Source organism: Macaca nemestrina, chromosome 2 (assembly GCF_043159975.1).
Source record: "Macaca nemestrina isolate mMacNem1 chromosome 2, mMacNem.hap1, whole genome shotgun sequence".
Lineage (NCBI taxonomy): Eukaryota > Metazoa > Chordata > Mammalia > Primates > Cercopithecidae > Macaca > Macaca nemestrina.
Genome location: NC_092126.1, coordinates 102,569,424 through 102,640,372, shown reverse-complemented (window position 1 = coordinate 102,640,372; position 70,949 = coordinate 102,569,424). Strand labels below are relative to the sequence as shown.

The window sequence follows — 70,949 nt, the reverse complement described above, 5'->3', positions numbered from 1 at the left end:
CTATAAATTTTCCTCTAAGAACTCCTTTAGCTGAATTTTATAAATTCTGAAACATAATTTTTGGGGTAAATGTATTTTAAAGTTACCTACTTTCATGTTATTGAATATAATATATTGTTTTCTTTTTTTTATGGAAAAGTTTTTTTCTAAGAGACAGCACCTCACTCTGTTGCCCAGGCTATGGTGCAGTGGCACAATCATAGCTCACTATAACCTCAAATGCCTGGACTCAAGTGATCCTCCTGCCTCAGTCTCCCAAGTAGCTAGGAATACAGGGGCTACATGCCCAGCTAAGAAAAAAAAACATTTTTTGGTAGAGGCAGGGTCTTGCTATGTTGCCCAGGCAGGTCTTGAACTCCTAGCCTCAAGCAATTCTCCCACCTTGGCCTCCCAAAGTGCTGGGACTGCAAGTGCAAAACACTATGCCTGACTAATTAAAAAAAAAAATTTAGAGAGGGGTTCTTACTGTGTTTCTCAGGCTTGTCTTAAACTCCAGGGCTCAAGCAATCCTCCTGTCTCAGCCTCCTAAGTAGCTGGGACTACAGGTGCTCACCACTATGCTCAGCTCTAAAAAACTACATTTTAAAAATAGTTCCTGCTGTTCTTTGTTGTGGGTTGAATTGTGTTCCTCAAAAAGACAGGTAGAAATTATAACCTCCAGTACTTGTGAATGTGACCTTAATTAGAATGGGGTCTTTGTAGATGTAATCAAGTAGGATGAGGTCATACTCAATTCAGGGTAGACCCTCTTCAATATAATTGCTGTTATAAGAAAATAGGCTGGGTATGGTGGCTCACACCTGTAATGCCAACACTTTGGGAGGTCAAGGCGGGCGGATTGCCAGAGGTCAGGAGTTCGAGACCAGCCTGGCCAACATGCTAAAACCCCGTCTCTACTAAAAATACAAAAATTAGCTGGGTGTGGTGGCGGGTGCCTGTAATCCCAGCTATTCAGGAGGCTGAGGCAGGAGAATTGCTTGAACCTGGGAGGTGGAGTTTGCAGTGAGCTGAGATTGAGTCATTGTACTTGAGCCTGGGCAACAAGAACAAAACTCTGTCCCAAAAGGAAGGGAAGGGAAGGGAAGGGGAGGGGAGGGGAGGGGAGGGGAGGGAAAGGGGAGGGGAGGGGAGGGGAGGGGAAGGGGAGGGGAAGGGAGGGGAGGGGAGTGGGGAGGGGTGGAGTGGGGGTGGGGGGAGGGAAGGAGAAGCAAAGTCAGGGGAGGGTAGGGGGAGGGGTGGGGTGGGGGAGGGAAGGGGTGGAGGGAGGGGGAGGGGAAGGGAAGGCAGGGGAGGGAGGAGGGGGGTGGGGGAAGGGGATGGGGGAGAGGAGGGATGGGAGAAAGGGGAGGGAAGGGAGACATCCGGGCAAGGTGGCTCACACCTGTAATCCCAGCACTTTTGGGAGGCCGAGGTGGACGGATCACTTGAGGTCAGGAGTTTGAGACCACCCTGGCCAGCATGGTAAAACCCAGTCTCTACTAAAAATACAAAAATTAGCTGTGCGTGGTGGCACACACCTTTAATCCCAGTTACTCGGGAGGCTGAGGCAAGAGAATCGCTTGAACCTGGGAAGTGGAGGTTGCAGTGAGCCAAGATTGTGACACTGCACTCCAGCCTGGGTAACAGAGTGAGACTCAGTCTCAAAAAAAATAAAAATAAAAATAAGAAAACAGAGACAAAGACAGAAGGAAGGCAGTCATGTGAAGATGGAGGGAGAGACTGCAGTCATTATGCCAGAAGCCAAAGAATATGAGGCCACCGGAAACTGGAAGAGGCAAGGAAGTATCCTCTCCTGCTGGGAGAGCAAGCTGTCATTACTTAGTCAAATGAAGTGTATGTCTATGACCCAATGATTCCACTTCTGTGTACAAAAAAGGCCTCATACAATTTACGAAGGGACATACATGAGCATATTCACTGTAGTATTATTTACTTCATAACATGGCCATGCCAGGATCTTTAATTTTGTACTTAGAGCCTCAAGAACTGACAGAAACTCAATTTCTGATGTTTTAAGCCACCCAGTTTGTGGTAATTTGTTACAATGGCTCTAGGAAACTAATACAATGTTATTTCTAATCCATTGTGCTCTCCTGCCACAGAATTTCCCATGGTGTACATCCACCATATTTCACCCATCTACCTTCCCCACTGTGAACATCATAAATAATAATAATACTACAGTGAACACATTCCTACATGTTCCTTTATAAACCGTGTGAGAACTTTCCGTACAAACAGCAGTGGAACCGCTGGGTGACAGACGTCTATTTTATTTGCCTAAGTAATGACAGCTTGCTCTCCATAGCCCTTACATGAGGGTTCCTGTATCTCCACATCCCTGCCAATTCTTGACATCATGCTGATTTATAACTTTTGGCAGTGTAATGAGTGTGAAATGTTATCTTTTTTAAAAATTACATTTCCGATTACTAATGATTTTAAGCACTTCCTGTGCATGCTCAGTTTTTGGTTTTCTGTTTTTTAATTGGCTGTTCATATCATTCACCCATTTCTGTATGTGGTCCTTACCTTTTTCTTGTTGATTTGCAGGTATTGTTTTAAATTCTAGATATTAATCTCTTGTCAGATTTCGACTTTGTAAATATCTTCTCTTACTCTGTTAGCTGCTTATTAACTTTGTCCATAGTGTCATTTCCTAAACAGAAATCCTTAAATTTTATATAATAACAGCCTGGGTGCGGTGGCTCATGCCTGTAATCCCAGCACTTTGGGAGGCTGAGGCGGGTGGATCACTTGAGGTCAGGAGTTTGAGACCAGCCTGGCCAACATGGCAAAACCCTGTCTCTACAAAAAATACAAAAATTAGCCAGATGTGGTGACATGTGCCTGTAATCCCAGCTACTCGGGAGGCTGAGAGGCATGAGAATCACTTGAACCTGGGAGGTGGAGATTGCGTTGAGCCGAGATCGTGCTACTGCACTCCAGCTTGGGCGACAGAGTGAGACTCCATCTCAAAAACAAACAAACAAAAAAGGAAATTGAAAAAGAATGGCCAGGCCAGGTGCAGTGACTGATACCTGTAATCCTAGCACTTTGGGAGGCTGAGGCAGGAGAATTGCTTGAACCGGGACCCGCGAGGCGGAGGTTGCAGTGAGCCGAGATCATGCCACTGCACTCCAGTGTGGGCTACAGAGCAAGACTCTGTCTCAAAAAAAAAAAAAATATATATATATATTATAAATATATATATTATAAATATATATATTATAAATATATATTATAAATATATATATATTATAAATATATATATATTATAAATATATATATATATATATTTGAAGTATTATCCAATGAGAGAAGGTGTTCCGGAAGACTTCATTTAAATACAGAATCTGAATGGGGGCCCATGTCACACCTGCCATTTTTTCATCTTTGCAGCTGGGCTTGTCTCCTCTTCTCTGCTGGACTCTGCTGTTTCCCACAAGGTGTTCAGAGAGTCTGCCCTGAATCCTACAACCAGGAGATGAGAAGCACAGCGTGACACCAGCAGGAGAACATAAAGATGCGGTGACAGTTGTCCTCCTCCTGCAGAGTCCAGAGCAGTGCACTCCTACGGCTGGTGCCCTAGATAAGCCTGGGGGCCAGCATGCCCGACGATAGTCTGGGAGTGCTGCAGTCAGGGTCCCCACAATGGGCACCCAGTCTGTGCCCTTGCACTCTGCATGACCGTGGCCATTGTCACCTCAGAGCCCCTGGGTACAGAGCAGTTCATCCTACCAGAGCTGCATGTGAGGAAGGACCACGTGAGTCCCGGGAAAGAACTGAGGCCCTGAAGCGGGAGGTGGCCAGGACTGAGACCTGATGCCTGTGTGGAGAATCGTCTGTGGGTGTGAGTGGCACTGTGGGGTCAGTGCCCAGGTTCTGCTGCTCCCCCTCCTCAAAGATCAGGGCCTGAGCAGGGGCTGGCGTGTGTGTGGCACCTGGAACTGCAAGGCCACCACCCATGTGTGAGGCCGTCATGGGGACCTGAACACAGTGTCGTCTGCAGACCCCACCCATCCATTGGCCCCAATTCCTGGCCAGCTTCTGCCAAGGTGAGAGGGTGGAATTTGGAAGGTGGGTGTAAGCTGAAGCCTGTCCCCAGGTGACTGACATACAGTGATGACACTCTCTATGTGGGGGAAAGAAAGAGAGATCAGACTGTTATTGTGTCTATGTAGAAAGATGAAGACATAAGAAAGTCCATTTTGATCTGTACTAAGAAAAATTCTTCTGTCTTGAGATGCTGTTAATCTGTAACCCTAGCCCCAACCCTGTGCTCACAGAAACATGTGCTGTATTGACTCAAGGTTTAATGGATTTAGGGCTGTGCAGAATGTGCCTTAGTGAAAATGTGTTTGCAGGCAGTATGCTTGGTAAAAGTCATCGCCATTCTCCAGTCTCGAGTACCCAGGGACACAGTGCACTGCGGAAAGCCTCAGGGACCTCTGCCCAAGAAAGCCTGGGTATTGTCCAAGGTTTCTCCCCACTGAGGCGGCCTGAGATATGGCCTCGTGGGAAGGGAAGGACCCGACCGTCCCCCAGCCCGACACCCGTAAAGGGTCTGTGCTGAGGAGGATTAGTAAAAGAGGAAGGCCTTTTTGCAGTTGATGTAAGAGGAAGGCATCTGTCTCCTGCTCATCCCTGGGAATGGAATGTCTCAGTGTAAAACCTGACCATACATTCTATTTACTGAGATAGGAGAAAACCGCCTTCTGGCTGGAGGTGAGACATGCTGGCGGCAATACTGCTCTTACTGCATGGAGATGTTTGTGTAAAGTCAAACGTAAATCTGGCCGACATGCACATCAAGGCACAGCACCTTTCCTGAAACTTATTTATGACACGGAGTCCTTTGCTCACATGTTTTCCTGCTGACCCTCTCCCCACCACTACCCTGTAGTCCTGCCACATCCCCCTCGTCAAGATAGTAGAGAGAGTGATCAATAAATACTGAGGGAACTCCAGAGACCAGTGCCAGTGCGGGTCCTCTGTATGCTGAGCGCAGGTCCCCTGGGCCCACTTTCCTTCCTCTATACTTTGTCTCTGTGTCTTATTTCTTTTCTCAGTCTCCAGCTTTCGAGAAATACCCACAGGTGTGGAGGGGCAGGCCCCCTTCTCTCTGATGCCACCCTTGCCCTCACCTAGCTCTCTCATACCTGGGATTCTAAGGGGTCTGCCCCAGGGTTGCATGTCCACTGCCAATCAGAGGTGAGCACATCGATACCTCCTGGATGTGGGGGTTACTGGTGGTCAAGGTCTGGCAGTATGTGGAGGGTCTTCTCAGAGGGGCCATGGGGCCAGGGAATGGGATGGGGCGCTAACTCCACTCTGCACAGGAACCGCAGCCCCCAACCAAGCCCGCCCAAGTATTCCAGGTGCTGTCCATCCCGCATGCACACTGCCAGGCTCCAGGTGGCCTGGCAGAGAGGGATGGCCTGGTGGGCAGCTGAGAAACCAGAATAAAGGGGGCGTGCACTGCCATCCACAGTCTGGCAGCCAGGAGCAGGGAGGCTGTTGCCTGGTGAGCCAGGGGGATTGGGGAAGGGTAGACAGCCCAGTGGGCCTGATTTACCAGTGAATGAGCTGTGGGCGGAGCTGCTCCTGGCTGAGGGCTGGGGATGGGGCAGTCTGTTTGGACCTCCTGGGCTCCAGGCTGCCAGCTGCCTGCCCAGGGTCTGAATGTCCTACTGTGACCTGTTTCCTCACCTGGCCCAGAGGACAGATAGGGAAGGCTTGTGTTGAGGCTTAGGCAGGGTAATCCCAGTCAGCCCTCATTAGCTTGCCTGTCCTCCAGGTCTTTTTGATTTCTTTTTTCTCTTCTTTGTTATGAAACTCTGGAGAATTGTCCTCCAGCATGTCTTCAGCTGGGGAGGTGGAAAGCCTGGACCTTGCCCTTGGTTTCAGGGCCCCTTCTGGGTGCCCCCTCCTCCTAGGGTTTTTAAAAACATATACTTAGCAACATACCCTGTACCTGAGAGAGCTGCAGAGAACCTCCTGCGTGTCCAAACCAGAACACTTTGTTCCCTGACCCCAGGCCCTCATCACACCCCAAAGCCCAAATCCTTTCAGGTGGCCAGCTTCAGACAAGAGTCTGAACTCAATGCTTGTTTTCTGGGGTCTACACAGGCCCGTATGATGGGGCTACCTCCATTCTACCCCTGTGCCTCCCCCAATCCATTAGGGACCTGAACTCCAGTGATCCCTAACTGGGAGCAAGTTTCCCCAGGCAGGGAATGCAGCCCTCCCCAGGATGCTGGCCTGGCCATGTCCCAGTGGACATCAGTCCTGGAGCAAGAGGTCCAAGGCAGGGAGATTCACCCCCCCCCATTTCACCAGGTGTGGTGACCTTTCTGGGTTCCTAGCCTGCAAGATGGGATTTTTACACTGTGCCACAGTGGGGGAAACTGAGACACAGGGCCAGTGAATGGTAAACAAAGAAAACCTCTGTGACTAGGAAACATGTCCCTTGCCCAGCACAGCCACTCCAGGATAGCACCCTTTGGGATGTACCACTGAGCTGTTCTTGGCGCGTGGCATGGCACTGGGGTGGAGGTCAGCAGCTGATGGAGTTGGGGGTGGGGGTGCTGGCAGGAGCAGGTAATTGGACCCATCATGGGGAGGAAGGGGACATTGCCCCTTTCCCCACACCTTGGGCACAGCAGGAATTTTCTTCTCTGATGTGTGTGGGCACCAATGCCTATGTGGGTGTGGGTGCGTCCTCCCCTTTTGTTGATGAAGAACCTTCCTGCAGCCGTTGGGTTGCCCTGAATATTCGGAGAAATATCACAGGGTGGCTGTACACCTGCTACTCTCTTGCTGGGAACATCATACTTTACCTACTGGAAATTAGGAGCAATATCACAGACTGGGTGTCAAGCCACTGTCATATTGGAAGTAATATCATGCTCTCCCCCACAAGTTATGGGGAACAATATCACAGGGGGGGTGTACCTTCTCCGGTAATGGGAGTAGTATCATCATCTCTTCCTTTAGATGACAGGAACAATATCACAGGGTGGGTGTACACCTCGTGTATTTTTGGAAGCAATGTCATTCTCTCTTCTTCTAGGTTTTACGATTCATATCACAGGCGTGGTGTACACCCCCTGTTATATTGGATGGAATCTCATCCTCTTTCAACCTGTATCCTTAGAACAATATCCCATGGGGGCTGTACATCTCTTCAATATTGGTAGTAATGCCATCTTCTCCTTTCCTGGATATCAGAAACAATATCACAGGAGGGGTGTGCACCCCTTGCAGTATTGGTGGTAGTATCACCTCTCCCCTGTGGTTATTGAGGACAAAATCCCAGGGTGGCTGTACGATTCCTACTTTATTGGGAGTAATATCATCCACTCACCCCCTGGATATCAGGAACCATATCACAGAAGAGGTGTCCATCCCCTTCGATATTGTCAGCCATGTCATCTTCTTCCTGCCTGGATATCAGGAATGATACCCCAGGGTTGGGGGCGGTGTACACCCACTGCGATATCAAAAGTAAAATCAGCCTCTTTCCGGCTGGATATTAGGAACTATATCACAGGTGTGTGTGCACCTTCCGGGATATTGGGAGTACTATCAGCCTCCACCCTGCTGCATTTTAGGAACAACATACGGGGGGCAGGGTGGTTCCAACCCCTGCGATATTGAGAGCAATATTCTTCTCTTTTCCCTGTACAGTAGGAACTACATCACAGGGGTCTGTACACCTTCTGCGATATTGGGATTAATGTTATCCTCTCCCCCACTGAATGTCAAAAGCAATATCACAGAAGGGTGTACACCCCCTGTGATATGGACAGTAATATTATCCTCTCTACCTTTGGATACTAGGAACATCATCACTGGGGCTTGTACACTCCCCTGCGATATTGGGCATAATGTTATCTTCTCTTCTCCTGGATATTAGGAACGATATCCCTGGTGGTGGGAGGTGGAGTACATTAAGAACAATATCACTGGGTGGGTGTACAGCCCCTGTGATATTGGGTGTAGTATCGTGCTCTCTTCCCTAGGGTATCAAGAACAGTATCACAGGAGGGGTGTACAGCCACAGCCCCTGTGTTATTGGGAGCAATAGCATCTTCTCCCCCTCTCAATATAAGGAACAACATCCCAGGGTGGGTGTACATCCCCTGCGATATTGGGCGTATTGTCATTGTCTCCCAACGTGGATATTGGGCAGAGTGTCACAGGGGGGTGTACACCTTCTTCAATATTGGGAGTAATATCATCCTCTCCCCGCAGGATTGTAGACAAAATATCGAAGGGGTTTTACAACTCGTGCGATATGGGCAGTAATATCATCGTCTCCCCACCTAGATGTTATGAACTATATCACAGGCTGCTGCACACTTCTTGCGATATTGGGAGTCATATCATCCTCTCCCATCATGGATATTAAGAACAATATTACAGAAGTGTACACCCCCTGCGATATTGAGAGTAATATTATGCTCTCCCCTTTGGGATATTAGGAACGGTATCGCAGGAGGTGTGTACAACCCCTGCGATATTGGGATAATATCATCCTCTCCCCCTGAATATAAGAAACAATATCACAGGAGGATGTATACCCCCTGTGATATTGGGAGTAATATCATTTTCTCTCCCTCTGGATATTCGGAACAATATCACAGTGGGTGTGTACACCTTCTGCGATATTCCCACTAGTATCATCGTCTCCCTCCCAGGATATAAGGAACAATATCACAAGGGGGTGTACACCCCCTGCGATATTCGGGGTAATATCTTCCACTCCCCCGCTGGCTATTAGGAACAACGTCACAGAAGGGGTGTACACCCCCTGCTCTATTGGGAGTGATATCATCCTCTCCGTCGCTGGATATTAGGAACAATATCACTAGGGAGTGTACACCTCCTGCAATACTGAGACTAATATCATCCTCTCACCCCCTGGATATTAGGAACCATATCACAGGGATATGTACACCCACAGCGAAATAGGAAGAAATATCATCCTCTCCACCTTTGGATGTTAGGGACAATATCATAGGGGAGGTCTATGCCCCCTGCGATATTGGGAGTCATATCATCCTCTCCCACCCAGGATATAAGGAACAAGATGACCGAGGGGTTGTACACCCACTGCAATCGTTTCAATAATGTCATCCTCTACCCCCTGGCTATTAGGAATAACATCATACGGGGTGCACACTTTCTTCAATATTGGGAGTAATATCATCCTCTCCCCCCCAGATATCAGGAACAAGTCTATTATTATTAATATTAATAAATGCAATAAAAATTAATAGTAATCATCGATATTAATAATCACAATAAAGACAGTAAAAATTAATACTGGTTTTGGTTTGAGATTTTTAAAATTGTATAGTAAGCGAAATTCAAAAATGACCCAAAAGTCTTCTGGTACCTGCAGATGGGTCTGCTCTTGGTGTAGGAATTTTTTGGGGGGGCGGTTGGGGGACGGAGCCTCACTCAGTTGCCCAGGCTGGAGTACAGTGGCATGATCTCCGCTCACTGCAACCTCCACCTCCCTGGTTCAAGCGACTCTCCTGCCTCAGCCTCCTGAGTAGCTAAGATTACAGGCATGTGCCACCCTGCCCGGCTAATTTTTGTATTTTTAGCAGATACAGGGTTTCACCATCCCAGCCAGGCCGGTCTCAAACTCCTGACCTCTAGTGATCAGCCTGCCTCGGCCTCCCAAAATGCTAGGATTGCAGGCGTGAGCCACCGTGCCTGGCCGTGGTGCAGGAATATTTCTGAAGTTTCAGGGAAAACATCTCCCCTCACCAGGCCGCATGTGGATTTGTTGATGCCAGTGGCACAGGGAGTCTCTTGATACACCCTAAGGGTGTCATGGAGTCTTCTCCCCTACTGATGGAGAACTGGAAAACACATTTGTCTCAATTTTCTCTCTTCTATATTTGTCTAGAGTCTGTTTGCAGCAGGGAAGAGGCCTCTGAATGCACTTCTGTGGGTCAATGAGAGATCTAAAGAAATAACTTCAGTCCTCCTGGGCAGACACGACGCCCACCACACCTCCCCTCCTGTTGTAAGTCACAGAGACAGGCCCAGACCATTGGTGGGGGTGCAGAGGGGTCCCTTCCCAGGGGCTGTTGGGCACCTGGGACAGATGCCTGCACCTCCACACACTGGTTCAAGAAGCTCCCTCCCTTCCAGACAGCTGGCCTGACCAGCCAAGCTGAGAATCCTACCCTTCTCAGAAATCCCTGCCACCATTCCTCAGGGCCACTGGACCAGCTCCTTGGCCAACAGTCTCCATGCTGGGCCTTCTCTGCCATGTTTAAAAACACCCCTCCAGTATAAACAATGCTGTAATAATTCCAGGACACAATTCCAGAAGAAGGGGTATGGCAGTAGTCACTACAGTGGGGATGGTTAGTTTATCAATGATTTTTTTAGAATTTCTATTACATGTTGATAACAAGAAGCAGACAGATTTTTAGTCAGATGACTTTTTAAAAATTCTCCTCCAGGGCTGGATGCAGTGGCTCATGCCTGTAGTCCCAACTCTTTGGGAGGCCGAGGCGGGCAGATCACCTGAGGTTGGGAGTTCAAGACCAACCTGACTAACATGGAGAAACCCCGTCCTTACTAAAAATACAAAATTAGCTGGGCGTGGTGGCGCATGCCTGTAATCCCAGCTACTCAGGAGGCTGAGGCAGGAGAATCGCTTGGACCCAGGAGGAGGAGGCTGTGGTGAGCCGAGATCATGCCATTGCACTCCAGCCTGGGCAACAAGAGCAAAACTCCGTATCAAAGAAAAAAGAAATCTCAGCTAGGTGTGGTGGCTCACACCTGTAATTCCAGCACTTTGGGAGGCTGAGGCAGGTGGATCACCTGATCTCAGGAATTTGAGACTGGCCTGGGCAACATGGTGAAACCCTATGTATACAAAAATTTGCCAGGCATGGTGGTGCATGTCTGTAGTTCCAGCTACTCGGGAAGCTGAGGTGTCAGATTGCCTGAGCCCAGGAGGCAGAAGTTGCAATAAGCTGAGATCCCACCACTGCACTCCAGCCCGGACGACAGAGCCAGACCTGCTTTCTCAAAAAAAAAAAAAAAAAAAGACTGTTCGCCCCACCCCAAAACTGCTTTTACATCCCTTTACATGCCTACTCTTTCCTGGTAGATACTGAGAAGTGGAATTACATTTCACTTTTGGTAAGCACTGCCATTCACTCCAAACTCCATTCCAAACTTCTTTTTGCCATCTGCCTTCAAGATTCCTTTATTTACTATTTTCTTCATCTTTCCTGGCCTGGCGTCTTCTGACTCTTTCAAAGTTTCTCTCTGTCTTCCTATACTTTGGACAGACTTGTCCACAGATTTCTGAGCTCCCCTCTCATAGGTCAGTGGTTCCACATACATGTGGATGAATCCAACCAATATCACTCTGTCACCTCCAGACCCCATGTCCACACACTGGACACCTCCATATGAACTTGCATCTCCCTTTACAAACTAAACTCCCCAGAATTGAGCTGGTCACCCCTTTCTCCTCCCTGCCTTTAACTCACTTTGTTCCTGTGTCCTCACCTCAGTTAAGGGCCAGGGCACTGGCCAACTCCTATCCTCAGCCACCTCCACCTTGGCCAGCATCTTCACAGCCCTGCCCCACCATCCTGACTTGTCTGGGACTTACCTTTTGTACAGCCAAAAAAGAAAGACAAAAAGGACGTAATTCTCCACCCTCATAGGCACCCCCTAACCCAGGTCACTTTCCCTCCTTCCTAGGTCACCCATGCAATGTCCAGGCCAACTCCCTGCCCCAGACTTACCTGAGAACTTGCTTCCACTGTCCCAGCCGCATCCAGAGCTTCCTTCCACATCGCACATCTGATGGCACCCCAGGTCCTCTTCATCAGACATGGAGGCCTCACGGTCCCCTCTGCTTTCCTCCCCAGCATAGTCTCTCTCCACCCTCTCCTCCAGCTCCAAGACTCCCAAAGTTATGGCCCCGTCCAGCCTCCTCTCCAAGATTTCACACCCTTGTGGCCCCCGACCTACAACAGCCTCCGGACTCTCTTGTCAGCTCCTACTCAAGCTTCCCGCCTCCCTTAAACACGGCTGTCTCTAGGGAGCCCTCCCAGGCCGGCCCCACCCGACCAGGGTGTTCGGTTTTGAAGCTAAGGCGAGGGTAAAAGAAACAGAGAGAGAGAGAGAGAGAGAGAGAGAGAGAGAGAGAGAGGAGGCTCTACAAAAAACACAGGCATATTGCAAAAACCTACGGAGGTAGGGGACCAGCTTAATGCCAGAGCCCACGAGGCTTACAGGTTGGGGCACTTTTGGTATGGGTGGGAGGGCTGTGTGCAATATGGCCGTTTTCCAGCAGAGTGTGATAGTGATGTTGTTTGGATCTTTGCGCAGCACGGTGTATAGGGATGTTCCTTCAGCTGGGCCTTTGCCGGGTAGGGTATGATAAGAATGTTCCTGTGCCTTGTGGTCAGGAGGTTAGGCGGGATGTTTCTCGTGGCCAGGACCCCGTGGAATGTTTCCCTTTGACCAGGGTCTGAGAAATGGCAGGAGGCTTACAAAATAGTGCAGTTTGGACTAACACAGGGCAGTAGGTTGAGAAACAAATGCAAGTGAATGGCCACCTTGGGGAGGTCGGTGAGGGACGTTGGAGAGAGACTGGGGATCCTTGGGAAGGATGCTGGGAGTAGTTAGGCAATGGCTGGGAGCCGTTGGGAGTTGACTGGGGACCGCTGGGGACTGGCCGGGTACAATTGGGGGCACAGGTGGTCACCGTGCTCACTGAGGGGAAGCCACAAGCGCTTACAAGGTGGGACACTCGGGACAACTGGGACCAGAAGGTGGGGGCCAAAGAATAGGGGGCCAGACTTAGTCCCCATCAGGCACCCAAGGGATGAGGAGGAATCCGACTGGAGACTCCCAACCACTCGCCCTTCTGCGGATTCAGCCAGTGGGTGGCAGTGGCCCAGGCTGAGTGAGAGCCGCATCGCCCGGGTGCAGCCTCCTGCTTCAGCCTCTCTGCGATCCGTGGGGTGAGAGCGCCGCGCAGGCTGGTCCTGCTGCGCTGTGTAGAACACGTAGAGTCCTTGGGAGAGTCTGGCCCGCGCGGGGCTCAGCTTGTCCCCGAGTCCCGGGCCGTGACTGCTCAGAACAAGGAGGCCCTCGCCGGCAGGCCGCTGCGTCTGCAGGAGGATCCTGGGATGCTGGACTGGATACAGTTTCCTGTCTTTCTGTGGCTGTTTCCGGACCTGTTTGAGCACAGGTTACAAATTTAGAGGTCGCAGAGGACCTGGGCAGGGAGGGTCTCTGACTTCCCACAGCTCTGCTTTCTCCACTGGCTCACTGGCGGGGAACTGCGGTCCACGTGGCCTCTCTCCACACTCTGCTTTCTTCCTGAAGTCCAGACTTCCATCACCTGTGCCATTCAATATCAGGAAATCCCCTTTATGATTGCCTTTTGTCTTTTCCCATTCCCGGCATGGAGCAGATTGTTGCCCATTATTTGCTTAGGCTTTCCTTTATCCACACTCTTGGATAAACCCTCCCATCCTGATGCTGGGCTTGAACAGATGACTTGCTTTGGTCAAGGCAAAGGTAACAAGAGGAAACTTGAAGATTGCATGCTGCTCCTGGAAGCCTGACTCCATATGAGCATGCCGTGACTATGCTGATAGATGACATGGCCCAGCACCCCTAAAGACCACTGAGAGAGAGGCCATGGGGATCAGCCAGCTCCCAGCCAACCTGACCCCAGGCATATGAGTAAGTCCAGATCAGCTAAACCTGGTAGAATCTTTAACTAAATAAGTGCTGTTGATTTGAGGGAGACTGTTATATAGCAGATCATTTACGTGCTACCCAAAACTTAAGATCAAATCTCTTTTCTTTGTTCTCCCTCTACCCCTACCCCTATCTCTCTTTTTGCTTTTCTTTAATTTTTTACTATTATTATTATAGAGATAGGGTCTCCCTATGTTGCCCAGGCTGGTCTTGAACTCCTGGACTCAAGTGACCCGCCTGCCTTGGCTTCCCAAAGTGCTGGAATTACAAGTATGAGCCATTGCACCCAGCCAGTACCTCTGTCTCTCTGTCTTGACCCTGTTACTCTGAACATCAAGCCTGGAGGAGGCCCAGTAAGGTTTCTAAAGAAGTATTTCCCAACATATTTCACATAGACCCCCTGCATCAGAATTGCCTGGAGGACTTTTTGGAAATACTGAATCCTGGGAATTCCGGGAATCTTTGGAAACGTAGTATGAGAGACTTTGATTTGACCAGTCCCATTGTCTGGAGAACACGTTTTAACAGTTCTCCTTCCTCATTTAAAGTTGTTGTAGTTGTTGCCCCAGTCCCTTGGCACCATCCAGATAGTGATCTAAGAAGATAACGTTGGGGAATCTGGAGGCTCTCACAGCATACTCTGATGAGAGCTGGGAAAGTCCGTCTTCCCATCTCCTCCCATTCTCAGGTTTAAGCCACTCCAGGGCTGACTCACAGAACCAACCTTCTCTCCAGTTGATCCTCATGACACAGGAACTTCTGAAGCCTGAAAATGATGCTGGAGGAACAATCAAGGTAAGGTCTTGAGAAATGCTGTTTCCATGCTTGTCTTTGCATTCAGATATTAACTAAAGGGAAATGAATTTTACAATAGTTCCCCCTCTGCAGTGCTCCAGAGCTTGTTCTTCTAAGAAAAAAGGCTCAGGACTCAGGCCGTGAAAATAATAAAATCGACTTTCTCACCACCTTATATTTCTCACCACCGCACCTCCCTCCTCTACAAAGTGAGCTCCTTCGAGAGAACTTAGCCTAGGACTTTCTGTCCCTGCTTTACCTCACATGGACTCTTCCCAGTACTGGTTAAGGATGAGTGCTAAAAAGACCTTGCAGCTCCACAGCCAAGACCCCACAGGCTATGTGCTTATGGTTGGAACACCAAGGACAAAGGGCCGACCTCAATGACTTCTAACAAAGATTATATGAGCCTGTGAAGGTCCTGTGATGTCCTGACCCTCAAAATCCAACTCCTGTGTAGGGTTTCTCTACATCAAACTTAGATTAGTCAGTCGTGTTCACTTTAAGCGAGAGCTTTTCTGCCAAAGGCCTTGACAGACACCACTGGGCTGTGTCCTTAACCACTAAGATTTAGCCACAACTAAGGTGGCACAAGGCAGCTTCTTAAACCCCCACAAGTTGCATACAAAGACATAAAAACAAGCAAGGAAAATAGAATTATGATGAAGGCCTGGTTGTGGTGATGGCCACAGGTCATGGAGGACCAGGGACCACGCTTTTTGGTTTTTAGTTTACTGAGACAGCATCTCACTGTTACCCAGACTGGTGTGCAATGGCACGATCTTGGCTCACTGGAACCTCCATCTCCTGGGCTCAAGTGATCCTCCGGCCCTAAACTCCAGAGTTGCTGAGACTACAGGCACACACCACCACACTGAGCTAAGTTAAAAATTTTTTTTTTGTAGAGACGAAGTCTCATTATATCGCCCAAGCTGGTCTTGCACTCATGGCCTCAAGCTATCTTCGTGCCTCAGTCTCCCAAAGTGCTGGGATTACAGGTATGAGCCATCCTGCCCAGCCTAGGGATAGGCCCATTTTTAAATCATCCATGGATGTCCCAAGGCTAAATGTCTTAAGCCTGCCGGTCCCAGTCCTGTGTCTGCATGAAAGGAGAAGCCTTTGCTGTCTATTTCTTCAAGCAGTTACAAGTTCCTTTTTCCTTTGAGTATTAAGTATTCCCCAAAGCTATTCTGTTCTGCTAAATTCCTCCACACTTGCTTTTTTTTTTTTTTTTTTCTCCCTAGCAACGACTTGGACCTTGAGATTTCATCGTGTTTGAAGGCTCTCTGCTTGGTAATATTTATGAGACCATTATTTCACAGACAACCTTCTTTTAGGTTTTATTAGACAATATTAAGTCCAGATAAGAGACCAACAGAGGATTTGAGAATGAAATCTGAATTCTGAGAGTATTACTACTGTTTCTTGAGAAGGAAGAGGAGAAAGGAAGGAAACATTCATTACGTGCCTGCCACATGCTACACCTTGTGCTCAGTCATTTCAGAAAGATGTCCTTTATCCTTGAACAAGATCAGGTACACATTATCATCTCTGTACATGTGTGAACATGGACAAGAAATGTATTTGTTTCCTTGTTTGAGATGATTACCAATGGGTGCCAGAGGGCCTATAGGTGATTTTAATTAAATTGCTTCAAAGTACTTCTCGTTCTTCAAGCAAGAAGACCACTGGATTCTATCCAGGTTTTAGCTACCCAGCTTGGGGTGGACTGAGGTTGACCAAAGGATAAAAGCTGCAAAATATAGCAAACTCACCTAGTGACTTTCTCCTTATAGGACTCAACTCTCCTCTAGAAACCACCTTCTTTTGTTTTCTCCTCACTATCATCCAACAATCGTTTGTATATTTCTCCCAGAATTTTTAGTGGTTGTCCATGAGAGGATGTGTCTGAAAGAAGCTACCTGACCACTACAAAAGTAATTCCAATTTGTTAGCAAAGTTTGAGGAAATACGGGTGAAGTTTCATGACTGACTCAGAAAGTAAAGGCTGCACTTGGGCCAGGAGTGGTGGCTCACGCCTGTAATCCCAGCACTCTGGGAGGCCAAGGTGGGCAGATCACCTGAGGTCAGGAGTTCAAGACCAGCCTGACTAACATGGTGAAACCGCATCTCTACTAAAAATTAGCCAGGCATGGTGGCACACACCTGTAATCCCAGCTACTTGGGAGGCTGAGGCAGGAGAATTGCTCCAACTCGGGAGGGAGAGGTTACAGTAAGCCAAGATCACACCACTGCACTCCAGCTTGGGCGACAGAGTAAGACACTGTCTAAAAAAAAAAAAAAAAAAAAGGGTGTACTTGAACAGTAATGTTGCCCTTTAGGTGATCAACTCAGGAAGGTATACATGAATTCTAGGAATGCTGCCATTGCTCAAAACATGTTTGGAACTCCTTGCTGGAAACTACCTTTGGAGTCAGCAGCCTCATTCCTATAGAGTCAGTTTCCATTTTCCACTTCAAAGGGTAAATGGTGTTAATGCAGTTTGGCTGTGCCTTTATTCATCTTCATGAAACAACAAATGCATTTCTGTTTGTCTTCTCTTCAAATTACAGAGTAAGTTCCTGGAGGATGGGGAAAGTTTCTAGTTATCTGTCAAATCCCACATTCTTGGCCTAACGCAAGGCACATGGTCAGTTTTCAGCAAATATTTGTTGAATAGTAAAATTACAAGGCATAAGAGTTTACTGTATTTTTGTTTTTGTGGTAAATATGTCAGGCAGTAGCTTTTTTATTTGATTATTGCATGCATAGACTATTGCTAGCAGAAGGGACCTTAATAACTCCTAGAATAACTTTCCAGTTTATGGAGAAAAGCTTTCTGGCAAGTCAAACCTTGAAGCTTCTTCCTGAATATACAAATCAAAGCAGGTTAGCAATTGTTCTTTACCTAACTGAAATGAACATAAAGGACATTGTACTGCAATTTTTCACTGATCAGATTGTCAAAGAATGATAATTATTATGAGTGACAATAAATCCAAATCTGCAGTCTCTTTTATTGCTACTAAAAATTCAATTTAGGGAAATTTAATGTTTTTATTTTAACATCATAAAATGTTCCCTGCCATGTGATTCAGTTAGCCACAAGGATGTTCATGACAGCCATGTTTATAACAGTAGAAATTTTATAAAATATTAAAACTAGGAAAATAGATATATAAACTATTTTACAGCCACTTAATACCTTACTGTGTAGCTAATGTACACAATTGTTATAAAAGCTTATTGTAAATTCTAAGAGAATTTACAGAAATGCTTATTGTAAATTCCAAGAGAATTTAGAGAAATGCTTATTGTAAATTCTAAGAGAATTTAGAGAAATGCTTATTGTAAATTCTAAGGAGAAAGCTAGTTGGCTATATATTGTGTATATAATTAGTTACTTTTGCCTAATTACATTACCTGATAAGTTCAGTGCTATGATATAGAGGAGTGGTGATAGTGGGTATCCATGTCTTGTTTCTGACTTTAGTGAAAATGCCTCTAGAATTTTTCCATCGTATCTGTTATCTATTGCTCAGTAACAAACTCCCCGAAAGCTAAGTTGATTAAAACAAAAACAATTATTTCTTTTGCTCACAAATAAGCACAGAGTTTGACAGGAATGACCTGCATCTGTTCCAGATGGCAACAGCTGAGATGGCTCCAGCTGGGGTGAACAATCCACTTTCAATACGGGTTATCCTCTTGGCTGGCAAGTTAGTGCTGGGTGTTGGCTGGGAGTTCAGCTGGTCTGGGGCTGGGGACTGGGGACTTTGGTTCTTCTCCATACGGGCCTCTCCCCAGCTGCTCGGGCTTCCTCACTGGAAGATGGCTGAGTTTCAAGAGCAAATGTCCCAAGGGACCCAGACAAAAGGGAATGGCATGTTTATGGCATATCTTTGAAAAACACATAGCATCACTTCCATTGCATCTTATTACTTGAGAAACTTCTACCAAGGCTGAAAGGGAGGGAACATATATTCCCCCCATGGGATAGTGACAATGTCATGTTAAGATAAACATGTAGAATGAGAGACATTTGTGGTCCTAAAGTTGACATTTTAAACTCTCTCATTAACAAAGACCTCAAAACACTTTATCTTTCACATAACCTCCATACCCATTTTAAAATTATTATTAATATTATTATTAGAGGCAGGGTTTTGCTACACTGCCCAGGCTGGTCTTGAACTCCTGGGCTCAAGAGATTTTCCTGCTCTGGTCTCCCAAAGTGCTGGAGTTACAGGCATGAGCCACCATACTCAGCCTACACTCTTTGTAAATATTTTGTTGATCGCTTTTATCTTGCTTTTTACCCCATATATTAGAAATCTTGTTACTGATTTATACAGTCTAATGTTTGCCACCACCAAGGAATATATCTCTAAAGAATATAGCTAGGCCGGGTGCAGTGGCTCACTCACACCTATAATCCCAACACTTTGGGAGGCTGAGGCAGGTGAATCACCTGATGTAAGGAGTTTGAGACTAGCCTGGCCATCATGGCGAAATCCTGTCTCTACTAAAAATACAAAACTCAGCCAGGCATGGTGGTACACACCTGTAGTTCTAGTCATTCGGGAGGCTGAGGCAGAAGAACTGCTTGAACCTGGGAGGCGAAGGTTGCAGTAAGCTGAGATTGCACCACTGCACTCCAGCCTGGGCAACAGAACAAGATTCTATCTCAAAAAATAGATATAGATATAGATATAGATATAGATATAGATATAGATATAGATATATAGATATAGCTTACCTTTGCTTGTTTTTGAACTTTTTACAAATGGAATCACATATTAGGAATAATATTCTATCACACTTATTTTGCCCAAATTTGTAAGATTCATACATGTCATTGCATGTAGCCATGATATGTTTAATTTTATCACTGCTTGGCACTTTGTGGTATAAATACACAACAATTCATCAACTGTACTGTAGATGGACCCGGAGTCACTTCCAAGTTAGCCAATTAGAATTCTTGTCCACATATCCTAGTGCAAATGTGCATGATTTTCTTTACTGTATACCTTCAAGAGCAATAATGCAGATGCTTATGTTACTAAATAATGTCAAACTGTACCAATTTATACTCCCACCACCTAGTATAAGAGTTCCTGTTCCAAATCCTTGTTACCATAATCTGATTTTGCCAGACTTTTTTCTTTTTTTTTTTTTTGAGATGATGTCTTGCTCTGTTGCCCAGGCTGGAGTGCAGTGGTGCGATGTCAGCTCATTGCAACCTCAGTCTCCCAGGTTCAAGTGATTCTCCTGCCTTAGTCTCCCGAGTAGATGGGATTACAGGTGCCTGCCACCACACTCAGGTAATTTTGGTATGTTTATGTAGAGATGAAGTTTTGTCATGTTGGCCAGGCTGGGACTTTTTTCTTGTTTATGGTAGGTTTGGAATGGAAAACAACTCCTTTAACCCTACCTTAATCTCACCTTAATGCATGCTACCTTTCCAAAGGGCAAGCGTGTTATCTCCTTTGGAGTCTGCCCCTTCAGATACACTGCTTGAGGTGGGTAAACAGTGTTTGGTTCTGTATATGGCAGACCAACACAGAAAATCCCTGCATCAGCACAATTCTAGGTCCTTTCACTTCTGCTTGTAGGCTGGCCAGATCTAGCCAGAGTTCTTGTCTCTCATAGGACTGTGCTTAAAGTAGCCAAGAGTCACACAGACCGTCAGTCTGGATCTCTCCTACCATTTTCCGAATGCCACAGATTTGATCAAATTTTGGTCTACCCTCCAAAGCAACGCAATATCCAAAACCTGACCAATATTTTACCACCATGTAATGTGAGGCACCAGCTTTTCAGCCTGTGCCCAGTGAAAAATCACAGGCTCTCTTAGTATGGAAGAAGGGAGGATGAACATTGGTGTTCAATAGATAAGACTGAGAAATCCTCATAAACATTGGTGTTCATTCTGGCCACAGCTTTCTTTTGCCTTCACTTTCTTTTTACCTTACTAACTTTTGTTTTTTGGAAAAGTCATTATTTTGTCCTAATTCTTGAATGACAGAGTCAGTTAGCCATTCATTTTTCTCATTCTACTGTCCCCTAGCTGTCACTGTTGATGGGGAACAGTTAGGTGTCCTTTTTCTCCTTGGCTTCTTTCAATAACACTTTTGGTTTTGGCATTTTCAGGATTCTTTAACAATGTAAATAAGAATGGGTTTTTAAAAATCGTTCCACTTAGTATACATTGGAATTCCTGAATTTGTAGATTCATGAGAATTTCAGATCATATCTATTTGCAGATTCATAAGAATTTCTCAGTCATATCTATTTGATACTGACTTCTTTATTCTCTCTTCTCTCTCTCTGGAACTCCAATTAGACAGTTTGACCCTCTAATTTTACTCTCTCTGTATCTCCTCTTTTGTATTTTCTTTCCTCTTCTCTTTGTTCTCCTTATGAATAATTTTTTTCATATATTTTTTCTAATTCATCAAACCTTTCTACAACAGTGTCTTATTATTTTGTCTGCTCATTGAGTTTTAAATTGCAATGATCATGTTCTTTATTTCTAAATGGCAAAAGCACAGTGTCAATAACTAGACATTGTCTTAAAAAGGCAACTTATTTAAAAGAAATATATCTATATGAAATGATATATGGTAATACCAAAAAAAAAAAATTCCCTATAAGGAATTTTGAAACAAATGTCAAACTAGCCCATTCATTTCTTCAGGCTTGATGACCTGTGCAGGGTCTTGTATGCCACCATGATGGTCTAAGGGACTACTTTCTGAAGCTAAAGACTGTACCTTTCTTTTGCAAATCATAAATGGAAGACGCCCCTTGGGTTGAGATAAGAGTATTGGATGGAAGAAAATGCAGAGCTGAGTCGCTGAGGAGAGGTGGTAAGCGGGGACATGATGATGCACACTTCTGGCAATGTCGAGTGCTCTTTGCACCAGTGTGAACCGAGCTAGCCAGTCGTGGAGAGGGGAGAGTGCTTCTTGGACCATTGTCTCTCAATGAGAGTGCAGCAGGAGGTAGAATTGGGGTAGATGTATGTGCAGTTATAGCTTTCTCCTTGTCCCCAACTCATTTCCAAAAATATCTATAGGAGAGAAGAGAGAAAACTTAGGTGAGTTTTCAATGGGTTGGGCAATGGAGATGTGCACCACTCACATAGCATGGACTCCAAGAGACTTCATGGCCTCTGGTACAGGCCTCCAACTCCCCATGAGAATGGAACGTTTTGATGAGGCTCTACTTGGTGTGAGGCTGGACTGAGACCTCTTCTCTCTGGAGGGGTTTCTTTGCTGTCATTCTCTCCAGTGATCTTCTCCATTTGTCTTCTGTTTCTATTGGCTGATGCCTGTGATTCTTGCTTTAGACAAAAGCTTTCCTCATGTTTCCATCATCCTCACTTCTGTTTCCATAGTAAATAAATGGTTCACTTGTTATCTGCCTCTCCAGATAACTGCCACAAGGTCACAGGCTTTGTCTTCATTTACTGCTCTATCCCCATTGCTCGTAATAATGCCTGGTCCACAGTAAGTGCTTAATAAATATTTGCTGAATGTTGAGTTATTATTTTACTTGAGATTCTTTGCAAAGTAGAATTGGCTAATTCTGGCACTATTCCTAAGAGAAGCCTGCTGAACTTAGCATCTTCAGAAGTGCAGCGTTTCCTGCCCTATTAAACAAATAGAATGTTTTACCTGTAGGTTTAAAGCAGGTTTTTCATGGATGGAGTTTAGCAGTCTCATCCCTGCCTTGCAGAAAAGCTCTGGATTGCTCAGGCTGGGTCAGAAACCCCATGGAGATAGTGACATTTACCACTGGTTATCGTGTTATTTAGAATATGAATGAGGTTGAGCTTTTCCAACAGGAGCCTTAATAATAGTTTCCCAAAAGGGAACAATTTAAAATGTCTCAATTACCTACAAATAAATTTACCAAAGAATGTGCAAAACTTCTACAGGAAAAATTATAAAACCTTATTGAGGGACATAAAAATGAGAAAATGGAGGAACATACAGACTGCTCACGTGTTGAAAAACTCAGTAGTGTAAATCAGTCAGTATTACTCTATAGAATCAATGTAATCTCAACAGGCTTTATAATGGAACTGGACTAACTGACAGGAGTTGGCTTGAAAATATATATGACAATGCAAAAGCATCAATAATAGCCAAGACTCTCTTGGAGGAAAGGATGAAGATAGGTGGATTGCCCTACTTGATACCACAATAGATTATAGAGTTCTAGTAAATAGGCTAGTGTGGCATTGACTCAGGGACACTCATAGAGCAGGGAGAAAAATGGAGAGGTCAGGATCAGACTGCACAGATGGACCTGATTTTTGAGAAGCAGCAGTTCTGAACAGTGAAGACAGTGTTTTCAACAGAAAGTCCTAAGGGCTATGGCTATGTTTTTGTAGGATTTTATATGCGATTGTGAAACCATTTGACGTTATCTGGTGAAATTAGAGTTTAAAACCGACAGGGGAAAACTTTGCACAAGGATCTATCAAAAATGTTCCAAATGGTGGGCCACAGTGGCTCATGCCTATAATCCCAAACTGAAACAGAAAGGTCACTTGAGCTCAGGAGTTCAAAACCAGCCTGGGCAATATAGTGAGCCCTCCTCCTCTCCACAAAAAAAAAATTTTAAAAATTGGCTGAGCATGGTGACACGCACCTGTAATCCCAGCTACTTGAAAGACTGAGGTAGGAGGATCGTTTGAGCCCAGTAGGTAAAGGCTGCAGTGAGCCATGATCGCACCACTGCACTCCAGCCTGGGCGACAGAGACTCTGTCTCAAAAAAGAAAGAAAAAGCAGTGACAACATTGAAGGAAAGAAGCTGTGCTAAGATTCCATTTATGGGAAGTTCAAAAATAGGAAAATTAAATAATTCATGATTAAAAGCACATACATAAGTGGGGAAACAATAAAGTCAACCAGGGTATCATGGGAGCAGGAGCTCTCTGACCTCAGAGAGGAGCAGGGAGGGACACACAGATGCTTTCTCTGGTCCTGGCACTTTTCCCTTTCATAACCTGCATCACAGTTGCAGAGGCTTTAACTTGATTCTTACTCTTCAAGAATGCATGGATATGTCTCTTAAACTATCTGCATGTATGATCCATTTTACATAAAAATTATTTTTAAAGTAAGTACTAAGGAAAGACAATGCGATGCATACAACAGTATTCGCTACATGCCAAACCCAGACTAACTGCTGTGCAGGACCTCAGTGAATCACAGCAGCCCACAATCATCCCATTTGATGGTGAGGCCACTTGGGCTAGGGACATAGTCCCTTGCCCAGAACCACACACGAGGAGTGGCCCAAGCAGGACTGTTATCACCCAAGTATGTCCAATTCTAAAGCCCACACTATCCACCTCACTATGCAGCCCATCATGTCAATGATGACAGTGGGCCAGTCCCTTCACAGAACAACTGGTTATGCGAAGGTCTCCTTGGTGTTGGGCCATGGCACAGACCCGACCCGTCCCACCCACTGACACACCAGGAGACCACACCCAAGCTGACCTCAGGGAGTGCAGTGCATTCTCAAAACACTATATGAAGCTGGTGTCTTTGACCAAGCAGGGAACTTGATCAAACACCCAAGTCGAGAGCAGGTGATGTGGCCACCTGTTAATTGTGCTGATGTGCTCCTGAACAACAAGCAAGAGTGGGCACCTTGAATCCTGTTGGGAGCTTCAGGTTTGCCAAATGAAACTTACCTCTCCCACTTTTTTTGAATATTCATTAAATCTCTTTTTTTTTTTTGGTCAGTTTTGCTCTGTTGCCTAGGCTGGAGTGTGGTGGCACTCACAACTCACTGCTGCCTCCAACTCCTGGGCCCAAGTGATCCTCCTGCCTCAGGCCCCCAGGTAGCTGGGACTACAGGTGCACTACCACACCTGGCTAATTTTTAAATTTTTTTGTAGACATGGGGTCTCGTTATGTTGCCCAATCTGGTCTTAAACACCAGGCCTCAAGTGATCCTCTTACCTCAGCCTCCCGAAGTGCTGGGATTACAAGCATGAGCCACTGCACTCAGCCTCAGATTATTTTATTTTATTTTATTTTATTTATTTTTGAGACAGAGTTTTGCTCTGTTGCCCAGACTGGGGTGCAATGACAGGATTTCGGCTCCGTGCAAACTCCGCCACCCAGGTTCAAGTGATTCTCCTGCCTCAGCTTCCCGAGTAGTTGGGATTACAGGAACCCGCAGCCGCCACCACACCTGGCTAATTTTTTTTTTTTAGTAGCGATGGGGTTTCTCCATTTTGGCCAGGCTGGTCTCGAACTCCGGACCTCAGGTGACCCGCCTGCGTCAGTCTCCCAAAGTGCTGAGATTACAGGTGTGAGCCACCTGGCCCTCAGATTTATTAACTTTTTCTATTCACTCAGTACTTACTAGTATTTACCAAGTGCCAGCTTTTGTGATAGGCTGATTCCAATGAGGATGCTCAGATTTGCCCTTATATTAGGAATGTACAAGAAAAAATGTGTTTATTGCAGTCCTACAAAAGGAGTCCCTACGCTACTTAGGAAAGTAGAGAAGAGAGGAGAAAGTAGAGGAAGAGGAGAAACTAGAGTTCTATGTGAGATTCAGTTTCTATTAAGCATAGAAGACAAACTGCCCAAAAGTGTATGAAGAGCTTGAAGTTGTGAACAAGTAAAACCTTAAGGCATGTAATATTTAGAGCAAGCTGCATTTCTAAGATCAGGCTGAACAAGGGAATTGAATAACTTAATGAGGGAAAACCAATTCCTGTGTAGAAGGAAACAGAGAAGTGCCAGGGAAAGAAGGGAGGTGGCTCACGGGGCCAAAGCAAAAGCAGTACCTAGGAGTGAAGGAGGGAAAGGCTTCTCCCTCACCTTAAAAATACCCTCATGCTAGTCATGGGCCCACAGCAGTCAGGAAGACTCAATTCTGCAAACACCACTGGGGTAAGTTGCCAGTAGCAGGCTGCTGAACACCCAGAGCCAGATTGTCACCTTGATTCAGCAGCGCTTATGAGCTGCCCTACATCGGGCAGGCACCACCAGGCAAGAGAAAACTGTTTGAACTGGCTAGTATAAGATGGCTATTCCAGATGGTGAGAGCTTGGGGGCAGACTCTGGCCATGGGCAGCTGCTCGGTCCCATGAGAGCATGGTGATCCCACACTTGAGCCAGGATCCACTAGCAGTTGGTGATGTGCGGCAGGGCCAGGGGAGAGGATCCTATTTTCAGGTACCCCAGCTGAGTGGGTCTGAGATCCCCTCTAGTATTTTCTGGCTTCCACTTAGCTGAACATGAATGAACCCTGCCAAGGAAGGCTACCTCCTTCCTAGCCTTAGAATCTAGAAAAAAAAACTTTCTGGAACTGCTATGAGAATGCTACCACGGTCTCCCGATCGGAGGTGCTCGGCACTAGGACACAAGTCTATGGAGAGGCTGGGTTTGTGTGGGACCCCACTAGGATGGGGTCTTCCTGGAGGTTGCTGGATAGTGACATGTCTGATGTAACAGATGTTTTCCACGTCTTCAAGTGTCAGGAAATGCCAAGGTTCTCTGTTCACTGGACTCCACCCAGAACCTGCTGACAAATGAGCTTAGTATACCTTACTCCAGGATCACACCACCTCCCAATGCTTCTCCAGCTCCCGTTGACCAGTAGCCTTCTGTTTAACTGTCCCTGCTTCCCACTATCCTGATGCCAGCAATCTCTGCCAGTGTTGCTAACCACTTGCAACTCCAGGAACCATAAATCTCACTGAACACCATTCCACTTGGAGACATTATGGGGCAGATTTTCCCAACCTTGCTTACAGCCATAAGCAGGCTTACTATGAAGAAAATGCTTGAGACTGCAGTGTCCCCACTGCCTCAGCACCACTGGAAGGAGCCCTGGGAATGTGGTCACATGTACATCTATTTTGTAAATTTTCAAAAAGAACCTATGAATCCGTGTAAATCAGTTCAGGCATCTAAAAATCTGCAATTCAATTTATGGAAATGTCTCTATTAATCTTTTTGAGACAGGGCCTCACTTCCTCACCCAGGCTGGAGTACACAGGGGCTCAATCACAGCTCACTGCAGCCTCCAACTCCTGGGCTCAGGTGGATTCTCCCACCTCAGCCTCCTGTGTAGCTGAGGTACCGTAAGAGTATGCCATCATGCCCTGCCAATTTTCTGTATCTTTCGAAGAGATGGAGTTTTACCATGATGCCCAGGCTGGTGCTGCACTCCTGAGCTCAAGCAATTGTTTTACCTCTGCCTCCCAAAGTGCTGGGATTATGGGTGAGCCAACATGACAGCCAAGAGTATTTTTCAATAGGCAATGAGAATCATTAAATCAGTTTAGGATGAAGTCAGCAGCATTAACATATAAAAAACAAATGTGGCCAGGCACAGCGGCTCAGGCCTGTAATCCCAGCATTTTGGGGCGGGTCACATAAAGCCAGGAGTTCGAGACCAGCCTGGCAAAACCCTCTCTACTACAAATGGAAAAATTAGCCAGGTGGGGCGGTGCACACCTGAAATGCCAGCTATGCGGGAGGCTGAGGCACAAGAATTGCCTGAACCCAGGAGGCAGAGGTTGCAGTGAACTGAGATCACACCACTGTACTCCAGCCTGGACAACAGGGAAAGACTCTCTCCCCCGCCCCACCCCCAGCAAAGACAAATACGGAGAGCATTTACTTTTTTTTATACATACATACAACCCTCTCCTCTCCCAGAACCTGTAGGCACGCTCACAAGAGGGGCAATTAATGTCTCTCGATGTGGGGAAGGGCCATCGCCTGTCCAGGGCTTCCAGGAATAGTTAACCTAAGTGACAGGAACATTCTCAAAAATAAAAACCTAAGCTCTATAGAACTTACCTACACAAATGGTAATTAAAGTCAAGATTATCAGGGCCTCAGAAAAATATTCCTGAGGTTACCACCTAAGTATGTACAACCACTTATATCTATTTTCAGGGAACAGATGTTCTCTACACAGAAAGCAAGCTCAAGTGAAAAGCAACATACATTATCTACAGTGGGCTTTAGAAGTACGATTCATTTCGAGACATGTATTTATTATACCTTGGTATGCAATCTCAGGTATTCTGATCTGGAGTAAAAAACCAAACTAAATGAACACAACTTTTAGAAACTGACGTTTATTTTCTATCAACCATTTTTCCATGTTGCTTAAGAGCCCGTGCAAGAACAGCTTAAGACCATTCAGTGGTTGCTCCTACCCATTCAGTGGCCTGAGCAGTGGGAGCTGCAGACCAGTCTTCCGTGGCAGGCTGAGCACTCCAGTCTTCTGTTAAGAAAATACCAAAAAAAGCCATCAGCTCTGTCCTCAAAGTAGTATTTTTCCTTACCCCACTCCCTACAGCAGACTATCAGATGCTGTAGCACACTAGGACGAAAACCTCTTAAAGCTACTATAAAAGCCACAGAGATCATTAGAATAAAACTGAGAAGCTGCAAAATATCAGCTTGATGCTCTTCTATCCTGATACATACCAGTGGGGAACTGCTGAATAGGCACAGAGGGCACCTGCACACCTTCAGACCAGTCTGCAACCTCAGGCTGAGTAGCAGTGAACTCAGGAGCTGGAGCAGTCCATTCACCCTGAAATTCCTCCTTGGTCACTGCCTTTTCAGCAGCAGCCTGCTCTTCTTTTTCAATCTGGTTATTTTAAAAAAAAGGGGGGGGAAAGACTTACAGTGACTGACAAATTTTGCTTCCTAGAAGCACAGTCCAAGTTGTCCATTTTGCTTATGTAACCACAAGCCTTTGGAGCTTACCTCTTCAGGATCTCTGTAGAAGTAGAGATCAGGCATGACCTCCCACGGGTGTTCACGGGAAATGGTGCCACGCATGCGCAGAACTTCCCGAGCCAGCATCCACCACATCAAACCCACTGAGTGAGCTCCCTGCCAAAAGCGGCAATTATTAAAAAGTGACACTTGGTCAAACCCAAACAGCAAGCATCTTCCTGGCTCCTACATCATCTAGGTACCAAAAGTACAGACATCTCTTAGTTTAAAAGCAATTGTAACAGGGAACATTATAATCAGGGATTTTCAACCAACCTTGTCTGCACATTGGAATCATAGGGATTGAAACAAACAAACAAAAAAACCAAAAAAAACCCCACACACACAGTTTTCAAGACTTCACCACACACTACTATATGAGATCTCTGGGAGAAATGCCTGGACACTAGCATTTAAAAAAAAAAAAAAAAATCTCTGGGCAATTCTTATGCACAACTAGGGTTACAAATCAACCAATTTGAACCACACACAACCCACCTTTTTAGAATCTTATAGTAGAACCCATCAAGTTGGTGTAAAACCAGAAAGGCCAAATGCCTGAGGCCTGAGCAAGAAACATGGACAAAGGCAGAAGAAAACACACTATTTTCCAAATGTTTTCATCTCTCCACAAAGCTGTCATGCAGTAATGTTATACTTGTAGCAAGAATTACTATCAAACTCCACTCATTGGGCCAAAGACCCTTGTGGTGTTAGCGAAAAACTTGCCCCTCATGTAGCACACTACCTACACTTGCGAGTTCATCGGCCAGTCAATAGCCTCAACTCCAAGCTCTAACAATGTGCACAGGAATGTTTTTTCTAGAGCATGCATTCGTCAATTCTAGATCATAAAATCATTACCTTGTTGTTGCATGGGATGGCAATGTCCACATAGCGCAGAGGAGAATCTGTGTTACACAGAGCAATGGTAGGTAGGTTAACATAAGATGCCTCCGTGAGAGGCTGGTGGTCAGCCCTGGGGTCAGTAACCACAAGAAGCCGTGGCTCCCGGAAGGCTGCCTGGATCTGGTTAGTGAAGGTTCCAGGAGTGAAGCGGCCAGCAATTGGAGTGGCTCCAGTGGCAGCAGCAAACTTCAGCACGGCCCTCTTTGAAGAATTTAAAAGTTAATGGTACTCCAGAGATATTTCATAGCAACTCCCCATATGCTGACACCAGTTCTGTAATCATATGAAAAAGCCTATCTGGCCGAAACCCTCAAATACCTCTTCCTCAAAAATGAAAGCAAAAAGCATTAATTCCTCTAAGTTCTCTAGGTTAACTGACTTACAATGCCCTCACTTCTAGGCCCTCTGCTTGGAATGCACTTCCCACCCCCACTTCTCTCAGGTGTCTGGTTCACTGGCTTCTTTACGTCTGGAGGCTCCAGAACCACACTTGCCAGGCTCTAAGAACCAAGTAGGTGATTTTTTGAGTAAACTGAGGACATTCACATGCCTCCAAGTTCCTCACATGGTTGTGAGAACACATCTAACACAGAACAATCTTGGCACCAGCAGGAAGCACTTCTGGGCACTGGCCAACTTAATCACTACTACTCCATATAAAGCAGGCACATACCCAGCTTTCCTTAACCTCTCTTACTTCTCCGGGAGATTTCCCGCATACATTCAAAAAGAGGCTTGTTTTTCTACTATATCCCAAGCACCCAGCAACACTACCTGGCCCAATCTAGATGCTCAGTATATTTTTCTCAAGCAAGCAAGAACTGTCACTCAGTTCATTCTACAGCAATAACTAAAAATGCCTTTTTTCTACTGTGTACCAAACTATGCGGTCCCAGTAACAAGTCAGTTTCAGGAATAACCCTCTGCAAAAACACGCGTCGGAACCTGTCCTGTCAACATTGAGATAAAGTCTTCACTACATGATTTTCAAATCTGTCAAAATAGTTGAGTTGAATAAAATCCTGTTAGAATTCTTAGAATTCAAGAAATCTACTAGTTTTCTCAATAGAAAAAATGTTAAAATAGAGCTGTGGCCAAAAAAAAAAAAAAAAAAAAAAAAAGATTCAAGTTGTACTAACTAGTCATTTCTTAAAAATACAAATTAAGGTATTTTTCATTCAAGTTGGCAAAGACGGCCTCACTCTTGTCACTCAGGTTGGAATGCAGTAGACAGTCTTGGCTCCCTGTTGCCTCAACCTCCTGGGTTCAAGCAATCTTCCCATCTCAGCCTCAGCTGAGACTACAGGCATGCAACACCACACCCAGCTGGTTTTTATTTTTGGTAGAGACGCAGTCTTGCCACATTGCTCACCCTGGTCTCGAACTTCTGGGCTCAAGCAAGCCACCAGTCTCGGCCTCACAAAGCACCCATATTACAAAAGCATGAGCCACCCACGACTAGCCTTTTTTTTTTTTTTTTTTAAAGAGACAGGATCTCACTCTGTGCCCCAGGCTTGGAGTGCAGTGACAAAATCATAACTTACTGCACGCAGCCCCCAACTCCTGGACTTGAGGGATCTCCCGCCTCAGACTCCCAATTAACGGGAACTATAGGTGAATGCCACCATGACTGGCTAAGATTCCTAAAAATTTTTTGCTTATGAAACTTGGATAAGACAAAGACTACTGTCCTAATCTAATAAAATCTTACTGAAAAATGCTGCAGTTGACACCAAATTTCTGTCCCAGTATTTCGTCGTCTTAAGGTAAAAACTCTGACTACGGGAAAAAGTGGTAAGCCACTTTAATAGGATAATTTCTAGATATTTAGTGACAGAAGTCTACACAGAATGAAATTATAAAGTTCAACATACTGCCAGATGCCCAGCATGTATGTTGAAAAGGTCTTACAGGCTAGGCACAGTGGCTCACGCCTGTAATCCCAACACTTTGGGAGGCTGAGGTGGGAGGATCACTTGAGGTCAGGAGTTCAAGACCAGCCTGGCCAAATGGTGAAACCATGTCTCTACTAAAAATACAAACACCAGTTGCGCATGGTGGCACATGCCTGTAATCCCAGCTACTCGGGAGGCTGAGGCAGGAGAATCCCTTTAACTCAGGAGGCAAAGGTTGCAATGAGCCGAGATCACACCACTGCACTCCAGGCTGGGCAAGGGGCAACAGAGCAAGAGACTGTCTTAAAAACAAAAAACAAAAAAACAAAAAAAAGAGGAAAGGCCATAACGGCGACTTCTATGGCTCAGTCCAACTTAAGATCTCTGAACAGTGGAATTTGAGTTATTTCTATTTTCTTATACCTTTCTGTATTTCTCACAATGTCTGTAAGCTTCATTTCTATAATATAAAATCTAATCACTGTCCCACAAACCTGGCCAGTATTCCTGGAGGATATAACACTGACATCAGCAGGGTTTTCAATGGCAACAATGGCACGAGCCGCCAGCAGAAGCTTCTCCCAGGTCCTCTTCAGATTTATGATGTAGATGCCTAAGTGAAGGCAAAAGGATTTGTAACACTTGACCTGGCTGTGCAATCATTCTTTGCAAGTTCAGTGTATGTGGCAGCGAGTACTACCAAACTCCAGTCATAGAGGAAAGCTCTACTGGTGTTAGCGAAAATCCTGCCATTAATGTAGCACACTTCCGACACTCAGAAGTTCATGAGCCAAGACTGGCCTCCACCCTGAGCTTTAATAGTGTGCAGCCGAGATTCAGTTGGCTAAATCCATCTCTCCTTTCTCCTTCCCTGTACTTCCTGTCCATCAGTGGTTCTTAAGAATCCACTTCCTGACTTTCTGCCACTTTCCCTTTTATCATCTTCACTGATGCAAGATTCATCCTAAATCTCCTTCACAGCATGTCACTCCGAAGTCCTTGGTAGCTTTATCTCTAAAATAAGTGCCTTAGCCAACTTAATGCCTTCCCTCCTCTGGTTCTTCCAAGCTATATTGTTTATCCCCACCTCCTGCCCCACTTTCCACTCAAAATTCAGTTCAATAGCCTGTGTAAGTACCTATGAAGTTGAAGGCACTATGGGAGCTATTAGAAACTCAGCTCATGAACTTGCTCAAGTTCACAACCCAACCCAAGTCCCATAACGCGGGCAACTGATGTATTCTTCCCCTGGAGCAGGAATCTTTTCTCCCAATAACAATCAGAACATTTATTTAAAGTATGTTTTCAACCTAGGAGTCTGGTTTCATTTGAGGAAGAGATGATACAAAGAAATTACCCAGAACTAACCACGAGAATAAGCAAGCTCAAAATCTGTACTTACAGCTGGAGTAACAAAAAATTAAAGCAATGACTAACCATCACTTTTCCTTTTATAGATGTACTGTTCCATCTGGAAGTCAAGATTGGTGCCACCTAAGTGGGTTCCTGCTGCAAGGAACTTAAGGACATCCTCCTCCTTCATTTGCAGGACATCAAGGGCTCCGGACATTGTGAAAGTTTCCCTTTAAGTTACGACGGGAATCTGAAATGAGAGCAATCTATTTCTTTTCATTCCAGTAAATTAAGTGGGGTACACCCTTAAAAGCTACCCAAGACTCCATCTCCTACAGTGTCAGGCATTGAGCTTACAGTGCAATGAAGGGGCAAAGTTAACCAATACATGTCGTGTATTACGGAATAGCGCACATCTTACTGAGGAAATGATGTGGACGGCAGAACAAGCGAATAATAAAACTAAACGAAATTAGCGAATGGAAATTCAACACTTCTCAAGATAGGAATTAAGGAAAAGTTCCGGATACGCCAAGTTAACTAGATATACAAGAGGAGCCATATTTGGAATATGGAAACTAAAGGGAAAAAACGTATGAATTGGTTTCAGATATTTTCAAGCAGATTGTAGGCGGGTGCTTTGGAATTACTTCGCTGTGCCGTCACCACTCGTCTCAAAACCCAAGAACCTTAACTCCTGACCCACACGGCGCGAAGGGGAAAACCCAACCAGTCCAAGTCGCCGGTGTAAATCAGGGCCTGGGCCTCGACTCGCCGCCGTGGGGGGGTCCGAAGGGATAGCAACACCGAATGTTAGTCCGCCTTCTGAACTCCCGCCCACCGGCGGCCTGGCCCGAACCCCAGCTCCGAGCCTCCGCTGGAGGGCGACCTCCACCCGCTCCCGGGGCACTGTGGGAACCCGCCAGCCGGAGCCTGGCCACGTGCAGGCCGCAGGCCTAAGGTGGGGCGCGCCCGGCGGGAGACAGACCCGGTCTGACCGGCTTTCATAACTAGTCTTCGCACCCTTCACTTGAGCAGGAAAAGCTCATTTTTCTAGCCTTGGGAGGCGCCACGGACACCACAAATAACTCACCCAGAACAACGCCGTATGGACCCCTCTGTAGGTAGCGCGGAAAGGAGTAGCAATAGGAAATGACGTTCTTATATACTCCTTTGTCAGCCAATGGCAAAGAAAGTCGAGCGGAAGAAGGGCGGAGCCGGAGAAGAGCGCTGCCGGGACTGGGCTCCTTCTTCAGGAAGGCGGGCTTGCGGCGCAGGCGAGGACTTCTGGGCTGTAGCGGGTAGCCGCGGCCTGGTAGGATCTGGGGAGCTTGTGACTTTGGGGTTTCCAGTGCCACAGCGGCGCCCTGTGCATAATTCCTGTCCAGAGCGCGGAACTGAAGCTAGCCAGCCAGGCGGGGCGTTCTTACCCAGCTCCTTGTACCTGCGAATTTGAGCGGCTTTCTCGCCTAAGCTGCAGTTTCCTTACCTGAAACGTAGAAAGGTTTGTTCGACACAACAAACTGTTAGGTAAACAAAAACTTGAAGATTTATTTGATTTTCCTGGAGAACAGTTTAACAGGAAGTAATTCAGATTTAAATGTTCACTTAGGGGAAGTTTCCCTGAAAAAGTTAAAAAGGACAAAATTGAACAGATGGTATGGATTATATCTGTCATCTACCTATCTTTTTTTTTGTTGTTGTTGGTCGAAGAAAAGTTTTTGCAATATCTATCAGTAGGAGATAAGTTTGCTGGGCGCGGTGGCTTGTGCCTATAATCCCAGCACTTTGAGAGGCCAAAGAGGATTTCCTGAGCTCTGAAGTTCAAGACTAGCCTGGGAAACATGGGGAGACCCCGTCTCCACAAAAAGTACAAAAATTAACCAAGCATGGTGGTGCGTTCCTGTAGTCCCAGCTACTCAGGAGGATGAGGCGGGAGGATAGCTTGAGCCCAGAGATCAAGGCTGCAGTGAATATGATTGCAGCGCTGCACTCCAGCCTGAGCAACAGAGTGAAATCCTGTCTCCAAAAAACAAACAAAAAATAGTAGTTAATTGAAGGGGCGCTGTAATCCCAGCACTTTGGGAGGCTGATCTCTTGAGGCCAGGAGTTCAGGAGACCAGCCTGGCCAACATGGTGAAACCCGGTATCTACTAAAAATTCAAAAATTAGCCGGGCATGGTGGTGCATGCCTGTAATCCCAGCTACCGGGGAGGCTGAGGCGGAGAATTACTTGAACCCAGAAGGCGGAGGTTGCGGTAAGCAGAGATTGCGTCATTCGCACTCCAGCCTGGGCGACAGAGCAAGACTCCGTCAAAAAAAAAAAAAAAAAAAAAAAAATCGCCGGGCACGGTGGCTCAAACCTGTAATCCCAGCACTTGGGGAGGCCGAGGTGGGCGGATCATGAGGTCAGGAGATTGAGACCATCCTGGCTAACACGGTGAAACCCCGTCTCAACTGAAAATACAAAACTTATCCGGGCGTGGTGGCAGGCGCCTGTAGTCCCAGCTACTCGGGAGGCTGAGGCAGGAGAATGCCGTGAACCCGGGAGGCAGAGCTTGCAATGAGCCCGAGATTGCGCCACTGCACTCCAGCCAGGGCGACAGAGCATGACTCCGTCTCAAAAAAAAAAAATGGAGATTCCTGTCTGTGGCGTGCTGAGTCAATCTGATTTCTGAGCCCGCCCCAAAATGAACTCGTAGACCCTTATGGCCACTCTTCCATAGGACAGCACATCCAGGTTCTCCTGCAAGTGGCTTTGCAGCTCCACTGAGGCCAGTATGATTTTCTGAGGAGCTTGGAAACCCTTGGACCCTAGCACAGGTCACCCCCAGGCTGCTCTGCTTCATCACCCACCAAGGCTGAAGCACCTGGGGCTTGAGGGACAAATTCAGAGAAGTCACAGCCCGTTGCTGCAAATGCCTCCCACTTCTACTCTTCGTTTTGGAAAGAGGATGCATTCAGTTTGTTGACACAAACTCAGGCCACAGCCCTCCTCAGAGCAAGGCCCCTGAGTCCCAGAACAATGCCCTTCCCCCTGCGCCCAAATGTACTCCTGCTTAACCCTTCAAGTGTGGACTGGGATTGTTGAGTAGTGAATGCAGCTTTGCAGGGTTCCTCCAGGGGTCTCAGCCTTGGCATTAGAATCACCTAGGGAGCTTTTAAAGTCTTGTATCTAGGCTGAACATACCAGAATTTCTGAGTGAGACCCAAGCATCAGTAGCTTTTAAAGCTCTTGTAGGGGCTTCCCCACCACCCTCTGAACATTCACTGCTAAAATGAACTGACAATAGGCAAATTAACAGGAGAAGAAACATACACTTTTTTTTTTTTTTTTTTTGAGATGGAGTTTCACTCTTGTAGCCCAGTCTGGAGTGCAATGGCTCAATCTCGGCTCACCAAAACCTCTGCCTCTGGGGTTCAAGTGATTCTCCTGCCTCAGCCTCCCGAGTAGCTGGGATTATAGGCATGTGCCACCATACCCGGCTAATTTCGTATTTTTAGTAGAGATGGGGTTTCTCCATGTTGGTCAGGCTGGTCTTGCACTCCAGACCTCAGGTTATCTGCCCATCTCAGCCTCCCAAAGTGCTGGGATTACAGGCATGAACCACCGTGCCAGGCCAAATATACACATTTATTAATGTGCTTATGCACAGGAGCCATACAAAATATAAGACTCAAGGGCCAGATGGCTGAAGCTTAAATAGCATCTACTTCACAGGGAAGGAAGATGGGAAGGTAAACAATTTAGAGGGCTAGTAAGTGATTTTGGGAAGGATAGGAATGAGTTCAAAGAACAGAAAATTTGCCTGAGACAGAGTTCCTCTGAGCTCTGGGGGAAACAGCAGCAAATTACGGTGGAGTAAGGGGAGGAACTTCACTGTGACCAAAGATTGCCTTATTAGGCAGATAATGTTTCCTGGAAAATCTCTCAGAGCTGCCCTCAGAAAAATAGATGAAGAGTCTGTGTGGGCATGGTGATGACTTTTAGTCTTTTCTCTTCCCAGTGGTTAATATTTCCTGGTTACCTGATGAGATTCCTAGGGAGGAAGTTTTAAGACTATTGTATTTATTCTGGAGGAACTTACCTTATTCAGATAAGGGAACTTCAGACAAAGCCCCTCCCTATGCTTTGGGAAAAGAGGGGATTGAGAGATGGGGTTAGGGGAAGGTCAGAAAGAAACCTTGGTTCTGACGCTATTTCAGAAGCCTTTGTTTTCTTTAATTCAAAGCACTCAGCATGCCAAAGTGCCCTATTCAGTCAGGGGTATCATTTTCTGAGCCCCAACATTTTCCAGATGATTCCAGTGTGCAGCCATATTGAGTTTAAAAACCACGATCCTAGACTCTAGAGTATTTCTTCTTTATTGTATTTATTTTTTTTGAGACAGAGTCTCATTCTGTCACCCAGGCTGGAGTGCGGTGGTGTGATCTCGGCTTACTGCAACCTCTGTCTCCCAGGCTCAAGCAATTCTCCAGCTTCAGCCTCCTGAGTAGCTGGGACTACAGGCCCGCACTACCACATCTGGCCAATTTTTGTATTTGTGGTAGAGACAGAGTTTCGCTTTGTTGGCCAGGCTGGTCTTGAACTCCTAGCCTCAAGTGATCAGCCCGCCTTGGCCTCCCAAAGTGCTAGGATTACAGGCATGAGCCACTGCACCCAGCCTAGGGTATTTCTTGACTACCTAAGCTAATGGCTCCCGGGAGCAGAGAAGGAGAACTTAGAAGCTAGTTCTATCTAGAGGCTGTTGCATTGAGGCAGCTTTTTTTGGAGGGAGTGGTGACAAAAGCTGAAATTTAAGACACAGTGGATTGTTAAAAATTTTTCTTTTTTTTTTTTTTTTTTTTTTGAGACAGAGTTGCTATCTCCCAGGCTGGAGTGCAGTGGTGCAATTGTGATTCACTGCAGCCTCTGCCTTCCAGATTCAAGCAATTCTTGTGCCTCAGCTACCCAAATACCTGGGACTACAGGTGCACACCACTATATCTGGCTAAGTTTCTGTAATTTTAGTAAAGACAGGGCTTTGCCATGTTGGCCAGGCTGTTCTTGAACTCCTGACCTCAAGTATCTCACCCGCCTTGGCCTCCCCAAGTGCTGGGATTATAGGTGTGAGCCAGCGTGCCCTGCTGGTTGTTAAATTTATTTATTTATTTTTTGAAGACAGTCTCCCTCTGGAGTGCAATGGCGCCATCTCAGCTCACTGCAACCTCCACCTCCCAGGTTCAAGTGATTCTCCTGCCTCAACCTCCCAAGTAGCTGGAATTACAGGTGTGTGCCACCATGCCTGGCTAATTTTTGTATTTTTAGTAGAGATGGGTTTTCACCATGTTGGTCAAGCTGGTCTCGAACTGCTGACCTCAGGTGATCCACCTGCCTCGGCCTCCCAGAGTGTTGGGATTACAGGCGTGAGCCACCACGCCCAGCCTGGTTGTTACGTTTAATATCAACAATAAGTTAGAAGGCCCGGCGTGGTGGCACACACCTGTAATCCCAGCACTTTGGGAGGCTGAGGTGGGCAGATCCCTTGAGCCCAGGCATTCGAGACTAGCCTGGGCAACATGGTAAAACCCTGTCTCTACTAAAAATACAAAAATATTAGCTGGGTGTGGTAATGCATGCCTGTAGTCCCAGCTACTTGGGAGGCTGAGGTGGGAGGACTGCTTGAGCCTGGGAGGTAGAGGCTTCAGTGGGCTGACATTGTGCCACTATACTCCAGCCTGTGGAATAGAGTGAGACCCTGTCTCAAAAAAAACAAAAAAACCAACAAGTTATAAATGCACACTGCTCAGCCAGAAGTATATGGAAGAGGCATAAGGCATAACCTTGGTGAGCAGGTTTCAGTTTTGCAACCTCCCAGAGTCACTGCTGGGTTCCCTGTCTTGATTGGGCCCTCAGAACTGACTCACTCTAACCTCAGTTTGCCTCAAAATTATGTATGCTTTCTAACTGCTGGTTAAAGAAATTTCAGCCTCTCCTCATTTCTCTTGGGAGGAAGCAACTGAACGAAGTGAATGGAACGTTTCATTTGCACTCACATTTGCTAAGTGAGAAACCCTTATATGCCTTTTTAGACTTTCCATCGCTTAGAATCTATAGCTCTGGTCTTTCCTTTGCCTCAGAAATTGGATAGACCTAAATGTAATGAAGCCATCCAAGGTAACATCCAGTTTACAGAACATGTGTGAAACGGAGAGATGGGCTAAAACCATCAGAAAACAAACTCAGAAAATGGGACATTTTACAGGATACTGGGGCTGAGAAAGCGTTACCTCAAAGACTGGCCCTTTGATACGCCTAGAGAGGCCTTAGACGCTGCTTCAGAATCAAGGTTCCTCTAACTTTGTCTTGTTCTCCCATCCCCTCAGTCCCTACAAAGACAATGTAGAACAACAAAAGTGGGGAGAATGGTGGTGTCCTGGAATAGTTTTTGTTTTTTTTTGTTTTCTTTTTTTTGAGACAGGGCCTTGCTCTGTCACCTGGGCTGGAGTGAGCCTGATCACGGCTCACTGCAGCCTTCACTTTCAGGGCTTAAGTGATTCTCCTGCCTCAGCCTTCTGAGTAGCTGGGACTGCAGATGTGTCTCACCACGCCTGGCTGATTTTTTTATTTTTCCGTAGAGACAGAGTTTGACTATGTTGCCTAGGCTGGTCTCAAACTACTGGGCTCAAGCGATCTATCAGCCTTGGCTTTTCAAAGGGCTGGGCCTACAGGCATGAGCCATTGTGCCCAGCGTAGAGATTTTTAAAACCAACTGCCAGCAAAGTGTGGTGGCTCATACCTGTAATACCAACCCTTTGGGAGGCTGAGACAGGAGGATCACTTGAGGCTAGGAGTTTGACACCAGTCTGGGCAAATTGCGACATCTTGTCTCTGCAAAAAAAATTTTTAAAAATTGGCTGGGTGTGGTGGCGTGCACCTGTAGTCCCAGCTACTTGGGAGGCTGAGGTGGGAGGATTGCTTGAGCCTAGAAGTTCAAGGTTGCAGTGAACCATGATCATACCACTGCACTGCATCCTGGGTGACAGAGCAAGACCCTGTCTCTAAAACATAAATAAAAAACTAAATGCCTTGTATGGACCTTGTTTGAATTCTAATTGAAATAAACCAACTGTAAAAAATCATTTTTGAGACAGTCTGGGAAATGTGAATATGGATGATATGCAAAAAATGTGTTAAACTTTTCCAGGTGGGGTAGTGACATAGTACTTATGCTAAAAAAAGTCCATAATTTTTAGAGATGCATACTGAAGTATGCAAGGGTGAAATGATGTGATGTCTGGGATCTGTCTCTAAAAGCTTCATAAAAGAAAAAGGAGGCCAGGCGTGGTGGCTCACGTCTATAATCCCAGCACTTTGGGAAGCCAAGGCAGGTGGATCATGAGGTCAGGAGATCAAGACCATCCTGGTTAACACGGTGAAACCCCATCTCTACTGAAAATACAAAAAATTAGCCAGGCATGATGGCGGGCGCCTGTAGTCCCAGCTACTCGGGAGGCTGAGGAAGAGAATGGCGTGAACCCAGGAGAATGCAGTGAGCCAAGATCGCGCCACCGCACTCCAGCAGCCTGCGCAACACAGCGAGACTCCGTCTCAAAAAAGAAAAAAGAAAAAATATAACGAAAAAGGAGTGGCAGGGGCAGGGGACAGAGTTTGGGGAGAGAAGCAAGTATGACAAAATCTTGGCAATTGCTCCATCTGAGCGATATGAATGAAGGGCCAGTAGACCATTGGCTCTCCTATTGTGATGAATTGAAAGATTTCATAATCATGTATTCTTAGAAAGCGAGTGTAATATAGCTTGAAACCTTTGCTTCTGTGTCTTCTTTTGGCTCTAGCCCTACACTGCCTTATCTTTAGTCACCATATGACTATTTTCCTCCCACAGAGCCCCACCTCTAATGTGCTTTAAGTCTAAGGCAGCCAAGAAGGAACCATTAAAACAACAAAAAAAGGCAATGGGCAATGTTTCCAAAGCCAGCTAACGCTCACTAGCCAATTCCCTTCCGAACTTTAATAGTGAGACTGTGAGAGAGGAAACAACAGGCTACTTGCCACAGGACTTGGGATTCACAAAGACAAATTTTCTACCTCATGTTTAGAGAAAACTAGATGATTTCTCCTGATTTTATCATATTTATTTGCTCCCCCTAAAAAACAAATGAAGAAAATATGAGGGGAATCTGGTGGCGGAAATTCACCTGCCAATGTAAGGCCAGGAAATTCGTATTGGTAAGAAGCCCATCTCTCTCGGCCTTATCTCTGTCCCTCCTCCCTAAGAGGCCTCACTGGCATTAGGTTCCCTGCACTCAGGATGAGAGTCAAACGAGGCTGAGGAGGCAAGGGACATGGAACACCTGCTCTAGAGTCTAAGTTCTTAGGAAGCAGCCACTCCATCCAACTGTCCTCCCTTCTCTCCTTTCCCATCCTGACCTCCCCTGCTTCCTACAGCACGAGGCCTCACAACACACAGGTCACAGCATTGGAGGCTTGTGTGCCACTATAAGCTTAGGACCCTGCTTCATCCTTTCCCATACCTCTACCCAAATTACTGTTTTAAATATGGTGTTTTAACCTAAAACCTAAAGTATAAACTGATTTTAACTTATACATCAACTTAATCTGTGTTATGGGTTGAATCGTGTCCCCCCAAAAAATATATTGGTGTTCTAACCCCTAATACCTGCAAATGTGACCCTATTTGGAAATAGGGTCTAACAGATGTAATCAAATTAAAATGAAGTCATACTGGATTAGGATGAGTCCTAAGCCAATACCTAGTGTCCTTAAGAGAGAAATTTGGACATAGAAACATACACAAGGGAAAAGGCATGTGAAGACAGAGGCAGAGATTGGAGTGATATATTTACAAGCCAAGGAATGCCAGCCACCACTAGAAGGTGCAACAGGCAAAGCATGACTCCCCTTGAGCCTTCAGAGGTGCAATGCTGCTGACACGTTGATTTCAGACTTCTGGCCTCCAGATTGAGAGTTATAAACCATTCAGACTGTGGCAATTTGTTGTGGCTGTCCTATGAAGCTAATACCACATTTCAGAAACATTTATTCATTAACCCTCACCACCACCTGAGGCAGTAAACATTACTAACCCTATTTCCGGCTGGGGGCACTGGCTCACACCTGTAATCCCAGCACTTTGGGAGGCTGAGGTGGGTGGATCACTTGAGGTCAGGAGTTCAAGACCAGCCTGGCCAGCATGGTGAAACCCCATCTCTACAAAAAATACAAAAAATTAACCCAGCGTGGTGGCGCATACCTGTAGTTCCAGCTACTCAGAAGGCTGAGGTGAGAGAATTGCTTGAACCCAGGAGCGGAGGTTGCAGTCAGCTGAGATTGCACCATTGCACTCCAGCCTGGGCAACAGAACCACACTTTGTTCCCCGCCCCCTAAAAAACCCCCAAAGCAAACCCCATTTCCTAGGCAATTTCAGTGCCATGCCTAAATAGTGGAGAGCGAAGAGCCTTCAACCTGGGCTGCATGGATTAGAGCCCATGTTCTTAACCACAAGACTAAATATCCCCCCAACTTCTGCTTCTTGTATAAAGTAATGGCTGTTTCCTGGGGTTTTTTTTCCCCTGATAGTCTCATGCTGTCATCCAGACTGGAGGGCAGTGGCGTGATCTGCAACCTGCGTCTCCTGGGTTCAAGTGATTCTCCTGCCTCAGCCTCCTGAGTAGCTGGGATTACAGGTGTGCCCCATGATGCCCAGCTAATTTTTGTATTTTTAGTAGAGATGGGGTTTTGCTGTTTTGGCCAGGCTGATGTTGAACTCCTGGCCTCAAGTAATCTGCCTACCTCAGCCTCCCAAAATGTTGGAATTACAGGCAGGAGCCACCGTGCCTGGCCATCTTTCCTGAATTTTAAAGAAAAGATTTGAGTACACAATAAGAATAGCTATAAAAGAGATAATAACAAGTGTTGACAAGGATGTGGAGAAACTGGAACTCTCATATACTGTGGCTAAGAATGGAAAATGGTATAGTCACTTTGTCATCCAGGTGACAGGGTCTCACTCTGTCATCCAGGCTGGAGTGCAGCCTGGATGTGCAGTGGCATGATTTCAGCTCACTGCAACCTCTGCCTCCTGGGTTCAAGTGATTCTCATGCCTCAGCCTCCTAAGTAGCTGGGATTACAGGCACGTGCCACCATGTCCAGCTAATTTTTGTATTTTTAGTAGAGACGAGGTTTCACCATGTTGGCCAGGCTGGTCTTGAACTCCTGACCTCATGTGATCCACCCGCTTTCACCTCCCAGAGTGCTGGGGTTACAGGCTTGAGCCACCACGCGTGTCCTACAGACTGCATTTATATGAAGTATCCAGAAAAGGCAAATTTATGAAGACAGAAAGCCTATTAGTGGCGGCCTGAGGCTGGGAATGAGGATTAATTACAAATGGCATGAGAGATCTGTTTGGGGAATAAAAATGTTCTTAAAGTGATTTATAGTAGTGGTCGCATCATTCAGTAAAGCTGTTTTTTTCTTAAAAGAAATTAGGTTTCAGGGACCTACATAGGTCAAGAACCAGCCACCCTAGAACTATTTTATTTTAGAAAAGGGTTCAGTCCATTTTTACAAGGCACAGGTAAAGAAAAAAGAACGGTGACAACACCTTTTAGGTTTTCCAAACAGCTTTCAATGATAAAGTTCAATAAATAAAGTAAAACACTTTAATTGCAGGGGGAAAAAAAATGCCAGAATTTAGAGGTAAAACAGTACAGGGGCCAAGACCAAAAAATTTTATCTGGACATTCAGAGGCTAGAAAGCCACTGTCCCATTCTCCAGAGCCTCTGAGAAGTTGATTGAGAACCAATTAAAGAAGGGCATCTGTTCCTCTCATCCTACCATCACCTCAGTCATTCTGTGACCTGGTGACAGTGACTCGTCTCCTCACATCCAGTCTTCCCTGGCTGGAGCTCCTCAGGCCCGGCAGGCAGCTTACAGCTTCTCTGGCTTTGAGATTCCTTGCCCAAGAACATACCCAAGGAGACCCTGTGGTGTAGGTGCGGGGCTGAAGTGCAGCCACCCGACAGAGCTCTCCTGGGAAAATGCCTTTCCAAGTAGCCTCTCAGGGTATGCAGAGGTCTCTCCTAACACCCCAGTGTGCTCTATGTATTGGTGACATCTCTTTTGGAGATTCTGAAGGCTCAAATCAGGTCCATATATTTTCTCCTTAAAGGGATTACCGAAGGCAAAGGCAATACAATTTCTGCCTGGCTTTCCAGGTAGGACGTCATCTTACTGCAGAACAGTAAGCAGCAGCAGCAGCCCTTGGCAGAAACCAAGCAGGGCAATAGATTTCACCCTTTCCCAGTCCTCTGTTGGTCAGGACTTCAGGCCCATCTTGGCCATCATCTCTTCATACACTGTCCACGCCATTGCTGCCATTAGAGTTCTGCGGAGGGCTCGGGGGATGCCACCTTGGAAGAAGCCACGTAGTCCATAGTCCTATGGTGAAAATAAATGTCAAAACTCTGGAAGCGAAGTAGCAATACAATTAATTATCCACTTGGTATCAGAGTGAGGGTCTCTGTTACCCCATGTTTAAGACTTAGTTTCTAAACTTTATGCCCAAAGTAAGAATAATGGGTCCAAGAACACAACCAAAGAACTTAAAAGTGTTTTTTTTTTTTTTTTTTTTTTTTTGAGACAGAGTCTTGCTCTGTCGCCCAGGCTGGAGTGCAGTGGCGTGAACTCAGCTCACTGCAACCTCTGTCTTCCGGGTTCAAGCAATTCTCCTACCTCAGCCTTCCGAGTAGCTGGGACTATAGGCGCCTACCACCACGCCTGGCTAATTTTTGTATTTTTAGTTGAGATGGGGTTTTCACCATATTGGCCAGGCTGGTCTCAAACTCCTGACCTTGTAATCTGCCCACCTAAACCTCCCAAAGTGCTGGGATTACAGGCGTGCGCTACCGCACCTGGCCAAAAGCCTTTTTTTTTTTTTTTTTTTTTTGTAGTTCCTGGGCTTACCTTTTTAGGCCTGCTCTAGGGGAATTTCTTAGGTGAAAATCTTTATGCAGGGTTGCTGTGTACTTGTGCAGTTTGTATACTGTACAGAAGCACTAAGCCCCAAGTAGAAAATGAAATCCAGGCAGAAACCTGCTTGCCAAGCCCGGGATCCTGGATCCAGGCTGAAGGAAAAGGTGCCTTCTTGTCATTTGTCTATCAGGAGGGAGTATCTTTTTGTAATTCACTGTATGCTCTTGGTGGCCCTGTCTTCATATGAATTAAAGAAAAAATGCCCCTTCCTCCTCCCTCATAATCTGGGTTGATTTGAAATTTCACATAGAAAATATTATTTTAAAACTTTATGATTTTAGATATAGAGATAAGAACACACACTTTGGGAGGCCGAGACGGGCGGATCACGAGGTCAGGAGATTGAGACCATCCTGGCGAACACGGTGAAACCCCGTCTCTACTAAAAAATACAAAAAAGAAACTAGCCGGGCGAGGTGGCGGGCACCTGTAGTCCCAGCTACTCGGGAGGCTGAGGCAGGAGAATGGCGTAAACCCGGGAGGCGGAGCTTGAGCTGAGATCCGGCCACTGCACTCCAGCCTGGGCGACAGAGCCAGACTCCATCTCCAAAAAAAAAAAAAAGAACACAAATTCACATTTACCTTTAGCAAGAATATCTGCTTTGTGATAACAACACATGTTCTAAAAGAGCCAACCCAGTGGCTTATGGATAGTATACAGCTACTGTAATTTTTTTTTTTAAATTTAAATAGGGTTTCCTTATATTGCCCATGCTGGTTTTGAACTCCTAGGCTCGAGGGATCCTTCTGCTTCAGCCTCCCAAAATGCTGGGATTACCAGCATGAGCCACCGTACCCAGCCTCTACCATACTTTTTATCTTCAATAATACCATTTGTCCATTTATATTAGAGCAAGCTTGTTCAACCCGCAGCCCACAGGTCGCATGTGGCCCAGGACAGCTTGGAATGCAGCCCAACACAAATTCGTAAACTTTCTTAAAACATTCTAAGATTTTTTTGGTGACATTTTTTCTTTAGCTCATTAGTTATCATTAGTGTTAGTGTATTTTATGTGTGGCCCAAGACAATTCTTCTTCCAATGTGGCCCCAGGAAGTCAAAGGACTGGACACCTGTATATTAGAGCAAACTGCTAGAATAAAACAATGTGTTTGTGTGGTTTTTTTACCCTCTGACTAAATAGTACTTTACCCTAGGTACTCTAGGTCCTCAATTAGAGTACTAATTTCACCCCGATTTCCTGATTCAGTAAGTCTGGGGTAGAGTTCAGCAATCTGCAATGTTTAACAAATATCACAGGTGTTCCTAATGTAAATGTCTCTGCCCCTCAAAAAAACATCAGTTTTGTGGTTCTCAACCTTAAAACATACATATTAAAATCACTGGGAAACATTAAAAAAAGAAGAAGAAATATGCTGGGGTTTCATGCCCCTAGACATTCTGATATAGTTGGCCTAGATTTTAACCTGGGCATGGGGACTTTTTAAAGCTCTCTAGGCAATTTTAATGTGAGTGAAGGTAAGAACTACTGCTCTAGAAAGAGATCCTTAACCACCACAAGAACCAGTACTTATTCTGTAGTCTTACTTTGAAAATAAGTGTCACTGCTTGACCAATCCATTGAAACTTCAGTGGGTAAAGCTGCATATGAGTTTTGATAACATCTGCAGGTTGAGTTACCAGTGAGGCCAGAATACCAGCAAATATCCCACAGCTGAAATTTGTAATAGGAATAAGGGTTGCATCCACCTGGTCTGAAATAGAACAAAGGTAACATGTGGTTATGGATCTTACATTAATCAGATAAAGGTCAGTGCAAGTTGCCCATTAATTCTTCCCCAAACCAAGAAAGGTCTGGATTCAAATAAGGCTACAGATTCAAAACTTAAAGGTGCAACTAGTAAATTTATGTAGATGGAATGATGGAGTTAGAAAAGCACCTTTTTCAAACCACCATCACAATAATTGACTCAGGCAAGAATCATTGACTGATTTTAAAACGTGGGAAAAAGGATGTTTATACAGATTCAAAGTTATCTTCCCACAAAGATACTTAGACATTACAATGGGAAAAACAGGTGACTTTTCCGGGAAGATACCTGTCAGTATCTTATCCAAGTGATGAAGTGTTACTATCACTCATAATAGGTCAAATTAATGTTATGACCCTCCCGATATAAGGCAATGAGGATACACATACCTCATGTGGTCCTCTTGCTAAAAATCTAATCAAGAAGAAACTGCAGATAAACCCACAATGAGGTATGCAACTGGCCTATACTCTTGAAAATAAAACACAGGATTTACTACGAAGTACATTATTGGGACAATTAGAGAAATGAGAATATGGACTGTAGGTTAAAGAATTGGGCCACATGCCTGTAATCCCAACACTTTGGGAGGCCGAGGCGGGTGGATCACTTGAGCCTGGGAGTTCAAGACCAGCCTGGGCAACATGGTGCAACCCTGTCTCTACTAAAAATACAAAATTAGCCAGGCATGGTGGCATGCACCTGTAATCCCAGCTACTCCAGAGGTTGAGGCACAAGAATCACTTGCACCAGGGAGGAGGAGATTGCAGTGAACCAAGATCACATTGCTGCACTCCAGCCTGAGTGACAGGGCAAGACTCTGTCTCAAAAAAAAAAAAAAAATAATTATCTAGGTTAAACTTCCTGAGTTTCCTAAGATGGTTATATGACAGGATGTCCTTATTCGTAGGCAATAGACACTGCAGTACTCAAAAGTAAAAGGGCATCACATTTCCAACTTACCCTCAAAGGGCAGGAAAAAAATATGTACATTGTACTATTCTTGTGGCTATTTTTGCAAGTTTATTTCCAAATACCAGATCGATTTTTTTTTTTTTTTTGAAACGGAGTCTCGCTTTGTCACCCAGGCTGGGGTGCTGGAGTGCAGTGGTGTGATCTCAGCTCACCGCAACCTCCACATCCCAGGCTCAAGCGATTCTCATGCCTCAGCCTCCCAAGCAGCTGGCATTACAGGCATGTGCCACCCATGCCCAGCTAATTTTTATATTTTTAGTAGAGACCAGGTTTCACCACGTTGGCCAGGCTGGTCTCGAACTCCTGACCTCAAGAGATCTGCCCACCTCGGCCTCCCAAAGTGCTGGGATTACAGGCATGTGGCCCAATTCTTTAACCTACAGTCCGTATTCTGATATTCTGATTTTGAGTGATGGGCCTCAGAAATTTTTAAAGATGGATTGAGAAGTTAAAAATTGCCCATCTATGCTTCCTTATCGCCTTAATTTTCTGTCACAAAATAAGGCTCTGACCTGCAGGGTTACACCTTCTGGTGCCTGGGTAGAAGCAGCAAATCTCCCAAGGCACTCCAGCTGTAGCTGGTTACCACGTCATGATGGCGGGCATTCTGGCATTCCTAATTAAAGGACCTTGGTTGCAATTCCTTGCTCAAATTATCCATAGACACTTTATTGCATGCAGGTTCATTCTATGGATGTGTTTCTAGCAATACCTTGTTCTACTTGGGTCAATGTTTACTGTCCACCAATTTTGTTCATGTCTAGCCCAACCTGACCTAACTGGTGGGGTGGGGTGGGGTGGGGTGGGCCTCCCCCAGTGACTGAAGTTTGGCACCTTCCTCTCCACCTAAATGGAGGGCTCAAAACTATGTTAACTGGGAACACAGCAAGGGAGATGAAAATATTATTTTTCTTCAAACTCCTAACTTACTACTGTTTCCCAGACTTTAACAAGAATCACATCAAGTGCTTCTTGAAAAATACAGATTCCTAGGTTGTACCCCAAGGTTTCTCATCTAAGAGGCCTTGGATGGGACCCAGCAATCTTAAGATCAAATATGGGAAGTATTGTTGCAGAAACTCTGCAAAGCATGCTTTATTTCCCTCCCACCCACCCTATCTTCACCCCCCAAATTATAGTGGTGTAAATACTGTTTGCCTTAATAGGATGTAAATTCCAAACGGCAGGGATCAAGTTTGTCATATCCACCTTTGCATCCCAGTTCCTGACACAATCATGATATGGCTCAGTTCCTAACACTCTGCTAAGAGAAACACATAGTCCCATATCCCAGAGAAAACGGTGAGGATCTGATAGCTCAAGGATAGCTCTTCCCCACACCTTGCTTTATCCCTACCATGGGGCACTATGTTTTTGGTCTGGTTGTAAAACATCAGGTAGATTCCTGAAAAGGGCGCATCTCGAAGGAGAGTTGCTGTCAGGCCACTGAAGAGGCCCCGGTGCCCCTCGCTGCGATAGATGCTCCTCAGGGCAGCGTAGATACTCTCATAGCCATATTTCCCACTCTGCAAAGAGAGCACAGAACCAGTGACTCACATGGAGGCGCTCCATTTGAGCACTGAACAAGCAGACTGCAGGTTATGGGGCATTACCGTGGGCTCTAATTCACATATGGCTTGGCTGACCACATCAGAGTGTATGTTAGATTACAAATCAGGAGTTGACATTGGTGGTCACTCCCCAGGAGCCCAATGGCTAAGCTGAACTATCCTGAGGCCCTAAAGCAGTCTGAACTTACCTCATAGCGCGTCTTGATTACCGTGATAGGTGACATACAGACCCCTGCAACAGAGCGAGAGCCCACCCCCAGCATGATCGACTCCAGGGCGGTTGGGGGATGGCCTCGCAAGAAATACTGCTTCAAAGAGTAGAGAGTGCCAAAGTAGATTCCAACGCCAGGGACACATCTCACAATGGACTGCAGAGAAGGTCAGAAAGAAAAGAAAATCAAAGAGCAAACACTTTAAGTATTGTCTTAGCTGGGTTTTCCCAAAAGACCCCAAGATGATTCGCATGTAAGTACTTTGTTTAAGGTGTGGAAGGAATACCAATAGGGAAGTGGGGGACATAAGACAGGAGAGAAGGCAGTCAATAAAGGATGTTATAAAGCCAGTTACTTCTATGGGCAACTAAATCCCACTGAGGAACTCTGGGAATCAGTGTAGAACACACCTCAGAGTTACTCCTCCAACTGAGCGGGGAGGGACATGGGATTTTAAACACCAACTCTCGTCTTTCAGTGGTTGAGGACTCTGTGGGTTTGGAAATACATACTGCTTTGGGTTAGGAAATCAATATCACTTCTGTGATCTCCTTGCTAAAAATGTAGAACTAAATCTAATCACAAAGAAACTGCAAAGAAACCCACAGTGAGTTATATAACTGGCCTATACTCTTGAAAACAAAACACAAAATTATTCTGAAGTACACTACTGGGATAATAGAGAAATCAGTATATAGATTTCTGATTTGGGTTTGGGCTGGGCACTAATTCCTTGGTGTGGGTCCCTAAGGCCAGAAAAAGCCTTTGAGCAAAGAAATGCTGGTGTGGAGGTACCATCCCACTTTTACTGAAGTGATTAGGGCAAGGGCATTCTGACAGGTGGGACAATAGGTACCTCTGCTGTAGAGACTATGCTGCCCTAATAAATCACATCTAAGCATAATGTGCAGATGCAACATATCCCTGAGCCTTCAAACAGAAGTTAGTGGTAGTATGAGAGATGGGTAGGAAGATCACGTAGGTACTCCTACCACTTCTGACTCTCACATATTCTTAAGAGCTGGTAAGGTGGATGAGAAATGGCTGGTTATCAAGGAGTGGGTGCAAGAGAACCTAGATCCAGATGGCAGCTTACAGGGGACATCCCTTTCCAAAGGCCCAAAAGACTCTCCGTGCGAACCACCTTCAAGAGTACAGCCAACATCCCAACACGTCTAGACCTGAAAGCAGACAAAATGGAGACAGGAAGGAAAAAATCACTCAGATCACTTCTTCATAAAACAATTTCCCACTCAAAGACTTCCTTTATAGATTCATTTTTAGGACACTTAACAATCTCTACAATGCACTTTGGAGATACTCTATGTGTTCATAGGTTGGCACACACATATTTGCTTATCCATTTATACTGCGAGTGGGATTACCTCCTTTTTTTATGTACATTTTGCATACTTCCCACAGCACAGAGCTCAATATTCGGGCACAAAACAGACAATACAGGCTGGGTGCAGTGGCTCATGCCTATAATCTCAGCACTTTGGAAGGCTGAAGTGGGCAGATCACTCGAGGCCAGAAGTTTGAGACCAGCCTGGCCAACATGGCAAAACCCCATCTCTACCAAAAATATAAAAATTAGCTGGGTATGGTGGTGAGCACCTCAATCCCAGCTACTTGGGAGACTGAGGCAGGAGAAACACTTGAACCTGTGAGGCAGAGGTTGCAGTGAGCCGAGATCGCACCACTGTACTCCAACGTGGGCAACAGAACGAGACTCTGCCTCAAAAACCAAACAAAAACAAACAAAAAAACCCAGATAATACTGATGTTATTTCCAGAAAATCCCCTGCTACTCTAATGCCAGGCAATCTAGTTATAACACAATAATACAAGCTAACACAATAAAGTGTAAATGTCACTGAGGCAGATTCCAGGAAGCTGCTCAGGAAAGGACCCCATTTAACTAAAAAGAAATGTCAAATATAAAAACAATTCAGAGAACATATGATTGAGCATGGCCTGTGTTTCTCTCTGAACATCCAACAGAATGGAAGTTGACTTAACACAGTAGAGATATTCCTGTGTCTGAAAAGTTGCTGAAATCAGCTCCCCCAATGAAATGCAGGGCCTACCCATGATCTGAGGGCTGGAGGGTTTGCAGGCGTGTTTTAAGGAGATCCAGAGGTTGGAAAAGGAGGGTAGAACAGGTCCCACTGATGGAGCCACACAGGAAAGCCTTGATCACTGGATGTAACTGCAGGACAAGACAATATTGTGTCAGTAGCTCTGCCTGTGTGAGCCTCACCTTTCTCCACACCTGATCAGCGAATTCCTTTATAATGGTCTCTTCGAAACTTACCTGGTGGTGCTTCATGTTTTCTTCATACCTCAGAGAAGGGAAAAGTATAGCCAGAAATTTAAAATACTGGAATGTTGTTGAGGACACTGTAGGCTGCAAGAGGTATCTCTGGTCTTAGTATTGCTGATACACATATTGCTTAGTGGGAGCAAAACTATTTCCATGCCACTGACCGCTCTTCCCTATTTCTTCTGACTCAAAAAGTTACTGGTCATCTCCCTATGTTTGCAAAAGCAAAGTCAATTGAATGTAGTGCTTTCACTTTGAACTGATGATGTGCAGGCTCCCTTCGCTGTAAGACCTATAGGTATTTATAGGACCAAAGCAATTTATAGGACCAAGCCAAAGCAAATGAAACCTTAAGCTCAACCACTGTGTAAAATTAAGTGCCACTTCCTGTAGAACCTAGTATTTCCTTCATTTAAAACTTTCCCCTTCTCTTAAACCATCCAGCTTACTGGGCCCTACACAGATCACACAGTCCTACAGACCAGTAGCCTCTCCTGGCTTTGCTGCCTCTCCTTCAACCCATGAATCATCATACACACTGGCTAATCTACAGACACCACCTGGAAGGGTGGAACTCCTTCAAAGACTAAATGCATCTCCCTTAAGCGTGTTCCAGGAGCTGCATGTTCCAGGAGATGCAGCTTCCAGCACCGGCGTTACCATTACAGGACAGCATCCTCTTTGTAGACCCCTAGAACCCAGTAGTATCACAAATGACTGTGAAAAAGTACTTAAAATCCAACCAGTGACCTTCTTCCCCTTACTTCCCCTTCCCTAAAATAAATAAATAAATAAATAAATAAATAAATAAATAAATAGCTATCTTCTCCGAAAATGCTTGGCAAATTCATCCCCAAAGACCTCTTCCTTTATTAAGTGGCATCTGCACTATTATTTTTAAATAAATGATATTTTGTGGCCCTAAAACATTAAGATGAATATTTATAAAGTTTCCATTATACACATCACATAACTATTTACCTGAAACTGAAATGTGTGTAATCTGCGGTATTTGCTTAACAGAGAAGAGAGTGCATCTCAAATTCCACCAAAGGAGCCAGTTATAACTGGAATTCCTCATAAGACTGTTGGAGGCAGAGGGTGGGGGGAACTAAGTCAGGTCATTAAAAACTGGAGTTTACAACCACGATCCAATAACTTCTGAAGTACCAAAGGGTAGTCTGATAAGACAACAGGTAAAACCAAGTAAGGTGTGCATATTTCAGCAAGTCTGTATCCACATCGACTCCCTCTCCCCAAGAGGTGTCCCGCTGTTCTGCCAACCAATATTCCTATGAGTTCTGTGTTTCTAGTCTCTCCCAAGACTTTGTGGCATTAATGAGCCCCGTTTCTTCACACACTGGGCCTCTCGCTCCCACTGGCATCTCCTCTTCTGCCAGGCAACAGGCTCCAAAGCGTCCATCTTTCCAGCCTGATGCTACACCATCTCCACTTGCTCTGTGCCAGTCCCTCCGCAGGCCCCCCCGCCCCCGGTTTGCTATCCAGCTAAATCTCCTCCACTAACACAGCCTCTGAGGGCTCACCAAGCACCTGCTGTACCCCAGGAACCCATTCCTGTCCCTGTCCTTATCTTACTTGGCCTCTCTGGTACATGCCATATGGCTGAGTGCCTCTCCTCGCAGTTTCTGGTTTCTCTCTCCTTCTCCTCCTTGGCCTGCCCTTCACATAGGACTGCTCCTCTTATCTCCTTTCAGAGTAACCTCACCCATACCCAGGCTTCACACACATGCTAGTTACGCCCACATCACCAGCCCAGGTCAGCCTCTCCCCGGACTCTGCTAATGTCTCCTTGTTTTCCCTCAAATGGCCCACAGGCATCTCAAATTCAACATGTCCAAAATGGAAACCTGGTCAACAGTTCTTCTGCACTTGCCTCTTCTCCAGTCCACACGGGGATACTCCAGTAATCCAGGTTGGAAACCTCAGAGACACATAAAACTCACCAGCCTGCTGCTTCATGACCAAGTCCCAAGCCCTCAGTCTTCCCAGTCTGGCCTCCACTGATCCATCCTAATGATCTCTGCAGCAGTCTCCAACCTCAACTATGCCAACCCACCCTCAACTCTACTCCCAGAGTAGCACTGGGCAAGGCATCTATAGACACCACCTCAAAATCTCATAGCATCTTATGAGCTAGGTATTTTAAACTCGTTTTACAGATTAAACTGGAGCTCACAGAAGTTACAAATGTGTCCTATGTCACAGGGATTGAAGCCACTGGCCAGGACTTAAAGTTCATACTCTTTTCACCATACCACCCAGTCTAAAGTGAAAATCCAGGACACTTAGGCCACTCAGGGCATTCCACTATTCACCATCACTCCCTCCTTGCAATGCTCTCTTCCTTTAGCTTCAGAGATTAATGCTGTCCTGGTTTTCCTCCCACTTCTCTGGCCTCTCCCTTAAATGAACCATACTTCCATGGCTCTTTATCCACTTCCAGGGGTTCCATTTCCACCCCCCTCCACACTCTCAACCTCTCACTGGAGCTCAGTCTCACACAGTCACTTACTCAGATGTCCCACGGCCACCTCAGATGACACTTCCAAACCTGAACTTTTCTCCCACACCTCCAACCAGCTCCTCCTTCAAGGTGCCCTGTCCCAGTGAATGCCCTGCCATTTCTCGAGCCACCCAGCCAGAAACCTGAGCACTATCCTTGGACATGGCCTCTCCACACTTGCTTACTCTACCTCCAAAACAGCTCTCAAATCCACCAATCCATTCCAGCTGAGAACCCTGTTATCTCCTGCCTTGGTGACTGCCATTACTTTTTTACTCATTTGTCATCTATATGACCCCTCTAATCCACTCTTTACCCTGCAGCCAGAGTCATCTTTTGTTTTATTATTTATTTACTTATTTAGAGACAAGGTCTTGCTCTGATGCTTAGGCTGGAGTGTAGTGGCACAATCATGGCTCACTGCCAACTATGACCTCTCAGGCTCAGGTGATCCTCCCACCTCAGCCTCATGAACAGCTGGGACTACGGGTGTGTGTCACCATGCCCAGCTAATTTTTTGTAGAGATGGGGTTTCGCTATGTTGCACAGGCTGGTCTCAAACTCCTGGACTCAAGCAATCTGCCCACCTCTGCCTCCCAAAGTGTTAGCATTACAGGTGTGAGTCACTGTGCCCAGCCTGAGTCAGCTTTTAATACTGCAAATTTGATCACATTGCTTTCAGGAACAAAACCCTTCAATGAAAGAAAATGTTTTGTGAAATCTGAAGTTACTAGCTTAAAAACAAGACCAAAAAAAAAAAACAAAAGATGGAATAAAAATACAAGTAATGACAAACGTATTAGGAGCTACAGAGTATCCCACAAATTTGTCATTAATACTCATTGAATTATAATTTTAAAAAGCCCAACCAAACCAACACCCTTTAATTGGTTCATATTCCTCTCAGGATAAAGTCCAAACTGCTGGTTGCAAGGCCTTTCATGTATCACAGGGCTCCTGCTTACTGTTTTGTTTTGGCCTGTGTTCTCACCTTCCCACTAACACACTCTGCAGCCATACTGGAGGACTCCACCTTACTTTCACCTCTGAAAACTGACATGTAGTTATGCCCTAGCTCCTCTCTAGCTCCCCAACTCCGCCACGTCCAAGTTCAGTGCCTCTCCTTCCGGCTTCTGCAGCAGCACCTGTCCCCAGCTCCCTTATGACTGCGTGTCCAAGACAGAATGGTCACAACTCCTGCCTGTCTTGTTCATGGTGATATCTCAAGAACTGACCTTGGAGCCTGGTGCACAGTAGGTGTTCAGCAGTGACAACAGAATGAATCTTGCCACCTAACAGGAAACCTAAAGCTCTCCCTTTGAGCGCAATCCCACAGGATAGGGCTCGGTGGGTCCTGCATGGCTCATCCCAGGATAGGTTAATCTCCTCCACCTCTCTCCAGGCCTCTTGCTCCAGCAACGCCATAGGAATGACCTGCAGTTACAGTTTCTGGGCAGTTCTCCTAGGGGCTGCTGCCCCAGTGCTCACACAGGTGTTGTGTGGAATTTGTTTTAAAACAAATTTGCTGTTGTCCTTCACCTTCCCACCCTTGATTGCAGGAAATATCTTCCTAACATCTTTTATTTCACAGCACAGTGATTAGACATGTTACTTTGTACTTTTCCAAGTCCATTAGCACAGAGCAGATGTTATTTATACTAGCAGTACAGATCAACCTCTAATAGGCAAAAACAAGACAAGACAACAACAACAACAAAAACCATTCCAACAGGTAATATTGAATGGTCTTAAGATTTTTGTCAATGGTGAATGGCACACAACCTTTGCAAGTGAACTTAATTTTCAAAAAGTAGCTCAAGGCCAGGCGCGGTGGCTCACACTGGTAATCCCAGCGCTTTGAGAGACCGAGGCGGGAGGATCACTCGAGGTAAGCAGTTCAAGACCAGCCTGGCCAACATCACCCCCTCTACTAAAAATACAAAAATTAGCGAGGCGTGGTGGCTCACGCCTCTAATCCCAGCAACTTGGGAGACTGAGACAGGAGAAATGCTTGAACCCGGGAGTCAGAGGTTGCAGTTGAGCCGAGATGGCGCCACTGCACTCCAGCCTGGGCGACAGGGCAGGACTCCGTCTCAAAAAAACAAAAAAAACACAACACCTCAAGGATATTCAAGGCAAATAAAAAAGTAGTTTCTTTTTAAGGGGAGAAAGAAGAGGGCAAAAACAATAATACGCACACAAAGGAAATAAGTAGCACATAAGAGTGCGAACTGGATCCACAAGCAATTCCTACTACCCTGATAAAAGTATCCTAAGTCCAATTCACTTCTGGAGGCGAGGGCTGGAGAGCCCTGAAAAAGATAAGCAGGTTTTCAAAGACGTCAACGTTAAGTCGCCACTGCCGCCGTCTCCGCCTTTAAGGATTAAAAAAAAAAAAAAAAGTCGCATTTTGCCCCTACCTCGGGCGCAAGACCTCAGAGGGAGAGCCGCGGCTTCTGCCTGGGCCTCAGGCCTTCAGCGTCTAAGGCCGGGCTGCACCCCGACTCCACCCACCAGGCAACCACTCCGCCAGCCCCGCCTCCGCCTCCACCAATAGCGGCCCGGCGGCCCGGCCACGGCGACCAATCGAACGCCGGAGGAAGCGTGGGGTCGCCAGGTGACCACGTGCCGTCCCAACGGACCGGAAAGTTGGCACTCAGAGCTGCAGCCACGCCTGGCCGGCAGGTATTAGCGCCGCGGCCTGCGGGAGCACAGCCATACTGGGCAGCTTGCGGCGGCATCAACGGCTTCTCAGCTTCAGCGCTATTACCAGGCCTTGTGACGGTCCCAAATCTGCCCGGGTGCCCTCCCACCTCCGCCACTCCTGGCAGCCTACTCGCACCTTGTGGGGGCCGCGCGGACACACTCCCCGGCACGCGCCCCGCCTAGGCCTCGGCAATTCCTCCCTCTACCGGGACATCGGCCCTGCAGCGCCTGGCTGGCCCGCAGCTCCTGGCCTCTCCTCACTCCCCGCCCCCTTCTCAATCCCATTAGTCAAAACTCCTCTCCTGCCCCATCCTCAACCCTGAGCGCACCTTGGGGCGCGGAAAAGGGTCGCCGAGGCTTAGTAAAGCCCCGAATTCTCCTGCCAGAGCTCGCGGTTCGGACCCCTGCCCTTCCCCGCAGTGCTCTCACCATAAGCGTTTCCACCGTGTCTCCGACATCTTGCGGTTGCAGCAGCGACTGACGTGAGTTCTGAATCATTGGAGATGGGGCCCGCGAGTGCTCTGGGCCCAGGGTGCCGTCGACGGGAGCTTGGGCCCAGCCCTGGAGGCCTTGAAGAAGGCGAGGGGATGGCGCTAGCCCGGCGAAGCGCTTTAAGCCGGGGGCTCTCTTACGTCTGCGCCTGTAAGCACGCAGCCGCCGGGGATCAGAGCTTTCTAGTCCAGGAGCTGCGAGCGCGGAACAATCCCGCCGCGGGAATTACGCGCCGCTCTTCACCGGCGCCGCACACTCCGCGGCTCTGCTCTCCTGCCCATCCTGCCCCGCCGCAGGCTTCAGCACCGGAGGAGATGAGGTTCTGTGTATCCGGGGATGGAGGAAGCGCCGGAGGAACTCTGTAGAAGAGGAGATTTCGCTTCCGGGTGGGACGCTTGTCACGTGAGGGTGTTCTGAGCGCTACCTGGTGAAAACGCCCAGAACTGCCCGGTCCGCGCTTCCCTGAACCCAGAGCTTAACGCGGGGAACTTTGCTTTTGCGTGGAACATCTGAATGTATTTACAATCCAGACTTGGTCTACCCAGTAAGGCAGCCACTAGCCAACGGGGGCTATTGATTTATTAATTGATACATTAATTTTAATTATTTTATGTTAAAAACCGAAGTAGTGTGGAATGCTTTCTCCTTAAACAGGCTTTTGTTTTCTTTTCAGGACCATATTTCCCTTTAAATGCTGAAAATTTAGTGTAGGAATTGATATGTACTGTATGCATAAACCACACGCTGGATATCTAAGACTGGTGAGGTAAAATCTCAATTTTTATATGTTGAAATTATATTTTGGATATATCGGGTTATATGAAATATATTATTAAAATTAACTTCAGGCAGAGGGCAGTGGCCCAGGCCTGTAATCTCAGCACTTTGTGAGGCCTAGTCTGGAGGATTGCTTGAGGGAGCCAAGGAGTTCGAGACCAGCATGGGCAACAAAGCAAGGCCCCCGTCTGTAAAACAAATAATAATAACTTCACGTGTTCTTTTTAAATGTGGCTAGTAAAACATTTAAACTTTAACACATGGCTCCCATTACATTTCCGTAGGACAGCGCTGGTCTAGTTGGTTAAAATTCTGGTTTATTGCTCACCTGGAATCTGTCAATGGCTTTTTTGGTCTCCCAACTTTCCGTTATGCCTGTCTGGCTGATCCATGGAAAAGCATTACTGCTGGGATCCTGACACTCCTGTTGAAAATGCAGGCATACACTTTCAGTGGCCCTGGTAATATGCAGAATAAAGTCCAAGCTTTTCATGGCAACCTTCGCTACTTTCCACATTCATTCATTACCCAAGAACTAGATCAGAAAAGAAACTGATGACTTAGGGAGCAAGATAATATTTTTTGAGGCTTCATTCCTGTGCTGCTGAGGTACATAGAACAGGCAAGAAAGGGGTCCCAGAGGAGATTATTCCCAGAGAGTATTAAGGAAAGTATAAACATTAAAAAAAAAAAAAAAAAAAAAAAAATTCACAGGCCGGGCACGGTGGCTGATGCCGGTAATCGCAGCACTTGGGGAGCCCGAGGCGAGGCGGGCGGATCATGAGGTCAGGAGAGTGAGACCATCCTGGCTAACACGGTGAAACCCTGTCTCTACTAAAAATACAAAAAATTAGCCGGATGTGGTGGCGGGCGCCTGTAGTCCCAGCTACTGAGGAGGCTGAGGCAGGAGAATGGCGTGAACCTGGGAGGTGGAGCTTTCAGTGAGCCGAGGTCCACCACTGCACTCCAGCCTGGACGACAGAGCGAGACTCCATCTCAAAAAACAAAACAAAACAAAACAAAATTATAAACCTGCCTGGTGATTGAATACTTTGCTACCCTTTGTTCTAAACTGCAAGGCTCATTTTCTTTGTGCAATGTTGATGTTGATAACTGTGCACTGAAACTTCTTTTTAAAGGAAGACCTAATTCCACCCCGACACCAGTCCCTGCTTCACTGATTCCATAAGACAAGAATTCCTACTTTTGAGATATCATGGGTTGGCGTATTTTAGAGACTGCTCTTGGCCACTCTGGGTGTGGGAACACAGGTGGGATCTAGAGTGAAAGCCGGCCCTCCACTCCCTCACCCTTCCAGGTATGCCTGCTTGGCTATGGGCTCAGAAAAAATGGGCTAGCTTTCAAGGGTGGCAGCTGGCAGATTTCCCTCCTCTGTATCTGCTCCTGCCATGCTTACTCATAACTCTAAAGCCCACAGGCCCTTCTTTTCCCACATCTCCTCCCCTGGATGTTTGTGGGGATGCAGAGATATATAATGATCATGAGGAAAGAGCATCACCCATTGGCAGATGAGTGGGGGTTTTGGAGTAGCACTTACTTAATGGTAAGGTTGGAGTGAATTTTTTTAAAAAAGAAAACATTGTGTGTGACTTTAATTCAAAACAAGGTTATTAGCATAAGGCAAGCCTTAGTGGATTTATCTACAGTCAAGGGAAGGTGATTTGGCTCTTATGACCTAACTTCCCCCAATTACACACTGGTCCCTGAAAGACCCAAAGTGGCCCTTGTTTTCTGGATTGTATGATCAGGTTACATGATGCTTTCCCATCCCAAGGATTGTAGACACCCTCTACCCAGGAAGAAATACACATGTATCAGTTTGGATACATGACCTCCTCTTAAAACTTTATTCACAGCAAGTCTTGACATCTGGAGGAGTTTCCACCATCCAAGAAGGAAAAGACTAAGGTCCACATGGGAAGCTGGAGGTGAATGGGAGGGACAGAGGCTGCCCAGATAGCAGCTTTGGTTTCCTGTCTGCCTGTCAGAGCAGGAGGAGGTGGGCCTTGCAGCGCCTTGTATCTGTGTCACTTCATTTGTAAGAAGATGACTGAAATAGTGAAGAGCACACAGGTAAATCGCTGCCCCCACCCCCATGTTTCCAGCAGACCAGCTCAGCAAGATCTTTCTACCTGCCTAGAGCCAGAGCTGCTTCTGGAAATATCTAAATTTTCTCTTCTACTGATGCCAAAACAATGAGTCCAGTCTTTGCCTTTTGGAAACCAATAGGGGATTGAGAGGGGAGATACCATGCATTCTCTCTACCACAACCTCCCTCACCACCCATCTTCATCAGTCTCTATTCGTACTGGCCTCTCAGGTCTAATGGGCATCTTATGATGGTCTTTGTCCTGTAACTAATGGAGGCTCCTCTCTATCTGAACATCTGCTCCCATCCTAAACACATACAACCTGAAAGAGAAGCCTTAAGAGTCTCCAAGGGCACTGTCTTCACCAGTGGGGGAAGCCACTCTCTGCCTGATCACAAAGATGGGTGAATACTGCAGAAAAAAGGGAATTCTAATGGCTTTACCCAGAAGCTTCTGCAAAGAGGATGATCCTGTCACTGCTTTGGGCTTCACAAGAAGGAAACGCTTTTCTTCCTTCTGTGCCAGTGAATGTTGCCTGTAACCTTACCCCTGAGCCAAGGGTGATGGTCTGCGAGAGAACAGTAAGTTAGGGCGGCTTACAAGCTGGTATCCGAGGGACGGGCAGGTGGCTCTGTGGGGTGGACTGTGTTCCTGCAGGAGTGGGGTCTTCACATTCTACTCCAAGGACCAAGTAGTCAGGGCCGGTGGAAGGGAGAGGAGCCATTGTGCGTGCCCAGGTGGTGTGGTGTTTTGTGTTTTGTCATATGGAGGCCACAAGTCACTCCGTTAATATTTTGACAAACCAGTTCCCCATCTTCTGGAAAAAATCAAACTCTTCTTGTTTTCTTCCTTTCTTCACAATGAGGAAATGGGCAACATTTTGGCTAAAAGTTTATAAACATAAGCACATATTTTCTGGTCACAAATCTTCTAGGTCCTGATTGATCTGAATTTCCCACAGGGGTGAGCAGGACCCACTTGTGGTTTGCTTATAGCTCTATCCATATGTGGAAGGTTTTCTTTTCTTTTTTATTGAGATGGAGTTTCACTCTCGTTGCCCAGGCTGGAGTGCAATGCTGTGATCCCGGCTCACCACGACCTCTGCCTGCCAGATTCATGCAATTCTCCTGCCTCGGCCTCCTGAGTAGCTGGGATTACAGGCATGTGCCACCACGCCCGGCTAATTTTGTATTTTTAGTAGAGACAAGGTTTCTCCATGTTGGTCAGGCTGGTGTCAAACTCCCGACCTCAGGTGATCCGCCCGCCTCAGCCTCCCAAAGTGCTGGGATTCCAGGCATGAGCTGCCGCGCCCGACCAGGTTTTCTTTACCTTTGGCAGAATGACGTTATTTATAAGCAAGCATCTTGTGTAACAGTCAGTTTTATGTGTCAACTTGGCTAGGCTATAATGCCCAGTTTTCAATTAAACAATAATCCAGGTGTTGCTGTGAAGGTATTTTGTAGATGTGGTTAACCTCTATAATCAGTTGACTTTAAGTAAAGGAGATTATCTTTCATAATCCAGATGAAAGATAATCAGGACACATATTTCCCTGACAGATACACCTTGTTTTCCCTCCTTAAAGGGTAGAGGCTATCTCCTGCTCTTTTCTGTGTGTCCTTGAGAGACCACTGAGGCAGAGTAATGCTGTAAAAAGAAAGTGGACTTTGGAATCAGGCACTGATTCTGTATTTGATCCTGGCTTTGTCACCAGCTAGCTGTGTATTCACCTCAACTTTCTTGTTTGTTCGTTTTGAGATAAGTCTTGTGCTATTGCCCAGGCTGGAGTACAATGGTGTAATCTCAGCTCACTGCAACCACCGCCTCCTGAGCTCAAGCGATTCTCATACCTCAGCCTCCTGAGTAGCTGGGATTACAGGTGCATGCCACCACGCCCAGCTAATTTTTGTATTTTTAGTTAGAGATGGGGTTTTACCATGTTCTCCAGGCTGGTCTCGAACTCCTGACCTCAGGTGATTGCCTGCCTTGGCCTCCCAAAGTGCTGGGATTACAGATGTGAGCCACTGTGCCTGGCCAGTTTATGGGCCTTCATTAGAGGTCAAGAGTGAAGCCTCCCATATATAAAATTAAATATTTAGGGTAGATTCAGTGGCTCAGGCTTGTAATCCCAGCATTTTGGGAGGATGAGGCAGGAGGATCTCTTGAGCCCAGGAGTTCAAGACCAGCTTGGGCAACATAACAAGACCTTATCTCTACAAAAATAAAAACAGTAGCCGGGTATGGTGGAATGAGCCTGTAGTCCCAGCTACTCAGAAGGTGGAGGCAGGACAGTCTCTTGAACCCAGGAGTTCCAGGCTGCAGCAAACTCTGACTGCACTCCAGGCTGGGTGACACAGCAAGACCCTGTGTCTGTTTTTTTTTTTTTTTTTTTTTTTTTAAATTCCACATACTTACCAAACATCTGCATTTTTACGAAAAATCTCAAAGCAGGATTTCTAATGACAGATTAGGTATGTAAATTAGAAGTCTTCCCGCTGGCCCCTTTGTCTCTTAATGCGTGGCACTCCATCATCTGCCATTCTTTCCCATCCACTCTCTTTCACCCAGTCAGAAGCTCAGCTCAAACTGACCACTAGAGGGAACATGTGTCCTGTCCCCAACAGGGTTCCGGGTCCTGGCCTCAGGTGTCTGTAAATTACCTGATAGTCCCACTGGCATTGTCACTGAGCTACTGGCCTTGGGCGTACCAGGGTGAAGGGTCCCAGATGCTGCCCCTTTCCAGTTTCTCAGTTATGCTTTATCTGTCTGGTCTATACAGGAGACCAGCTGTGGTGGGAAAGTATAAGGAGATGCCAAGAGTGGCTTCAGATAGAAGTGGAGAGAACACTGAACTAAAAGTCAGGAGTTTCTGATGCTTGTCCAATATCTTGACAAAAAATCATTGTCACCTCTCTAGGCCTCAGCTTTCTCATGTGTAAGATGAGGGCCTTAAACTAAGTGACTCCAAGTTCCTTTTCTGGGCTAATACCATATGAATCTGAGATCATGATCTCCAGACTCCCTTGGTCCTGACTTTCAGGCTAATGCAAGCCACAGAGGAGATATAGGAGATAGACTGGGGCACAGATTGCATTGAGGAAAATGCATATGCATAAACAAAGTTTTGCCAACAGTTCTGTATTCTTTTGAGCACCTCTGCAAGCCCAGTTAAACACTACTGATGTAGGGGGTTTCAACATACCAGGGACAGCTTTAGCAATCTTAGCAAGGTCTGCTTCTTTAAGGAATTGTACAGAGCACCAACAATCTGGAAGTCTTGTCCATGACCCATCCACAGTCTTCTCTATAAACTCATTATATAGCTTCACCATGATGGGGCTCCAGCTGGCATTGAGGAGGGAGTAATCCTTTGTATCAGACTGGAGGTGGCTACTGCTTGAGACCTGACAAGTCCAAAACAGGTGGTGGACTGTCCCTGGTATTCCAATTTGACTCATTCATTCAAGCATTTACCTAATAGATGAGTCTATTTTCATCTCCCAGAGCAGGTACAAATGCCCAGAGGTAAGAGAGAGCATGTCAGATTCCTAGAACTGTAAATGTGGAAATGTCTAGTAGGAGGGAAGAAATGGAAGGGAGGAGGCCAGAGGGAGAGCCTGGGGCCCTCCATCAACCATGTAGGAGTATGTAGGCTTTATGCGAAGAGGTTTAAGCAGGAGAATGAAAGGGTCAGATTGGCAGGTTAGAAGGATTTCTGCACATGGGAAGTTACAGACCGGTCAAGTCTCCCTGACACTGGGGAGCCTTGCTAATATACAATTCAAAGACACATTCTTTCCCCTGCCTGTTTCCTTTCAGCTTCCAGCTCCTCTGTGCCTCCCTCTCCTGCTCCCCAGGTCCTTCAGGTTCTGCTTCTAAGATGGTTCACCTTGTTTGACTGTGTAGTTTATTTTTTCTACTTACTTTTGTATTACAATCAGAAGGCTCAACCAGAGACTCCCTTTTCTGGGAGACAGAGTAGATGATTGAGTCCAGATAGCTAGCCCTCCCCACTGGGAATTTTGGATAATCCATTATATGACAACACCTTGTTTTATCTTCTACCTGGTTATTGTTTGAATTCACTGGTGCCAATCCGTCCTTCCTGTTCCTGGTACAGTTTCTACTTTTTCTGGTGCATTAATCTGGCTTACTCACAATTCCCTCTATATGCTCTTCTCTACCTAAACAGATGGAGAGAAACATAGCTTCTTAAATTACTTATAAACAGACAAGCTCTTAAAGGCAAGGGGTCAGGGGTGAAGGAATGATCAACAATTGTTACTGCCATTCTGCAGGAAGTTCTTTTGTGAGCTAGTGGATGGTAGGGTGGCATTTGAATTCAGTCTCCAAAACTTTTCCCATTAATATGCCATACTTACTGCTGCTTGTCACTTAACTGCTCTGAGTATCAATGTTCAAGTGTGTAAAATTGAGACTAACACCACCCTCCCCACAGATTGCTGTGCAAACTGCATGAGGTAATGATAATGTGAATGGACCTGGCTCAGTACCTGCCAGAGCAAGCATTCCAAGATGCTAGTTTCATCTGAATTCAACAGAAAAAAAAAAAAAAAATCTCTCCTTCTCCAGTTTGAGCCCAAAGAATTTTTTTTTTTTTTTTTAGCAATGATTATATTAATGAAGCCTGGACTGAAATCTTTTTCAGGATGAAGTTACTCATGAAAATATGAAAGGGATGATATCCAGTTGATGCTACTTCTTAGCACTTAAATTACACACAATTCACTTTTAATTCTGCCTACTTTTTTTTCATCCAGAAAGTATCTTTTTTTTTCTTTTTCTTTTTTCTTTTTTTTTGAGATGGAGTCTCGCTCTTGTTCCCCAGGCTGGAGTGCCGTGGCGTGATCTTGGCTCACTGCAACCTCCACCTCCCGGGTTCAAGCAATTCTCCAGCTTCAGCCTCCTGAGTAGCTGGGATTACAGACACCCGCCATCATGCCTGGCTAATTTTTGTATTTTTGTAGAGATGGGGTTTCACCGTGTTAACCAGGCTGGTCTTGAACTCCTGACCTCAGGTCATCTGCCTGCCTCGGCCTCCCAAAGTACTGGGATTACAGGCGTGAGCCACTGTGCCTGGCCTAGAAAATATCTTAATAAAATGTAACTGCTGCTTTCCCCCCAGGTGCTACTGCTCAGATTTGCTTTCCCCAATTCTACCCACACTAGGGTTTGGCAATTCAACTTTCCCACATCAGAAATGTTCAAGAGAAACTAGAGGATGGCTACAGAGTCAGTAAGAGTGAAGGGACCTCTAGGTACTGTCTCTTAGCCCTTGGTGGCCTCACTTTGAGAGCCTTACCCCTCAAAATAGGCTAACAGAGCCAAGTGTAATGAGCATCTTCTAAGAAACAGGAGCCCTGGCCCTAAGTCTTCATTTTGCCAATATCTGCTGTGGCCTTGGGCAGGCCAACTTGCATTTCCAGGCCTTAGTTTCCTCATCTGTCAAAGGAGAGCAGCAGATCGAATACTATCTAAGGTGTCAGCTGTCTCATTCTGGGCTCTATGACCAGCCTCAGCTGCCCAGCATCTGGCAATGAGGATACTCACAGTGATGAGCTGGACCAGCATCCAGGCTGATCTAGGTGGCAGGTGCTAGCCAGCCAGAACTTGGAGAAGGGGTGCTGCATGTCGGTGCCCCACCAGCCATCTGAGACCGCTCTGCAGCACGAAGTCCAGCTGAGATCTGCCTACTGAACCTCCTCACAAAGGCTAGCTTCCCTCCTATTAGATGAGCATTGGCCTGAGGTTCTTCCTCAGCCAAGCAGAGCCTGTGTTTGTCTCCTGAGAAGCAGGGGACAGCAGCAAAATCCACCCCGCTTCCCTTGCCAGGCAAAACACTAAGCAATCGTAAGTTAGTAAATTACAAATGCATTAGATGTGTAGAGCTGCCAGGAATTTTGGTTGTGTTAACCAGGTAGTTGGAATAATTGGATCAATCTTAGAATGTTTTCCATGCCAAGGGTCACTAAGGTAACCAACAATGTCTAGGAACCAACAATGACAATCAGTCCCTGTGTGTAAGGACAGTTGGCCCTGGGCACCTCACCCTAGTTCTTAGCTCTGTCTGGTAGGAGCCCAGTTTCTTCATTCATTCAAAAAATATTAATTAAGCACATATTTATGTGCTCTAGGTTCTGGGGATATGGTAGTGAACAAAACAGGGCTTACATCCTATAGGTAATGACTAATTGTTGTGCTTTCTACACCCCAGGTACTGTTATAAATGTTTCTGCTTTATTTCTTTTAATACTTACAAGATCTCATATATGGTCCAAATTTGAATTTCACCAATTGTCCTCAAACTGTCCTTCATAGCATTTTCTCCCCAATCCAGAATCCAATTTAGAATTATATATTAATATTTCAGTGAGATGTCATGTCTTTTTAGTTTCCTTTAATCTGGACCAGTGCTTTTAGCCTTTCTTTGACAGACATATTCATAACATACCATGTATATATACACACAGATACACACAGGAATTAACTCCAATTCTTTCTGTTCTACTGTAGGCAAGTAGTGGTACTGCTAGCCAGTGAATAGTAGGTAATGTTAGAACACCACTTCATAACCCTGAACACATAGACTAGAGGAATACATTATTACTATCCCAATTTTACATGTAAGGAAACTGAAGCCCAGAAAAGTTTAAATAAGTTGCCCAAAGTTATACTACCAGTAGAAGGCTACATGCTGTTTATTTTATTAATAACCTTTGTATGTGTGCAAAAGGTTTTGCAGGTTACAGATTGGATATCAGGCCATTCTATAGAATAGACAGGAGAGATGGCATATCATCACCATCTTCATCATCCCTATCTTACCAATGACTAACCTCAATGAGGTTAGCTCAGGCTGGCTTGTAAGTAAAGGAGCAGGGTCCAGGACAGGTCTTCCAATATATCCCTTGCAGTGTCCCCTAAGGAAAATTTGGAATGATTCAAGATCCAGGAATATGTTCCACTTCACAAGTGTTGGCTATTCCAAATAGTCTTTGCTAGAGTCAGAGAGAGGAGAATCCTGACAGGCAGCAGCCTGGCAGAAGGTGGAGGAGACCTCTCTTCAAATCTCACCCCAACCACAGAGCTGATCCAATCCTGTTGTGCCCAGTATGGTGGGCCCTCTCACAGGGCTGGCTGCCCTCAGAATTGAATCTTCCAGGGCATGGACTGCTGTAGGCCAGGCAGTGGATCAGCAAAGCTGAGAAAGCAGAGGACATGTGTAAGCATGGACTAGCTGGCTGATGCAGGAGGCAGGGTAGAGATGATTTGAAAGACATTCTACTCTGAGACTCTGTTATCAAGCTAAAGGGAGCTTGCTGCCCAATGCACTACAAGCCAATACTATGATACCAGATTTTGAGAGAAGAAAGCCTTCTTATTGGAAGTTAACTCGCAAGGTGACAGGAGTGTGAGGCTCAAATCTGTCTCTCTGTGCTGGCTTCAAAGCAGTATTTTTATTAGAAAAGGTTCAGGGGGTGGATTTTGAGATTAGGTGATTGGTGGAAGAAAAGTGGAGGTCTGAAAAGTCTCTGGGCATGCGCAGTTGTCTCTTCATGATACCTCATGGATCACATGTGAAAATTCAAGGGGAGTTAGTATGAAACATGTCATGTAAATTCAGGCTGGTGATGTTAGCAAGCTGGTTCTGCATAGACTTGCACTGGCCATATTGATTCCAACTGATGTTAGTCAGTTACTTTATCTCATAAGCAGAGAGAGTTTCAGTGTTAACAACAAATTATTTCTTTTCTTATCTGCCATCCTGCAAACTTAATTATTTCTATAAGTTACTGGTTTTGTTAACTTTTGAGGCGCAGATTCATTTCTAATTTGACAGCCTCCTGGGTTAACAATAATAATCTGGAAAGATTCTTTCAAGAGTAGGTGAGAAAATGCTGAGTAGGTGCCTAGCTCACAGTAGGTGTCTAAAAATGTGAGTGTTCCTTTCTTCCTTTCCACATATTCCTCCTACTCTCATCATTTCAACTCAGTATTTGTGTTATTGATACATAATAGATGTACATATTTTTGGAGTATGTGCGATAATTTGATACATTCACAGAATCGAATCAAGGTTGATGGGATATCTATAATCTTTTTTTTTCTTCAACTTTATTTTAAGTTCGGGGTACATGTGCAGGATGTGCAGGTTTGTTACATAGGTAAACGTGTGCCATGGCGGTTTGCTGCACAGATCGTCTCATCACCTAGGTGTTAAGCCCAGTGTCCATTAGCTATTCTTCCTGATCTTCTCCCTCCCCCACCTCCCACCCCCAATGGGCCCTACTAGGTGTTGTTCCCCCCATGTGTCCTTGTCTTCTTATCATTCAGCTCCCACTTATAAGTGAGGACATGTGGTATTTGGTTTTCTGTTCCTGTGTTAGTTTGCTGAAGATAACAGCTTCCAGCTCCATGCATGTCCCTGCAAAAGACATGATCTTGTTCCTTTTTATGGCTGCATAGTATTCCATGGTGTGTTTGTACTAAATTTTCCTTAGTCTATCATTGATGGGCATTTGGGCTGATTCCATGTCTTTGCTATTGGGAATAGTGCTGGAGTGAACATATGCATGCATGTATCTTTATTATAGAATGATTTACATTCCTTTTGGGTACATACCCAGTAAAGGGATTGCTGGGTCAAATGGTACTTCTACCTCTAGATCTTTGAGGAGTTGCCACACGGTCTTCAACAATGGTTGAACTAATTTATACTCCCACTGACAGTACAAATGCGTTTCTGTTTCTCTACAACCTCACCAGCATCTGTTGTTTTTGGCTTTTTAATAATTGCCATTCTGACTGTCATAGGATGGTATCTCAATGTGGTTTTGATTTGCATTTCTCTAATGATCAGTGATGTTGAGCTTTTTTTTTTTTCATATGTTTATTGACTGTATAAATGCCTGGATTTGGTTTGCCAGTATTTTATTGAGGATTTTTGCATCAATGTTCTTCAGGGATATTGGCCTGAAGTTTTCTTTTTTTGTGGTATCTGTGCCAGGTTTTGATATCAGGATGACACTAGCCTCATAAAATGAGGAAGGAGTGCCTCCTTTTTAATTGTTTAAAATAGTTTCAGTAGAAATGGTACCAGCTCTTCTTTGTACCTCTGGTAGAATTCAGCTGTGAATTCATCTGGTCCTGGGCTTTTTTTGGTTGGTAGACTATTTATTATTGCCTCAATTTCAGAACTCATTATTGATCTATTCAGGGATTCAATTTCTTCCTGATTCAGTCTTGGGAGGGTGTTTATCAGTTTCTTCTAGATTTTCTAGTTTATGTGCATAGAGGTGATTATAGTATTCTCCCATGTTTGTTTATATTTCTGTGGGGTCAGTGGTAATATCCCCCTTATTGTTTCTGATTGTGTTTATTTGATTATTTTCTCTTTTCTTCTTTATAAGTCTAGGTAACAGCCTATCTATTTGATGAATTTTTTTAAAAAACACCTCCTGGATTCATTGATTTTTTTGAAGAGTTTTTCGTGTCTCTATTTCCTTCAGTTCAGCTCTGATCTTAGTTATTTCTTGTCTTCTGCTAGCTTTAGGGTTTGTTTGCTCTTGGTTCTCTAGTTCTTTAGTTGTGATGTTAGGTTGTTAATTAGATATCTTTCTAGTTTTTTGATGTGGGCATTTAGTGCTATAAATTTCCCTCTTAACACTGCTTTAGCTGCATCCCTGAGATTCTGGTACATTGTTTCTTGGTTCTCATTAGTTTCAAATAACTTCTTGATTTCTACTTTAATTTTATTATTTACCCAGTAGTCATTCAGGAACAGGTTGTTCAATGTAGTTGTGTGGTTTCAAGTGAATTTCTTGATCTTAAGTTCTAATTTGATTTCGCTGTGGTCTGAGAGACTGTTATGATTTCAGTCATTTTGCATTTGCTGAATGTTTTACTTCTGATTATGTGATAAATTTTAGAGTGAGTGCCACGTGGCAATGAGAAGAATGTATATTCTGTTGTTTTGGGGTGGAGAGTTCTGTAGATATTTATCAGGTTCACTTGATCCAGAGCTGAGTTCGGGTCCTGAATATCTTTGTTAGTTTTCTGTCTTGATTATCTGCCTAATATTGACAGTGAGGTGTTAAAATTTGCCACTATTACTGTGTGGGAGTCAAGATCTCTTTGTAGGACTCTAAGAACTTGCTTTGTGAATTGAATCTGGATGCTCCTGTATTGGGTGCATATATATTTAGGATAGTTATCTCTTCTTGTTGAATCAAACCCTTTACCATTGTGTGATGCCCTTCTTTGTCTTTTTTGATCTTTGGTTTAATGTCTGTTTTGTCAGAAACTAAGATTACAGCCCCAGATTTTTTCCGTTTTCCATTTGCTTGGTAAATTTTCCTCCACCCCTTTCTTTTGAGCCTATGTGCTTCTGCATGTGAGATGGGTCCCTTGAAGACAGCATACCGATAGGTCGCCTCTTTAGCCAGCTTGTCACTCGGTGTCTTTTAAATGGGGCATTTATTTAGCCCATTTACATTTAAGGTTAATATTGTTATGTGTGAATTTGATCCTGTCATCATGATGTCAGCTGGTTATTTTACAGACTTGTTTATTATTTATAGTGCTATAAATTTCCCTCTTAACACTGCTTCAGCTGCATCCCTGTGATTCTGGTACATTGTTTCTTGGTTCTCATTAGTTTCAAAGAACTTCTGGATTTCTGCCTTAATTTTATTATTTACCCAGTAGTCATTCAGGAACAGGTTGTTCAATGTAGTTGTGTGGTTTCGAGTGAATTTCTTCATCTTGAGTTCTAATTTGATTTTGCTGTGATCTGAGAGACTGTTATGATTTCAGTTATTTTGCATATTTCAGTTATGTAGTTGCTTCACAGTGTCACTAGTCTGTGTCCTTTAGTGTGTTTT

The 70,949-nt window shown here is 45.5% G+C and overlaps 2 protein-coding genes and 2 non-coding genes across 7 annotated transcripts; all 4 read right to left on the bottom strand.

Moving 5' to 3' along the window:
• Positions 1-27,694: 27,694 nt before the first annotated feature.
• On the bottom strand, positions 27,695-33,738 carry LOC105480230 (ribosomal protein SA). The gene is made up of 8 exons (XM_071091466.1): positions 33,613-33,738; positions 32,604-32,769; positions 31,649-31,779; positions 30,043-30,045; positions 29,227-29,472; positions 28,351-28,479; positions 28,066-28,231; positions 27,695-27,859 (listed from the first exon to the last, which is right to left on the bottom strand). The coding sequence occupies exons 2-8, from the start codon at positions 32,734-32,736 to the stop codon at positions 27,765-27,767; spliced, it is 903 nt and encodes a 300-aa protein (XP_070947567.1). The 5' UTR covers positions 32,737-32,769; positions 33,613-33,738; the 3' UTR covers positions 27,695-27,764.
• LOC112426454 (small nucleolar RNA SNORA62/SNORA6 family) lies at positions 29,019-29,172 on the bottom strand. Its single transcript, XR_003017785.2, has one exon. It is a non-coding gene; the product is annotated as a small nucleolar RNA SNORA62/SNORA6 family (small nucleolar RNA).
• Positions 31,846-31,996, bottom strand: LOC112426455 (small nucleolar RNA SNORA62/SNORA6 family). The gene has a single exon (XR_003017786.1). It is a non-coding gene; the product is annotated as a small nucleolar RNA SNORA62/SNORA6 family (small nucleolar RNA).
• A 9,412-nt stretch (positions 33,739-43,150) lies between the features above and the next one.
• On the bottom strand, positions 43,151-57,519 carry LOC105480228 (solute carrier family 25 member 38). Of its 4 annotated transcripts, XM_011738805.3 has the most exons (8): positions 53,032-54,418; positions 51,427-51,454; positions 51,200-51,321; positions 50,206-50,290; positions 49,086-49,265; positions 48,684-48,852; positions 46,128-46,294; positions 43,151-43,986 (listed from the first exon to the last, which is right to left on the bottom strand). In XM_011738805.3, exons 1-8 carry the CDS (start codon positions 53,052-53,054, stop codon positions 43,864-43,866), a joined length of 897 nt encoding a protein of 298 aa, XP_011737107.1. In that variant the 5' UTR covers positions 53,055-54,418; the 3' UTR covers positions 43,151-43,863. The 4 variants fall into 4 exon arrangements, with proteins under 4 accessions (XP_011737107.1, XP_024648166.1, XP_011737106.1 ...); XM_024792398.2 differs by lacking the exons at positions 51,427-51,454; positions 53,032-54,418 and adding an exon at positions 57,095-57,519 and having other exon boundaries at positions 48,668-48,852; XM_011738804.3 differs by lacking the exons at positions 51,427-51,454; positions 53,032-54,418 and adding an exon at positions 57,095-57,519.
• Positions 57,520-70,949: the final 13,430 nt, after the last annotated feature.

Excerpts from the sequence above, each read along its gene's own strand:
- LOC105480230 (XM_071091466.1), bottom strand. The coding sequence starts at position 32,736 with ATGTCCGGAGCCCTTGATGTCCTGCAAATGAAGGAGGAGGATGTCCTT. Across the intron at positions 28,480-29,226 it reads CCATCCCATGCAACAACAAG|GGAGCTCACTCAGTGGGTTT; the intron begins GTAATGATTTTA and ends CGCTTTTGGCAG. Across the intron at positions 28,232-28,350 it reads TCTACAGAGATCCTGAAGAG|ATTGAAAAAGAAGAGCAGGC; the intron begins GTAAGCTCCAAA and ends TAAAATAACCAG.
- LOC105480228 (XM_011738804.3), bottom strand. The coding sequence starts at position 57,163 with ATGATTCAGAACTCACGTCAGTCGCTGCTGCAACCGCAAGATGTCGGA. Across the intron at positions 48,853-49,085 it reads TAATCAAGACGCGCTATGAG|AGTGGGAAATATGGCTATGA; the intron begins GTAAGTTCAGAC and ends CTCTCTTTGCAG. Across the intron at positions 43,987-46,127 it reads CAGTGACACTTATTTTCAAA|GACTATGGACTACGTGGCTT; the intron begins GTAAGACTACAG and ends TTTTCACCATAG.